General features: G+C 37.5%; 6 protein-coding genes across 15 annotated transcripts; 5 read left to right on the top strand and 1 right to left on the bottom strand.

The window, feature by feature from the left end:
* The first annotated feature begins 1,768 nt into the window (after positions 1-1,768).
* LOC104112636 (phospholipid--sterol O-acyltransferase) lies at positions 1,769-16,159 on the top strand. Of its 6 annotated transcripts, none has more exons than XR_011412460.1 (16): positions 1,772-2,123; positions 4,061-4,196; positions 6,114-6,258; positions 7,068-7,237; positions 7,335-7,411; positions 7,728-7,941; positions 8,019-8,193; positions 9,746-9,845; positions 10,865-10,959; positions 11,498-11,549; positions 12,371-12,442; positions 13,308-13,476; positions 14,635-14,729; positions 14,806-14,890; positions 14,973-15,062; positions 15,762-16,159. XR_011412460.1 is itself a non-coding variant. In XM_009622619.4 (16 exons), exons 1-15 carry the CDS (start codon positions 1,914-1,916, stop codon positions 15,052-15,054), a joined length of 1,887 nt encoding a protein of 628 aa, XP_009620914.1. In that variant the 5' UTR covers positions 1,773-1,913; the 3' UTR covers positions 15,055-15,062; positions 15,762-16,159. The 6 variants fall into 6 exon arrangements, 3 of the variants coding, with proteins under 3 accessions (XP_033516266.1, XP_033516265.1, XP_009620914.1); XR_004511200.2 differs by having other exon boundaries at positions 14,625-14,729; positions 14,811-14,890; XM_009622619.4 differs by having other exon boundaries at positions 1,773-2,123; positions 14,625-14,729.
* Positions 16,160-17,076: 917 nt separating this feature from the next.
* Positions 17,077-21,660, top strand: LOC104112635 (putative F-box/LRR-repeat/kelch-repeat protein At1g11620). Of its 5 annotated transcripts, none has more exons than XM_009622617.4 (3): positions 17,077-17,653; positions 19,625-19,689; positions 20,289-21,660. In XM_009622617.4, the coding sequence occupies exon 3, from the start codon at positions 20,301-20,303 to the stop codon at positions 21,495-21,497; it is 1,197 nt and encodes a 398-aa protein (XP_009620912.1). In that variant the 5' UTR covers positions 17,077-17,653; positions 19,625-19,689; positions 20,289-20,300; the 3' UTR covers positions 21,498-21,660. The 5 variants fall into 5 exon arrangements, with proteins under 5 accessions (XP_009620912.1, XP_009620910.1, XP_009620913.1 ...); XM_009622615.4 differs by having other exon boundaries at positions 20,262-21,660; XM_009622618.4 differs by lacking the exon at positions 19,625-19,689.
* A 331-nt stretch (positions 21,661-21,991) lies between these two features.
* LOC104112634 (rho GDP-dissociation inhibitor 1-like) lies at positions 21,992-25,877 on the bottom strand. Its single transcript, XM_009622612.4, has 5 exons — positions 25,445-25,877; positions 24,540-24,603; positions 24,213-24,434; positions 22,997-23,121; positions 21,992-22,283 (listed from the first exon to the last, which is right to left on the bottom strand). The coding sequence occupies exons 1-5, from the start codon at positions 25,643-25,645 to the stop codon at positions 22,215-22,217; spliced, it is 681 nt and encodes a 226-aa protein (XP_009620907.1). The 5' UTR covers positions 25,646-25,877; the 3' UTR covers positions 21,992-22,214.
* Positions 25,878-28,128: 2,251 nt separating this feature from the next.
* On the top strand, positions 28,129-28,461 carry LOC138908720 (uncharacterized). The gene has a single exon (XM_070199397.1). The coding sequence runs from the start codon at positions 28,129-28,131 to the stop codon at positions 28,459-28,461; it is 333 nt and encodes a 110-aa protein (XP_070055498.1).
* Positions 28,462-31,621: 3,160 nt separating this feature from the next.
* LOC138908718 (uncharacterized mitochondrial protein AtMg00820-like) lies at positions 31,622-32,020 on the top strand. Its single transcript, XM_070199394.1, has one exon. The coding sequence runs from the start codon at positions 31,622-31,624 to the stop codon at positions 32,018-32,020; it is 399 nt and encodes a 132-aa protein (XP_070055495.1).
* A 363-nt stretch (positions 32,021-32,383) lies between these two features.
* Positions 32,384-32,911, top strand: LOC138908712 (secreted RxLR effector protein 161-like). The gene has a single exon (XM_070199392.1). The coding sequence runs from the start codon at positions 32,384-32,386 to the stop codon at positions 32,909-32,911; it is 528 nt and encodes a 175-aa protein (XP_070055493.1).
* Positions 32,912-61,563: the final 28,652 nt, after the last annotated feature.

Genomic DNA, 61,563 nt, shown 5'->3' with positions numbered 1-61,563 from the left:
ACAATTTACTATAACAATAAGAGTACAAAAGAGAGTACAAAATTAGAGTAAATACTCTAATTAATCCCAAATACCCTAAGGGAATAACTTCACAAGATCACTCCAAAGAAAGGGTTTACACAAGTGCTTCCAACACTAACTCTCATACAAAACACTCTTAATAAAGGAAGAAAGTAAGAAAAAAGAAATGAAGACTCAAATCTTGTTGGTGTGTTTTCAAATGAGTAGAGAGTCCTCATTATATAGGAAGAGAAGAAAGAAATGCTTGACCAACAATTGACCACATCCTCTCAAAATACAAGGCCTTAAATAAAAGGCTCCAAATGTGTCAACAAGGCTCACAAATAAAAAGCTTAACAATAAGGCCACCTTTTACAAGAACGATGAAAAAGCTCACTGGCTGCAGAACTGTCACCCCACCCCAACTTTTCCCCAAGTTCTGTTCTAATCAGTGGCGGACTCAAGTGGTGGCTAGCGGGTTCAACTGAACTCGCTTCACAAAAAAAAAATATTGTGTATATGTATAAATTAGGATTAAAGTTGTGTAAATTTTGTATAAATATTTTATTTGAACCCACTTGACAACTACTATTTTACGACTAAATTTATATACTTATAAGATTGAACCTGCTTGCACAAAAATTTGGGTCCGTCACTGATTCTAATAGCTCTAAGTAATGTGGCATCAATGAAAGAGGAAAGAGAGAACATGGGTGTGAAAGAAAATGATAAATAAAGAAAAAGGGATGTAATAGGGGAAAAATGGATTTTTTTTTTATATAAACTCCGGCGCATGCAATGTAATCTGGTTGTCTAGTTTTAGGGCGGTAATAATTTTATTTTGAAATAGTTCAGAAATATAATATGCAAGATTAAATGTGTAGTTGAAAATTAGGTTTAAAACATTTTCGCTTTATAATAAATTATGATATTACTAGAATTGTCAGTAGTCTAAGTTGAGGTATACTATCTTGAAGATATTTTTGAAAAGCAAAAAGACAATCGCGGATCTTAAATTCTTAACCATGTGACCCTGGGTACAAGGTTATGAGGTAGCTTTTGGTATGACACCTTTATGTTTTATCAGAAAAAAAGTTTTCTTTTTGAGATCAGTCTCAAAGAAAACTTGAGCCAAGGTTAAATGTCAAAAGACAACTTGAAAATGAAAGAATAAAAAGTCTAATATGCAATGATTATAGAAGCAGAAAAATAGCTTGAAAAGCGTTATCTAGTCCAAATGGGCGCTTATAATGTTTTGAGGGCATTTAATTTGTTAAAATGTTAAAAAAAAATAAAAATTAAACATCTATAAACTATGTTTGTTAGGTGCATGTTTTGTGTAAATTCAAACATATAGATTATTGTTAAATGTGCTAAAAAACAATCATGTTGGACAAAATATCAAGCTTATGTATTATTTCAAATTTGCAACTTTTGTTGTAAACCCTTATCTAGTCTGTTCAGCATATTATCTTATTATAAATATTCATTTACAACTTACATGATTGTATTTACAAAGATATACACGTGACTGATTGCACTATAATACTTGTAAAATGGTATTTTTCTAACAAATCAACTGTTATCATATAGTACAACTTTGTTAACAAATCATTTAGTATTATACAAGTTAGCAATTTTTCGTGACTATAGCCTTCAGACATTTAAAAAAATAAAACTATAGAATTATACTAATGTATTACACTTCTAATAGTATAATTTTACATATGATTATTTTATTCAGAAAAATCAACTTTTGAATTCATTTTTAGATGCAAAGAAAAAGGCAACATTGAAAAGTTTCTAACTCCCAACGGCAAAAGTCAGTCCTCTGGCCCCAAACTTTCCAATTTTCCAGACACCTGTTGCTGTTGTTCATGTGAAAAAACGGAAAACAAATTCTCTTCTAGCCAATGAGAGGAGGACACGTGTGCATCGTCGTCAGTTTCCTCCTCCTCCTAGCTGCCGTTAGCGGGGAGTTCGCCGGCGATTACTCGAAGCTGTCGGGAATTATCATCCCGGGGTTTGCGTCCACCCAACTAAGAGCATGGTCAATATTGGACTGCCCTTATTCTCCTCTGGATTTCAATCCTCTCGATTTAGTCTGGCTCGACACCACCAAAGTAAGTAATCAAAAGTTCTAGACATTGTGTCGCTTTAATTGGTTGTGTAGAGATAATGATATTGTTCACTATTTATTTGTGCAAGCTTAGTATTTGAGTTTCACTTTGTAATTACTTTATAAGTACTCCGTACGATCGGAAGTTTCATGCATTAAGTAAAAGGATTTAAGTTTTATACTCTGTTAGTGTAAAAAATTTCATATGATCAGTGTGATTTAACCTGTTATAGAAGGTTACTTAATAATTACCATTTGTTTTAGGTTATCATCAATGCTTAGGTAATAACGTTACCTGCAATTACCTTTTCACGTGACCTGATAATTTTTACGCCATAGAACTTAAACTCAATCAAAATATTAAGCAATGCACATTTAGTTAAGAACAGAACACTATAGAAGCAAATAATCCTTAAAGGTAATACCAATCAAATTGGGATTGATATTTAGGGTGTGTTTGGTACGAAGGAAAATGTTTCTTGAAAAAAAGAGCGGGTTTCTTACTTATTTCTGCTTACTTATTTCTGGTGTTTGGTAAAAGCAGAAAATATTGTCCCTAAAGCATATATATACAATCTAGCCAAACATTTTGGGGGTGAGACAATAAGCATGAAATGCTGCTTATGGAACTTATTTTCCTACTCCCATGGAAGTCATTTTCCTGATTTTTAAGGAACTTGTCTTCCTAGAGAAAACGTCTTTCCAAAACATAACAGTTTGATCAACCAAATACGGGAAAATTGGAAAAGATTTTCTACCAATTGGAAAATAGCGAACCTTTTTTTTTTTATATAGTATTTGGAATAAATTTGACATGAATAATATGGAATGTATATAGGGGAATAGTCGACCCCAACTAATTTGCGACGATGTGCAGTTGATTGATTGAGTGGAGGAAAGTTTGATCTTGAACTGTGAGTTTTATCATACACTAATTACCAGCCTTTTCATATTGTAATAGTAAACTAATGATACCAGCTTATGAAGTAGTAATGGGGCAATCGGTATATAAGTGACGAGGACGTGGATGTTGATTCATGTTTCGTTCTGCTTCTTGTTTGAAATCTTTCCCTCGTTCAGATCAACATTCAAGGTGTTCAATTACTTTCGATTTTTCTGGTGCACTACATTGAAAGATATGATCTTGCTTTTGTAATGATTTTGGGGAAATACTCTATGCGGCAAATTACTGATATCTAACCATTCATGAGATGTTGCTTCCACTGCAGTCATACAAAAGTACTATGTGCTGTCAGGATCTTGCTTTTGTGATACAAAAGCACTGATGCTATTAGTTTAACTTTACGTAGAATCACATGAAATTAAGTTGTCTCGAAAGATCTACCATTCCATGCAGACCTAGTGAAAAGTAGGGCACAATGCAAGAAAAAGATCTACGTTGGTTATACCCATTAGTTGGTTGAGTTTAGTAATGTTATATTTACTTTAAGTCTGATGTTGCTTGGAGTCTTTTAGTCTTCTCAGAGATTTATGTGTCAGTAAAAAACATATAGAACTTATAGTGCTAGAGAAGCTTGTTTTCTTTTTGTGAAGATTTTATTGTTGTTGTTATTATTATCATCATTATTATTATTATTATTATTATTATTATTATTATTATTATTATTATTAGTTTTAGTTTTTATTATGGGGGCGGTGTTCAGGCCTGCTTAAACGCAACTTGATTATTCCACCGGGTACGTGCTTCTGTGCTTCTCTCACGAGCACAGGTACCGGTGACTCTGCCTACCAAGGTTTAGGCAGACGAGAAGAAATCACCTTGTGCTTTGCCTTCGCTGGGTTATTATTTTATGTAATATTGGACCAAAATGAGCCTAAATGGAGCAGCATAACAGTAATGATTCAAATAGCTTGATCCCTACTTGCTTTGGCTTGAGACATAGTTGTTGTTTATAAGTTAACAATTTATCTTTCTTACAGCTTCTTTCTGCTGTGAATTGCTGGCTGAAGTGTATGATGTTGGATCCTTACAATCAAACAGATCATCGGGAATGCAAGTCTCGACCTGACAGTGGCCTTTCTGCTATCACAGAGCTTGATCCGGGATACATTACAGGTGATTGATTTGTTCTCCATGCAATTCCTTTGCACTTCTAGTAAAGTGGAATAAGAATTCAAGATGTTAAGCCCCCATTAGCCAGGACATGAAACTGAACTGATTTTCACTGGTAACATCTTAAGTTGCCTGTTTTTAATCCACATGTAGCTAGGTGCACAGCTGGCTGGGCGCTTTGCCTCAGTTAGGCAGCGGTTCATTGTAGTTACTAATTAGCAAGCGCTAAAGCGTGTGATTCAGCAAAAACTTCCCTTTTCAAAAATTTTGAGAACTTAGGTGAGCCGTGGTTCTGTCTCAATAAGAGTGACACTAAACAGTACAATATTTAGCAAAGCAACTTAAGAAAACATAACCCGAGAAATAGTGATAGAAACTATTAGAAATACAGTAGTTAATAGATTTGATTAGGAGCTTAAAAGTTGCATCTTTGTATCTAATGAAACAAATTTATTGGTTCGTGAACATAGACTAACATTCTTTTTTACTTTGCTGATCAAAAAGGAAAAAGATTAGCATTGTTTTTACTTCATTTGTTTTGCTTAATTGCAGTTGTTTCATTTCCTTTATCGATATAATTGCTGTTTTGATTGTAGTTAGTTTTTGCTGTGTTTTATGTGAGTGTGTACATACTTTTTTCTTCATTTGTGCCTTCACTAATGCGCCCTTTAACTGTGCTTTAGCTTAGCATCCAATTAGACCTTGGCATTGCACGTTTTTTGCCTTTGAGAACAGTGGTCTAGATAGGAGTCTGTGTGGTTTGGTTTGAGCCGATTTTTACCTATGAAAAAACCAAACCAACTAGGTCTATTCAGGTTCCGGTTCTTAGTGGTTCTGTGGTTTTTTTTTCTATCCAAAATTTGGCTTTTTTATCAGTAACAAAAATATAATTTTGCCTTTTTATACTCTGCATATTTTGATTGAACATGGTTGTTGCACAAGTGGGACTTAACTGGGATTGTAAAAGAATTAGACCAAAAAAGGGCAAGGCCAAGGCCACAGACCCAAAGGAGGAAACGAAGAAAATCTATTGAAAAATTATATATAATTCTAAATATCTGTGAAACAAATATGCTTATTTTTACAAACTTACAAAGTGATATATACATTGTTGGTTTGGTCCGGTTTAGCTTTTTTTTTTCTTCGTTTAATACTAAATCAAACCCAATATAATCATTCTTTTTCTAAGTGAATACCAAATTTAGAAACAAATCAGTTTATCAACTCAGCTTGAGTCGTTTCTCGGTTTGGTACAACTTAATAAGTTAGAACAGTGTTTTGTCAAGTTTGTAGGCGGAAGATGCTTTTACACACTAATGGAAACTCTTTATGTATTTGTTTTACCTAGCCCTTCACATTATCTGATGGGGTTTTGCCTGCAACAGCCTTTCGTCGAAGCTTTAAAATATGAGTTGTTTTTTTTTAAGTGTCCAGATAAGTTCAGGATTCTTGAAGTTGATCTGGCTTAAATGTTTGTTATGTGCAGTTATGACCACTTTGTTCGCCATAAGAAGATTTGGCTCCTTCTTTGTTCTTATCCTTTTCCTTCTTCTTCTATATTTTCTGAGTTCACATTTTTTAACTTTGTTCTACTTGGTTGAACTAATGAGACACGGAACTGAATGGGCAAAAACTTCTAAAATTATGACTTCAAAACCATTTTCCTTAGTGTGAGACTGATGAACTTCTGCCTGCTGCCCTTTTCTTGGATTGTCAAGACCAATCAGTAGGGATTCTATGGTTATATTATTTTAAAGGACTAGTTAAATATGAATATGAAATTACAAAAAAGGACGATAACAGAGAGTCGTCAGTGAAGGACCAATTGCCATAGATATCTTTGTTACTCTAAGGGCTTTAAGTGATGATTCTGCTTTTTGTTTTGGTTCTCTAATTGATCCAAACCCCATTCCTCTTCAGGTCCTCTGTCATCAGTGTGGAAAGAATGGGTTAAGTGGTGCATTGAATTTGGTATCGAGGCTAATGCAATCATCGCAGTTCCATATGACTGGAGATTGTCTCCATCAAAGCTTGAGGAGCGAGATCTTTACTTTCACAAACTAAAGTTTGTATTTTCATGATACCATTTGTGCCTTGAATTCAGATATATGTGTTTATTATGTCACTAAATGATTCTTTCCTAAGTTCAAATGACAAGTTGATTGGTAGAGAAGTGTAAACCTTTCCAATTCCTTTTTCCCAGTAGAAAGTAGAATTATCCATTTCTTTCATCTATTCTGTTTCAAAATTTGTAGCAGTGAGCAAGATATTTACTTTATACAATGGTTGAAGATCTGGGTTGAACCCAATACAATGCTTTCTTGCTTCCTCTTTGGCCTGGGAAGATTATCCTGTATCAAATATGTAAGAATTTATGACAATGGAAAACTTAGTGACTTTACAGTTTTTCTTTTTGCCTTTTTTTCAAAATGCCCAATCCTCCAATATGTATGAGTGGAGGGTTTGTTTCAGTTTTTTATACTAGAGATCTTTCTTAGGTATCGTTGTGTGAAGTAAAAAGATTTTTTTTGTGCACAAAATGGTGCCGATGTGATTGTTTGCGCAAAATATGAGTTCAAATTTACACTGAGAACTCATCTTTCCCACCAGGCGTGGTGGGATGGTGTGTTCAGGAAATAACTTTGATAATTGCAAATACATTGTGTCATAAGTATCTCTGTTACCTTTTAACAACTTGTTTTTGCATCTCCCACTTCCCCTCCCCCTCCCCATACTTCACATACATCTTTTAAACTTTCTACTTTGCTGATTTTACTGTTCTGTTCTTTTGAGTGTTCGAGCATTTCTTTTCGTAATTGTTCTGGTACATGTCTTTTATATGGTGGGTTTTGATCTCTTTTTTCTTTCTTGCAGGCTAACTTTTGAAACTGCTCTTAAACTTCGTGGTGGGCCTTCAATAGTTTTCGCTCATTCATTAGGTAACAATGTCTTTAGATACTTCTTGGAGTGGTTGAAATTAGAGATTGCTCCGAAAGAGTATATGCGATGGCTAGACGATCACATTCATGCCTATTTTGCTGTTGGTATGCCTTACTAACCTAAATACTATTTGACCTCCAGTCTTATCTCAGAAATTAGGGAAAGCTACTTATCTGGAATTGCTCTTTCTTGTGGTTTCAGGAGCTCCTCTTCTTGGTGCTATTGAGACAGTCAAAGCAACATTATCGGGGGCTACATTTGGTCTTCCTGTTTCTGAGGTTTTATTTTTTTAATCCAACTTAAGTTCTAATGCGGTAGGCTACCTTTATGTATGTTTAGGACCTTTAGGTTGTGCAGTTCAGACATAGAAATTCTAGGTTGCGCAAGGCACGCTCCTTGGATAGCTTTAGAGATTTCTTTTTTATTCATCAAAGAAATGTGAATTTGAGATTTTTTTTGTTCTAAAGTTCTTGTCTTTGTTTCAAATATTAGGAAACTTAATAAAAGGTGTAAATCTGGACATTCTTATGAATTCGTAAAACATTAGATATTATATCTGCATTGATGTGGCATCTGTGTTTTCCAAGTTATCAGGGGACAGCTCGCCTGATGTTCAATACTTTTGGATCTTCTATGTGGATGTTGCCATTTTCAAAATATTGTACAACAGATAATGTGTACCGGAGGCATTTCTCTGGCGGAAACCGGGAAAACCATCACGCCTACCATTGCGATGAGCATGAGCTTCAATCAAACTATTCTGGCTGGCCAACAAACATAATCAATATTGACGTTCCTTCAATTCGAGGTATTACCAAAAGGCCAACGAGCATGTTGTGTCTTTAGCATAACTTGTGCTAATGGGCTTTTAATATGTCTTAGCAGGGGATGAGGCTTATCCATCATTTGTAGAAATTGCCCAAGCTAACTTGTCGGGAATGGAATGTGGATTTCCGACGCAATTGTCCTTTTCTGCTCGTGAAGTCTCTGATGGGACCTTTTTCAAAGCCATAAAGGATTATGATCCTGATAGCGAAAGGCTCTTGCACCTTTTACAAAAGTGAGTATGACAACAAATCTTTTTACGTCCATGCAACATTTTCAGATAATGCAATAAGAAGATAGTGTCCTTGATGTGTTCAATGTAACATATCCAGTAAACTCAAGATATAATTTAGCTTGTTGAAGGAAATGAATTTTCTGTACCTTCCGTGAAAATGTTGAACTTATTTTATTTCCTTTTGTCTTTCCAGAGGTCGGAACATATGAAAAAATATATTTTCTCCCTTGACTTCTCCATGGATCGAGGTGTTGCAACGCTCACAGAAACTAGCATGTTTTGCTTGTGTTACTTTCATTGTCCCAAAAAGAATGATATGATTCTATTAACAAGGCAACTTGGACATTGCCCTCTCAAAGATTGACATGATTCAACTAACAAAGGGAAATCAAGCATATACCTTGGCTGATTTCAGAGATGTAATCTCTATTTTAAAACTAGAGTTATTTTATTTAAAAACTAACTAAATGTAGCAATGTCCACATATCAAATTAAAGCTGTAATAATACTCCCTTCATCTTGTTTTGTTTGACGTACTTCCGACTTACTGTCTTAAAAGGGCTTCATTTTGAGAAGCGGTTAGGTTCAAAACATTGAAGTCAAACTAACCTTTAATAATACTATTTCCAATGTTATACTCTATATTTTAAATTTGATCTCATATGTTTAAAATCTTTTCACATGTGAATATCTTAATACATTGTAATATATGGAAGGTCCCATTACACTGAACTTCCTCTCCTTTTGACACTATTCAGAGCACATCCCCTCTAGCTTGGCAAAATTACACTAGCCTTTCCTGATAGACTTATGAACTAACAATGATAAGTTATAAAAAGGTGGTTCTGTTAGTTTAATTTGTTGCCATTAGAATCCTGTACTTTTAGATAGAGTATGGCAAAAGGGCAGCCGATGCACGAAGCATCCTGCGTTCACGCAAGATATGATAGATCAAATAAAGACACCTAATTTATAATGAATTGCATAACTACAGTTTTAACCTAAACACGCTTGATGGTGATAGAGTATCTACTTTGCCACATTGAATTATTGGAACAATATTAAAATTTAAAGGTTTTTATTTGATGCTTTAATTTATTATTTAGTTGTTACTCCTTAGTCCACAACTGTCATTAATCACTTATGCAGGTTGCTGTGCTTCCAATTCGGCAAGAAATTATATTGAAAAAATTGAAAATAATTCAAGATGCTAGATGAATTAAAATGAGCAAAACTTGATTAACTAAAACTTTTAAATGCAAAATTTGGAGAGCAGTTCAATTTCCAAAAAATAAAAATAAAAAAAATCTTAGAGCTAGCCAGAGTCTTGTGCATATGGACTCAGTAACTACGTAAAATTCGGTGAAAAATTAAGCTGTGTTTATGTAAAAGAATGTTTTATGGTGGAAGTAATTTATGCTAGCTTAATACGTATCTTTTTTTTTTTTTTCCCCTTTCGTTTCTCCATGAGTTATCAGCTATTGGCTTATTTGTTCTTTAGTTCTATGCTAATTAGCTCTAGCTATATTATGTTCTGACATCTAAAATTCAGGTCTTACCATGATGATCCGATTTTAAATCCTCTAACACCTTGGGAAAGACCACCTCTCAAGAACATATTCTGCATTTATGGCATAGATTCGAAGACTGAGGTATTCTTCTCTTCTCAAGGGTCAATTTCTTGCTCTAGCCAGTTTAGAAATTCATTATGATTGTTGTGCATATGTGTTTTAACGTAGATGATTTGGCTGTAGGCACATGCTGTTATTGAACTCAGTATTACTTGTTTTACACTTATTAGTCAGCATACACACTAAGTCAACTTTCTTATGCTCGTTTATCAGCGAGTTCATCATGTTCTTGTATTAATTTCTTAACTTCTTCAAAACCTAAAAGTGAAAACTAGTGCTCTAGGTGACTGTTCATCTGAAGCGGACAGGACAGCTAGAACGCCTCGAATTAGTCTTCAAATGCATATTAAATTACTTGGAGATGGGATGGTACTAACCATTGATGAAACTTAGCGACCAGCATGAAGATTGTAATTTATATCTGCTGTTGATCAACCTAGGCCTGTCTATTATAATTCTTTGTCCGTATTGCTTTCACATGACAGTTTCGTGATGAAAGTATCTGTTCTAATCCCTAGTTCTTTCTAAACATTCAGTTGAAAGTTCCAACTTGAAATTTTTTATGAGGCCTCTTTTGATATGTGGTTTAAGAAATCAGAAACGGAAAGTCTATGTGTTTATTTACAACCATTTCATGTTAGCTATGATTGAGCAACATTTGCTGTAATGCTTGATTTCTTAAAAGTTTTGGTTGTCGTTTTCTTATTCTAAAAGAAAAACTTGTTTACCATATCCATCAGTTGCTTGCGGCAGAAAAGTAAAAAAAAAGCAAGAAAAAGATGATGATTGAAGAAATAGTAAGAAAAGGAAAAAATAAACAAGCTGGTTATAGTGTTCTCCCTAGTTGGCTGTATTTCTCAATGCACCAACCTCTGTCTACCACTAGTACCCCCACCCTGTAAAAATGATTTAATGACATTAGTCTTCTATCCACATTACATTACATGCCTCTATGTGATTGTATTCCCCGCTTCTAGTTATGTTCTTCCTTCAGTATGTGATCCTGAATATTTTTCCGCTTTCTTCATGTTGAATAACAGGTTGGTTACTATTTTGCACCCAGTGGGAAGCCTTATCCTGATAATTGGATTATAACAGATGTGATATATGAAATTGAAGGATCTCTGTATTCACGGTAACTTGTTTTCTGCATCTTGATAGCATATTTTGAAAAGGTCTCTCCGAACAGCACATCTGAACATGTTATTTTTCCCTTATTATTGTTGCTCTTACTTCATCTTCTTTTCCTCATCCATGCCACCCGGGTCCTTCACAGCTTCATTGAGACAGAACGTTGTAAGGGTTGGCAATAAATCGAAATAAGAAGTTATATGATTTGTTTTGTGAAAGTATGTAATTTTGAATCTTTGCATGCAGGACATTATCCTTCTTTTAAAATCCCTAACCTCCAATTTTTAATCCTTAGTATTAATTTGCATAGCAGACAACATGGAGTATAAGACTGACTATGTGCATGATACTAAATCAACCATTCTTCCTATAGAATATGAAATTATTCTCTGCTTATATATATATATATATATCAGAGCATTTTGAGTAAGAGATATGTTAACTTGTCTTCCTCTTCTTATGCTTCTTAAACCTCATTGAAGTTGGATACTGACTTTTGAAAATTTGGATCCTTCTCAGTATCTCAAATTTTCTCCTTTTAGGTCAGGAAATCTGGTTGAAGGAAACCCAGGTGCAACAAGTGGGGATGAGACGGTATGATGAAGGATAAGATCATGCATGTTTAAGTATATAATTTGTTTTTGTGATTTATTGAAATGACCTCCCTTCTGAAATTTAAAATGACATTAGAGAGCTCTCTTTCAAAAAGAATTTTCACATGCTTGACTCATCAAAAAGAATCAAGTCCGCATGTGAGGGGCGTGTTAAAGACATACTTAAGTAAATAAAAGTGTGCTCTCTCAAACAACTTAAGCTTTTTGATGAGTTGGTCAAACAATTCAACAGTGGGCAACAATTATTTTTACAATCGGACATTTATGGCCTACTAACTAATGCTTTTAAATTCTCATCACCTTTAGTACCCAACTTAACTACTTATAAAAAGTACTAATTCATAGGAAATTCAACGGAATTCAAATTTTAGTAATATAACTATATAAGTAATTGTGTGTTGGTGGGAGGTAGCATATGCCAGGCGCGCGAGCTGGTCCAGATACAGCATTGTTGGAAAAAACAAGTAGCTAATATTATTAAAGTCAATGACTGCACGTTGAAATGTTATTTCATTGGTGCTTACCACTACTGAATAAATTTACTTAAAATGTTGGATTGGTCATGAAATAGGATCTTTAAAATGAACTTTAGGTAACTGTAATCTTAAGATATGAAATAAAGTCATATTATGTTTTGAAAAGGAGTAAGGTTTATATTAGAATAAGTTAGCTGCTAAAATCTGACAGTGGAAGTAGTGTTATTTTAAAATTAGATTGGTCCATTTGATTATGATGACTTTCGTATCTATGACTATGTTACAAGAAAGGGATTCTTTTTTATTAAGTGAAGCAGATTCGCAGGTGCCATACCATTCACTCTCCTGGTGCAAGAATTGGCTGGGGCCAAAAGTGAACATAACAAGGACACCACAGGTATTCATAAGCACTGTCATAGATATAGATGTCTAAGGTACCATTGTTCCCCTCAGATAAGTTCTCTTTTATGATTTGAAGGTGTAAATTGATATTCTTTTGAAATTCATAAAGATCATCTGTCCTCCTTTTTGGTATGCGATATTTTGTTTGATCTTATTCTCAGTCAAGTAGGAAAACCACAACCATTATTACCACCTTTACTACTAATTATATTAAGCATATGAAAATAGCTCCAACACAATCTCAACACCCCACACAGACACATTAGAAGAGCTGTCTAAAAGACTATGATAGATCTGATTATTGTTAGTAATTTCTCAGATACTCGAAAGTTTGATCCAACACATTTTAAAGATCCCTACCTTTTCCTACAAATTGATCCCCTAGCTTTTGTCGTGTCAGCATCTGCCCTGTAAGCCCTACCTTTGAGTGCGGTTTGAATTACACCCAATTTTTCTGATTCGGCGGTTTGTCTGCCTCAGGTTGAGTAGTCAGAGAAGGGCAATGCGACAACTATCCTGATTGAATTATTTGGCCCTCGATCCGAATGAATCAACCTTTCCACGGAGGTAAATCTTTGCCTGCTGCTAGGCAAAGATGTATGCCTCTGTGGAAAGGATGATTCATTCGGATCGAAGGTCCACATAACCAAGCTATGCATATTTATTTCAGTAGATCCCTTTCACCTGATTGGCTTCTTCTGGAAAACATAATATATTCATGAAATTGTAGTCATATGACCTCATACTTTTCCAGTTTTCTGCTAAAACTCTAATACTTGCTTGTGAATGATTTTAGCTTTTATATTGGTACTCAGTGGCAACTGCAGCTCTATCTTACTCTCTGTCTTTGACAACATCAGTCAGAGCATGATGGCTCAGATGTACAAGTGCATCGAAATATAGAGCATCAACATGGCGAAGATATCATCCCCAATATGACAAGGTTACCTACGGTGAAGTACATAACCTATTATGAGGATTCTGAAAGTTTTCCAGGAAAGAGAACAGCAGTTTGGGAGCTCGATAAAGGTATCTGAAGTATCTCAATTTCTTGTTTAAAGTTTTATAAAGGAATTTCTTGGTTATTTAAGTAGAATGCTGTGTCTGCCCCCTCTCTCACTTCTTTCTGTTGGCTAGATATATCTTCTTTCCTCCGGTTCACCATCCGCTTTCCTGAGTCTAGCTTTTATAGTTCCACAAATTTGTCCCAAGTCAAATGACAAATACAGCCTTCATTTCTAAGTTTCTGCCCAGTTTTTGCGTCTCTAGCAAGCTCTTACGTTTCTGGCTAGTTTTCTGTCCATTCAGCCACTTTCAAATATGGCTGGAATTGTCTCCTTTTCTTCAAATTGGCTTCTTTTGACTTGTTTTCTCTCCAAAACCCCTTCTCCAATGTATAAACCTGAAATATACAATAAAACCACAATGAATGCACTAATTTTCTCCATTAACAAAATAAAAATTCAAGTAAAAAGCATATATAAGTTGGTAAATACCAACTTATCATTGAACAGACAGGTATTTGAGGGGGATAGAGAACGACCATGTATATATGAGGAGCCTCTTATTCTCCTTTTTGGTGCACCAATGAAATTCCAGTTTGTACAGAAGATTAGATGTCGTTCATAAATAATCATAATACGTTGTAGATTCTTTACTTTTTTGTGTACTTCTTGTATATGGGATATTTTTCCGTTTTTAATATCACAAAAAAAGGGAAAGAAAGAAGAACACACAGGTGTTTGAATATCTTTTCTATGTTCCAATGCATGCCCCAGCGTCATTGTAATAGTTAGGCTTTGCAGAAGATCACCCTAAATTTTCTTCTTGGATAATTATTCATTGGAATTTCCAGCTTACCTTAGTAGCATGTTTTGAGGACTTGTCCAATTCCATAGACTAAAATTACTTTTCTTGGTTCCTTCATCGGTTTACGGCAGTCGTAAGCATTTGACAGGGGACAGATTTAAGACATGGTACATCGTTTTATACCTCAAATCAATCTTGCATATATAATGTTCAGCTTCCATATGATGCAAGATTAAAGATCTTGTCCAACTGCATTGAATAAATTCGGTAATGTTGGATTGTTCTAGATGTAAGATATTGAATCAAAATTAGACATTTTGCACCTCATGCAAATTGTCTATCTGATGAGTGTAAATTTTCTTGGGTAGCAAATCACAGGAACATTGTCAGATCTCCAGTTTTGATGCGGGAGCTGTGGCTTGAGATGTGGCATGATATTCATCCTGATAAAAAGTCTAACTTTGTTACTAAAGGTGGGTCTGTTTCCTCATTAACTTCTACTATGAATGTTGAGTTTTTATTGACATTGTAAAGCATTGCAACAAAAAGCAAAGCGTGGGCCTCTGAGGGATGAGGACTGCTATTGGGATTATGGGAAAGCCCGATGCGCATGGCCTGAACATTGTGAATACAGGTAACAGTGTTTCAATTAAATTTTGCAAAATAATATTCTCCTTCTGTATTTAGGCCACCTTTCTCCGGTTACGATGATGCAGATATTTATTCGGGGATGTTCACCTGGGGCAGAGTTGCAGATTGAAGAATTCTACATATGATCTCCTGTCGCACTATGTATGATTTTTAAGGTATGCTTCGTTCTTTTTTGCTAAAAGGGATAAGGAATATTCAACAGCTACATTATCCTAGGGAAGCCTAAAATGACAACCAAAATATCTGACAATAGGACCGAGACTTGCTAAAATGTACTTTGTGCTTCAAAGCAAGGGATGTTGATTTGTCCCCCATTTACATCGTGACTTAGGAAGTACTTTTACATACCTCACTGCTTGAGGAATAACCAGCTTATTTCTTGAAGGGTGCAGAATAATGATGGTCTTATTATTTTTCTGATGTATGATTTTGTGATGTTCTTGGTGCTTTGAATTCTTTAGTTGTGGGAGGCAAAAGCTGGGCAACTATTAAGTGATAGTTCTGTGCTTTCATTGAGTAATCATATCTGATGGTCCTGACTATCTTTCTGAGAGAAGAAAAAAGTTCGAATTAGCAGCCGTAGAATTGGTTTTTCCTCCAGAATAGGAGCTTCCTAATTTCAAGAACCTAATAACAAGGGGGACTATTAATGATGTTGAGCTGAAACTAGAAGACTCTCCAGAAATAATACCAAGTCTGCAAAAAGGAGTCAAGTATTTTCACTATTGATAAATGAGTTGGAAGACCAACTTCCCTCGTACTATGCTAATTCATCACTTTTCTACAGCACCTGTAACATTCTTTTTGCCAGAAGAATTTTGTTTTTAAGGGATAAGTTTTCATGTGGTTTGCAGAAAGCAGATGTACATTCCACAAATATTAGAAGAACAAGGGCTAATGATTCAGAGAGCAAAGACTGGATGTTCGTCTGGACTGCGTTGCATCCAACTTTGTCTGTGTATCATAAACTAGAGTTTGATCACCTGTACATCCAAATGGAAGAAAATTTGTAGAGTATCAAATGTAGCACCAGAACATGTTCCACATTAGAGTGTAATTACAACGGAGAGTCAAGATAGCTCTATTCATTTTAAGGAAGACTATGATGATCATTTATAGGCATTGGTGTTTTGACGCCAAAGTTGATCACACGTCTGAAAATGTAATCCATATATTGAGATTCCACTGGTTATTTAGTTTTGACTATATTTAGATAATGGAATTACACAATCCAAGACTTTGCATGGATGAATTATTCGTGTTCAAGCACGAGAAGTGAATGTCTTTTTCGCCATTCTTTCCTCTGTAATCTGTCATCAACAACAGAAAATCGGCAAATGCAGAATAAAACCAAGTGCCGCTGCTGGGGCTATAAAGGACAGTTTTGTTGAATACACTAAAGCATTTCTATTCACCTTTTCTGTTTGATATGATAACTTGAAAAGAATCAACTATTTGAATAAAACTATGGTCATGCATGAGAATTTCTGCTTTGCAAAGGTTGCATCTTTGATCTTAGTAATCTGAATTCCAAAAGTAGGTTTTTCTACTCCTTCAAAGTTCATCTTGATGTGATTTGAAGTTCTTACACGATTACTATAGATGTGTTTCAATTTTTCTCTTCTAATTAAGCAGTGAAATATAATATCGTGATGTTCATTTTGAATTTCTTTTTTAGGAAGGTAACACTGCATTAAACATCAGCACAAAGGCTGTGATGGTAGGGTAGCCATATTTACAGATTCCAGAAAAAGCAAAAGTATTTTCTTCCTCATCTTACAAGGATTCTATGATGTCTAGTAAAGAGTCAACATCATCTATATAGTTTTCTTTACACCAAAAATGAAATAACAATGAGCAATTCATCGTCTAGAAACAGAAAAGATTAATCCAAGAAAGCAAGAAGCCAAAAAATCAATTTCATTTAGAGGTAAATCAAACTGGATCCCCATAAAACATCTCAGTTGTTTAGTCTTAAGTCGTAGCGCTATTATCTTCGCGTTTAGTTAAAGTGTTTTCTCTTTGACCAGGACTAAGTGCTCAGTATTTTTGTAAAGATAAAGGGCCATTTGTGTCCATCATTATATAATAATAGGGACAAAAATGTACCTGCCCTATAGTTAAGGGACTACTACTTAGGTTTTTCCCTCCCATTATTCCACATAGGAGTCGCTCTCTCCGTGTCAGACTTCCTCTAAACTTACCCCTTATTGGCTGCATTTAAAAAGTCAATTTCAATGATCGATCAACCATCAATTCTTTTTTTAATGATCGAGAAATTCCTTAGGGGCTAAGTAGCGTGTTATCAACCGGTCAAGTGAACTTAATATTTTCGATATTAAGTTGTAAAAACTCTAATATCAAATCATCAAATTTAAAACTTTAATTCGTATCTAGAGCTAACTTTAAATCCTTAATAATGGGTTCACCCCTCCAACTCTCGCCACTTAAATATAATAGTGCATGGCTCAAGAATTAAGCTATTTTGGATAAAAGTCAATTTGGTGTACAAAATATTTCATATTCACGCAAGGTCCGAAAAAGAAGTGCACCGCCTGCCCGCATCACTTATTAGTCACTTACATATAAGTGACGAGACAACTTTATCGTGACCCAATATATAAATATAATACCTAAGATAATTGTGAGAAAAAGCTATGACCTTGAGTCTACTTTCACATGCTCACTGACCAGAGTTCGCCGATCATCATCGTCAGGAAAGAAAGGTCTCCTATTAACAGCCAAGGTCAGCCATGAACTTTAAAATTAAAAGTAATTTATTTTAATTTTACTTTCTTTTGTGTCTGAGATTGTGATCATCATATCATGCCTTATTTTAATTGCTTTCTTGTGTGATCATTGAACTATATACTGAAGGAACCATGCGCTGTTATTTCCTACTTTGGTCTTTGAATGATCTTACACTTCTGGTGTTTTTTTTTAACTTCCTTGCTAATATTCACTTGAATTGGGTTATCAGAGCTCCTGTTAATTAGCTATTTGTCTAACAGGTCCAACAGATGGATCAACAATATGTGTAAATTTGTGGTAAATTAGAACTAGTATATATACACTTTAGCAGTGGCAGAGCGCAGCGGTGGAGCCACAATTTTCACTAACGGGTATCAAAATATATTAAAAAAAACATGCAAAAAAGTAAAGGGAATTCAACTTTATATAGTATTAATGCATGAAAGAAACTTTTTGTAAGGCTGCGTACTTACTAACCTCCTTAGATCCCACTTGTTGGAAGCCACTGTGTTGTTGTTGCTGTTATTGTATACTAGTGTAATTTTCTGGTGTTGGTTAAAGATGGCTCTGCCACTACACTTTAGGGTGTTACTAATAGTGCATTGACTATAGCATGTTTGATATAAGTGATACTATTGGTTTATTACAAGATTAAGACCAGTGTAAGTTGCTTCTGTTGTAGCTTAACTTGGAGCTAGAATAAATCGGTAAAAGGCGTTCAAAGCGAAAGTCATATATTTGCTTGACAGACTTAAAAGTTTTATACACAGAAAGAGTTTTTTTTTTACAGTATAGGTCTTTTAAAAGTCAACTACGTGTAAATTGTCTATAATAAGCATGATCAGTGGCATGTAAAAGATGGTAACCTGTTTAAACTGGAACAACATTTATAATGTAGAAATTAATTATTGTTGGTATATATAACTTAAATTCTTCTTTGACCGAGCTTTTGAACATTTAATACCATTATATTCACTGTCATTCCCATGTATTTATCCGTGTTTCCATGTTTATGGGCATGATACTAGGCTTATCTCTTCTGTTTACCTTAAGGTGTTTCATCTGAAAGGTGATTAGTAAATTCAAATGACGGGGAAAATTGTAGGTAAACAATTGGACTGGCATGACTGGGAAATGCTTTCTAGAATTTTTACTGTGAGATTGGGGCTTGATACTCTAACAATGATTGATTTTGTTAAAAATGGATTAGAATGTTAACTTTTAGGACTGTCTGCTTCCTAGACAGGGGTTCTAATCCCACTTTAACTTTCCAAATCTGTTTCTTACTTTCAAAACATAAAGAAGAAAAAGAAAAGTTAAATTTTGGACCTGCATTATTAATGTTTGAGATAATTTATAAATTCCTTCTAGCAGAACAAAAGAATGAAATCTCATGCTTCGAAGATTACATTAAACAATGCAGAGATTGTTTATAAGTTAAACATGTACTGATAAATAGTATCCATTTTGTTGGCTTTGGAAGGTAAGAAATGAGTTTACTTTTGCAGGAAGAGTACTTAACTTTTACCACTTAAATTCACTTTATCGTAAATTTTCTTCAATTTCTTTGTCCATTATTTGATATTCATGCTTATAGATATTAGTCTTGGACTACACATACATATTTGTAGTTTTTCTCTATTTGCGCCTTTCTTCATTAAAGCCCACGCTTTATTTACGCTTTGCGCTTAAAGCCCCAACTGACCTTAGAGCTTTTTTGTGCTTTTCGCCTTTGCTAACACTGCTACACTCCTTTAGTACTTTAGAAGGTGACAATTCTTTCTTCTGTTCTTCCTGTCATTTGGTACAGATTTCGGAGAGGATTCATTTAGGGGACTGTTTTTCTTTCTTTTGTTGCTCAATTGTGTCTCATTCAGTTACTTTTGTAATTTTCCATTGAAAGCCTCTGATGTGTTGATTGGTTTTCACTAACTAAATTCAACTGTCTGACTTTGCTCATTTCAAGGTCCGATGTTAAGATACTCACCACAGCATGAGCTGGGGTATCAAGCTATGAACTTATCATCATAGGTAACTAAGTTGAACTTTTTTAGTGCCATGGGTTCTGGTTACATTCGCTTGTCCTATCTGCTCATTTGTGTTTTGTTTGTAAAGTAAGAAGCGAAGAAAAATGAAGGGACAAGTAGAATTCTTTTCACTAAATAGTTGGTATTCCTGACTTATCCTTGCTAATTTATTGAGTAATTTTCACATCTTCTCAGTTAGCAAATGGCTGTGAAGCCATTCTTCCGCGTAAAGACGCTAATGGTCCTTGTAGTTTATTCTTCAACAATTTTCCTTTGCAGTTTTTCCTTGTAAAAACCTCTGTGACAAGGGCATCTTTTTGTCATTGTGGAGACAAAAGCCAAGGTTAGGTAAGGTAGGAATAGACAAGCATTAAGTTCCATATGGAAAGAACAAACAACTGATGGAGTTTTCTATGTAAAACTATGAGTTAAGCAGATTGCTGAAACTTTGTGCTGGAAATTCTTTCTTGTAATTTTCGTAATCCTCTGACCCACCCTCCCAAACATCGAACGAATAACCAAAATACTGGCATGAAGCTGTTTTCCTTTTAAAAATGTTTTGTCATTTGGTTGCAGAATTATTTTAGAGCTTTGTGATTGCAGAGGATTTACGTCATGAGGGACAGGTGGCCAAGAGGTAAAAAGTGGCTTAAATTGTCATCTGTAGAAACAATCGCGCTTGAACAGCTGAGACGAAGCTCAACATCAAGGGAAACAAAACAAGAAATGGAAAATAATTTAGAGACCAAGGGAACTTGGCTTCCTTATGACTTACTTTTTAAGGTTTTTCTTCTACTTCCAGCTGAAACTCTCTGCAGACTGCGTTGCGTATGCAGGACACTTCTCAACATGATCAACAGTCCGGCTTTTGTTGAAGCTCACTTTCGTCAATCTGAGACAGTTCTAATTACTCAAAAGTCCTTTCGTGAGGAAAACATACGGTCACCTTTTCCACTACCTTCAGATAAGCCAAATCAATGTTACTTCCATTTCTGGGACATCCACAGCGGCGAAGGCCACAAAGTTTGTATGCCAAATTTGAGGAACTTAGAGTGCGTTTTGGCTGCCTGCAACGGTTTGGTGCTGGCTAGAATTAAGAAAAACGGAGGTCTAGTAGTTGTAAATCCAAGTACGAGGAACCGCATTAGAATGCCTCTTGGTACAATTGGTTTCGCGCAGGAGTGTTACGGGTTCATGTTCAGCCACTTCACAGGTGCTTATAAAGTAGTACACTTGTTCCGCGACGAACATAGACACATCCGCTGTGAGATCCTGAACCTTACTACAAGATCATGGCATGCAGTGGATGGACCTAATTCAGGAGAATTCGGATCAATCAGTACTACCCGTAGATCTGTTTCAGCAGTTGGTGCTTTGTATTGGCTTCCAAAGAGGGACAGTTGTAACCATGTTGTGTCTTTGGGATTTCATGATGAGAAGTTCCAAACTGTACCTTTACCAATCAACAGCACAAAAAACGATCGGCTTGTTGAGATTGGAGGCAGCCTGAGCTTCATAACTCACGCAACGTTGAATTTGATTCAGGTATGGATCTTGAACAAGGAGGACTTCAGGGAAAATTGGATAAAGAGATATAGCATCAATAGGTTCTATGATATCACAGGATTTGTTCCACTTTGTGCTTGGACGACAGAAATATTTTTCAAGAGAAGAGGAAACCCTTTGTTACATATTTACAATATTGAAGCTGAAGAAATGCAGGAGGTTAATGTTGGAGATGTGCAAATTTACATGCCTCATGTGAAGTCCCTTGTTTCATGGGATAGTCCTCAAGGTCAGTGGGATGTATAACTATTTAACCAGCACACCCTTAGTGCTGCTCCAAAACCTACTGGTTTTTGGTTCCTTAAATCACTTTGTAAATAGTTGGAACACGTTTCTGTGTTTTTCTTTTACCTGTGTGCTATTGAGTTTTATTATGGGACTATAAATCACTTTTAACGTCGTATGTCCACTTCTGTGTTCTTTCTTTTACATCAACCGTCCTCAACAATAATTCTCCATAGCCGGAATTTACAAAGTGCCCTCGGAATCAATCAGAATTCAAATGCGGAAGCCTGAAAACCCACAAGTTGATGTAAAAGACTTCTGCTCCTTTGAAATGCTGATGAGAGAGTTCTCTACGCTCACAATTAGCTATGATCAAATTGTTAGCCACTCACTTATCTGTCTGTTGTACTTGTGATGATGGCCGGTTCCCTGCTCTACTACTGCTTAATTCATTTCTTTTTTCCACCGGTTTTGCGTGAAGGTCGACTAATTCAGTCATCGCTAAAATAGATCAATTTCTAGCATAAAGCATCAAATTTTATTCATTCTTTCTATCATGAGAAAGATCACAACTTGCATTTATCAAATATCAAGAAACAGGTCAGTCCTTTTTTTGGTTTAACAGATTTGCTAAGCTATTGATATTGTAGTAAACAAGGTACATTCCAAATCCAAAGATAAGACTTCAAATAGAATATCCAGATTCCAACAAGGCCAGAAAGAGCTGGGACATCTTGGTTACCTACCCTTGCTTATTTCAAACGAATAGTTGAGCTCCAAATAACATCTTTTGTCATCATCCACAAACTGCACAACAACAAGAATCCACAGAAAAACCAAATTCATCAAATATTTGCCTATGTTGTGGATGAATTCCTGGTACAGGCAATAGCGCAAAAAAGGACGGACACAAAAGCAAAATGTCTCTTTTACCTATGTTGTGCGGACTCTCCAAAATGCCACCACATTCGTGTCTGATAAAAAAGGCACTACTTTTGGAGGATCCGACACGCACCCGTCGACATTTTGGGAAAGTTCGAGTAACATAGTTTTACACTACCGATATATTTTAACTAGTTATAACTCGCTATTTACTTCATTTTTTTGGTAACCAGATTAGGCTTCTTGCAGGCACTTACATGTTGTAGGTCACCTTAATTTGGTAGTGTAAAAACACCATGCACTATCATGACCAACACACGCTCAACAAGAATGTGATGTGAACTCTACTTATTCAATATGTAACTGCAGATGTTTCAACATTTCTAAACACAAGAAAGATATGAATGTCGAGTCTCACATATATCATCTAGCGCCAATCGAAAACAAAGGGAAATTTAAAGGTTAAATCTGTACTATCTTGAGGACACACTAGATCTATATCAGTGGGACGTTAAATGTTAAAACTGTTCTACATTTATTCTTGTGGACAAAATGGACTTATAGCATGCTTCATTTTGACTAAAGAAATGAAAAATACGGACTGATATTGGATACAGTAGGAATATAAATGCTCACACCTTAAGTTTAGCTGTATATGTTCCTCTTGCAAGTGCACCTGATGGAGTGGTCTCCTCTTCTAACATATGTATATAAGGTTCTCGCTGAGGAGCAAAGGTGCCCAGCATTCCCTTACTTTGATCAACTGACATCAAATGAACAAACAATGATATGTAAGGAAAGAAAATAACAGAAATAAGTGAAGAGCAAAAGTAGAGGTAACACTTGTTTAATTTTAATTTAGACTTCCATGCCTAATGTTGGGAAAATAACCTTGAGCCATTGTGCAGCACTTTTAGTGACAAAGTGAATCAAGTTGATACAAATGCATGAAATTGATGAAAACTAAAATCAAAACTAAAGATAATAGAATCAGAAAGGCACAAGAATTGAATGTGTTCAGCAACTATAAGGTCTAAAACCATGGGGAGATGCCGATATGGATTGTTCTTTCACCATGAGAATATTAATAAATTTTACACTTGGATTTATAGTCTCCAATCCAATCGCTATGAGAATAATTAATAAATTTCACACTTGTATTTATAGTCTCTAGCCAACCCAACCGAAGTCCCTTGCACTCTTTCTAACTGATGAAGAACCAGTGACCAAACCTCTTCCTTCCTACTCTCTCTAGTTCTATTCCACAATTGGCACACCTTACTTTATCAAAAAAGAAAAAGAAGGTACACCTTGCCTCAAATTGTCCGCAGTTTTACAGACACAAATGTATCTATACCTCCTCGTAAAGGGAAACCAAGATAAGGAAAAACTACTATGCGAGCCCATTCATACATAAACCAAGGGAATTCCATTATCTTAGAAAACAAATCAGGCAACATTTGTTTAGATTCCAGCCAAGGAATGGTAAGAAAGAGTCTGCAAACTTGGAGACCAAGTCGTTTGGTCTCTACTCTAGGCCAAACTTGGATATCGGGCTTCACGGAACACCTAGCAAAACCATATTCCATTTTAACTGCTTCACGAAAATCACACACAATCTACATGACTAATAATTCTAAAGTAAATGATTCAATTCACACACTATAACATGGTCTTTTCAGTTGATAAATGCACAACTCGAAGAACTCCTCTGCTAAAAAATAAAGGTATCATTTGTCTGAAAACTACAAATGAAAATGCTAGTATTAAATCCCTTCGGTGCTCGACTGTCCAACAATGCATTCATAAACAAGGGAGAGCAAAAGAAATAGGAAATGCGACTATAAATCAAACCTTGAAGACCGGCCTTCCATACTGTATTTGTGTAAGCCAAGCCAGAAACAATATTGTGCAGAACACTAAATGTTAGCTTAAGCCGGTACTCTGAGCCCTCCCTGAGGGTAAAAAGAACAGATTTGCTCTGGCCTTCTTTAACAGGCAATGGAGTATTTATCTCCTCAAAGTCGGAGGAAAGAATTCCAACTGAGTGGAACTTAACTTCAGGTTCCATTTGTCCTAAAAAATTGATCCAAATAGTCATTAAATAAGATTTAAAGGCTAATTTCAGAGTAAATGGTGTGCTATGATTAGGAACACAGCTTGTCAAAAAGACAGACAAACCATTTAAGTCACTTTCCAGGCAACCAAGCAGCTTCTCTTTCCACCTCCTCAAGCTCTCATCCTCCTGCGCAAACAAGAATAACCATATGGAAATTCAAAATAATGAAATATGGAAACAGATTTACTGAATCTTCCAATGCAAAAGACGATTCAAATTAAAATAATGTAAGGCAAAAAAGATCTGACGGAGTGAGCAAGAATCAAGGTAGATTGAGAAGGAATGCCCTATATGGTACAGCATAGAAATTTCCGCAAATGAATTTTCCGATGCAACTAAGAGATATTTTCAATTTCAAGAATGTAAGGAGAGAAAAATCCCACTGGAGTAAGCAAAAATCCAGTCCACTCCAAGCCAAACTTGACACCAAAGCAGAATAAGGAATACTTAGATGTCACAGCATAAAAATTCTCGTCAGTACATGAATCCCAAACGAAAATCACTTACTGTATTCAGGGAAAAGCTCAAATTCAGCCCCAAAAAGCACCAAACAAACCTTTTTTATCCTTCATAATATCAAAATTGGTGGTCCTATTTTGTCTTTTCTTCTTTTCCACATATTTCTTTTAGGGGGTGGGTTGATGCAAATTCAAAATCACTTCCTGACGAAACAACCTACATCACCTAAAGCAATGATCTTTGAAAAAGAAATATGCAAGACAACAACTAAAATAACAAATACATATATAGATGCCAAAACCAGATAAGCGGAACCCTAAAATAATATAAGGAATTGAGACACACATGATACATCAAAAACACATAAAGATAACAAAAACAAGAGAGACCCATCGTCTATTTTCAAGCTGTAAGCCAAATAAAGTTCAAAGCTCTTTGAGTTTCAAGAGAAGCAAACAAATGGGGGTGAGTTAAACAAGAAAACCAGAGGTGAACTGAAAGAGAGAACCTTGTCCTTTTCAATTTGATCTTTGAGAGAAAGGAGAGGACCAGGTACATAACTTGTTGTAATAATATCAGTAGCAGAATCTTGATTATGCTCATCTTCCTCACTATCTCCCTCTTCTAACTCCTCCTTTCTCTTGTCTTCACTAAAGTTAAGGCCACGTGATGGACCTGCTTCCTCTTTGTTGTTGCCACCCTCCATCATTCTTGATTATCTCTCTGTGTGTTGGGGGTATGAGTAGGGAGCAAAGTGTATTCTAGCAACAAAGGATATAGCAGTAGGGACAGTGAAGATTTTGTTTTGACAATTATTGAAGAAGAAAGAAAAAGGGGTGCAGAAGATAAGTCCAAATTTTCAATTCTTGGAGACAAACATAAAACTCTTATCTGTCTGACATTTGTTTTCCTGTCTCTTGTCTTTTCCTTTTCTTTTCGTGGGGGGCGTGCTTTTCTTTTTTCTTCATTTAGTTATAACGTTGCAAGGACTTTCTTTTTCCTTCACATACTTAATAAGGAAAATTTTCTTTACTAATACTTAATAAGGAATCAAAAAAAGAGATCTTTACCCAAATAACCTGTTATTCATCGTTTACTTTTCTAGCCATATACATAATTTATATATTAATTATATATAATTATACAAAAATAATATATAAATTATGTATATATTATACCTTCACCGCTTATTTTTCATTTAAACGATTGGGTGAGCGGCAATTTAGATTAATTGTTCTTGGAAAAAACTTAGAGTGGTGGGTGATAAGTATTTCCCAATTCATATTCATTACTAGTTAGTAAGGAATGATTTATCTCGAAAACAAGTTTTTTGGTATAAATTCGGATTAATCGGGTGAAAAAAAACTTGGGTAGTCATGAATAAAGACCACATAGATCTTTTTTTTTTTTTTTAGATTAAAAGACTAATTTATATATTAGTTAAAGAAGAGTTACAGGGAACTGTTGCCCTAAGGCAGTTACACAAAATGAAGTAACAGTGCTACTGCTGGCACTAGTGTGCCATTCTATTTGACTATGGCTACTATAACTCCGAATGGAAGTACAAAAAGTGGTGTGGTGCGCTACTAGTAGTAGCTTCATTTGATGGTATACAAAAAGAGTGCCTAGTTTCCGACAACGGAGTAATATTACTACTAACATGCCTAAGTCTACGATGCCCCAGCTAGTCTTCATTGACAGTTTCCAAAACAAACGAAGGTGCATGTGCAAAAAAGGTAATATTGCTTCCTATCGGTTCCATCCCAAACTGAGCTAGTTGGTTTGCTACTGTGTTTTTCTCCCTGTAAGTGTGCACTACAGGTGAATCACTCAGTTGGCAGATCAGGAATCTGCTATCATTTAGCAATGTGAGTATATAGTAGACTGACTTTGAAGCATGGTGATTACCTCTTTTGCGTCAAGGTGGATTTCCAGTGGGGTGAGGTTGTGAATGACTGCTATTTGTAGCCTCTTAGTAGCGTCATTATTTCTATATTAATAACATTGGTTGCTTCATGCTTTCCTGCGTAACCCATTACCCAATTCCCAGAAGCATCTCGAAAGACACCACCAAGCCCAGCAAATTTATCCGATCTTCTCATTGCTCCGTCATTGTTTAACTTGAAGTAATCCTGTGGTGGAGGTTCCCATTTTACATACATAGGAATCGTGGCGTGTTTGTGATTAAAGCTGCGTGTTAGGTAGAAATATTCGGAGGCTAGATGGTAAATATTATTAGGTTGAGGCATGAGCCTTAAATTTTCAAAATAGTTTTGATAAGTTATGCCTTTTGTTTTGATAATTTAACAAATTTCATATGAGAATCAGATAGGGAACGTGATACAACTAGCTACTCCGCGTTCAGAACAACAAGTCAAATGTCTGGCACACGTTTTAACGAAATCAGTTAAGAGAATTGCAGAGGGAACAAGTAGATATCAGTTCCTCCGGTCACTGTACAAGTCAATTCTTACAGTTATTTTAGCTGCTGCACTGCACACGCAACAGTACATCAGCATCGTTGAAGCATACTGTATACCAGACACTCCCTTGCATCATCTTTGATGACCTCACTTATATATTACCAACATGAGGCAAGGAATTACACACACTTGCAAACCTTAAGACATTATTTACTCTCAAGTGTGCAACCGCCTTCACTCTCTCAAAGGCATTGAACAACAAAACAACAACATAACGAAGGACTAGATCCCAACATTGATTACATCGTGCGTCCTTAGTATTGTTGTGTCTTTGTTTATGTTATTCACTTGTAACTCTTACTCATCTTATTTAAAAGTATCTCGTAGGACACTTTGTAAATCATACACCTTATGGTTGTATTGACTAGAGTTAGACAAGTGGTTTGCTTTGTAATAGAGTTATTACAAAGAGGCTTGCAATATAGTTATTGTAAGTATGTGAAGGATTAAGAGTTTAATTCCTAGGTTACAATAGGTTGTAATCTAAAGTTGCTTAATTAGTGAAGTTGAAATCGAGTAGGTCGTGGTTTTTAATCTTGTGAGCTGGGAGTTTTCCACGTAAATATCGTTGTGTTATTTACTTACTGCTGTGTTCTGTAGGAACTGATAGAGAACCAGATTCTCTATACAATTTGGTGGACTCTTAGTTTACAATAATTGGTATCAAAGCGGGTTCTTTCTATAAGGCTAACACCTAGAAAGGATCTACATGGCTGCTCCACCAAATTTTGAAGAAGGTCAATCAACCTACAGACCACCAAGATTCAATGGACAATACTATGGCTGGTTGAAGACAAGAATGCATGATTTTATCATGGCAGAAGATTCAGAGCTTTGGGATGTTATCTTTGATGGACCCTTTGTCCCTATGAAGACCATTGGCGAGACAACAGTCACATTTCCAAACACAAGGAAGGAATATAATGATGCTGATCATAAAGCCATCGAGAAAAACTTCCGAGCAAAGAAGATCCTCGTCTGTAGCATTAGACCATACGAGTACAACCGCATCTCAGCCTATCAATCTGCTAAGGAGATCTAGGAGGCTCTCCAAACTGTAGACGAAGGAACCACTCAAGTCACGCAGTGAAAAATCGACATGCCCACTACTGAGTATGAACTCTTCAAGATGAAGGAGGATGAGTCCATTCAGGACATGCATACTCACTTTACTTCTACTATCAATGAGCTTCACTCTTTTGGAGAGATTATCCAAAGGAACAAACTGGTCAGAAAAATACTCAGTGTGTTACTTGTTTCATGGGAGAGAAAAGTTAATGTTATCACGGAAGCAAAAGATCTGCAGAAGCTAACGATTGACGAGCTCATTAGATATATGAAAACCTACAAAATGAAGAAGAAAAAGGATCATGAAAGAAGAGAACCCCAAAAGGAGAAGAACCTGGTTCTCAAGGTAGGCAATAGTGACTCAAGTGCTGATGATGCTAACATGGTCTATCTTACACGGGAGATTTCAGAAAATGGTTCATAGAAATGGAGGTATTCCTAAGAAATGTAGCTCTAGCAGAAACACAAAAGGCTATGATTGCTGTTACAAATGCGGGAAGGCAGGACATTTCATCAAAGATTGCCCTTTCCTCCATATTCGCCCTGATGGTAAAATCTGATGAAGATGGTGATAGCGATGAGGTAAACTTTCTAGATGTTCAAAGAAATTTGAAGTCTTATTCTAAAAAGAAGTTAGTATCTTTAGCTAATGTCTTAATTGATGCTTACCACAATCTCATTAGTGATAAAAATATTTTAACTGAAGAAATATGAGAGATAGAACATGGGAGAGATGATTTACTGGTCGTAATTATTGACTTGAAGGAAACAATAGAGGAGTTAAAGAAAGATAAAGATACTTTAACTGAGAAAATCAGAGAGATAGAACATGAGAGAGATGATTTTCTTGTAGTAATTGTGGATCTGAAGGAAATAGTAGAGGAGTTAAAGAAAGATAATATTTCTTTAAAAACCTGAATGGAAAATTGCACGAACTCCTCAAAAGGAAAGGAAGTGGCTAGTTAGGCACACCTTAAGCTTGAAAATGAACTCAAAAAGGTAAAATTGAGTCTTTGTGTTGAACTTGAAAGAAATAGACAACTTCAGGAAGATTTAAGAAGAGTTAAAAATGATCTAGATAAATCTCTAGAGTGGACCTGGTCCTCTGACACAATCACTTCCATGTATAAAAGTAATGGGGGGAACATGCAAGGAATCAGGTTCCAAAAAGAAAAGGCTCCCTACAACCCACATAGCAAGTATATTATTGTACCTGATAATTGGCTTTGCACTCACTGTGGTTATACTGGCATTACAAAGATTCTTGTAAAGCAAGGTTTCAGTACCAATAGAAAAACAAAGTTTTTGTTGAAAAAGTATCTACTGCTAAGGAACATGTTTCTCTTAAAAAGAAATGTGTGATGCCTGCTTGGACAAAAAGAAGTCTAATTTGGGTTCCTAAGTCTAATCTCTGATTTCCTCATGCAAGTAGTAGTGAAAAGAAGCAACCAAAAATGGTGCATGGATAGTGGCTGCTCCAAACACATGACTGGAAGTACAGATGGTTTCTTTTCACTCAAATCCTTGCAAGGTGGGAGTGTGTCCTTTGGAAATGACAAAAAAATATACATTCTGGGAGTTGTAAAATTTAGGAAAACACTCACTCACTCAATTGAAAATGTGTATTATGTGAATGGCTTGAAATACAACATGCTGAGTGTCTCTCAAATCTGCGACAAAGGAAAAAAAGTGAAGTTCTTGTCAAAGTATTGTACTGTCACCAATCTTATAACTGGTAAAATGGTTCTGGTTGCAAAAAGATTTAAAAACATCTATGTTGCAGACTTTGAGTCTCTAAATAGTGGTGATCTAATATGTTTGAGTGTTGTTGATGATGATGCTGAACTATGGCACAGAAGATTGGGACATGCAAGCTTTACTTTGTTGAACAAGCTGATCAATAAGGACCTCGTTTGTAGGCTGCCAAAGTCAAAGTTCAAAGATCACAAGGTGTGTGATGCATGTGTAAAAGGGAGGAAGGTGAGGTTCTCATTCAAGCCGAAGAAGGAAGTGAGCACCTCAAGGCCACTAGATCTTCTTCATATGGATCTGTGTGGACCTGTGAGGATGCCCAGCAAAGGAGGAAATAAATGCATCTTCGTTATTGTTGATGACTATTCTAGATTCACATAGACCTTATTTCTTAGAACCAAGGATGAAACCTTTCTAGTCTTTGCTACTTTTGTAAAGCTGATTCAAGTGAAGATGAGTCATAATGTTGTGAGCATTAGATCTGATAATGGCACCTAGTTTGACAATGCAAAATTTTATGAATTCTGTGTTGAAAATGGTATAAGTCATAATTTTTCTTCTCCCAGAACACCCCAACAAAATGGTGTTGTGGAGAGGAAAAATAGGACTCTTGAAGATATGGCAAGGACAATGCTAATTGACAGTGGCGTACCAAAAAGTTTTTGGGCTAAAGTAGTGAACACTGCATGTTATCTGATTAACAAGTGCATGATTAGGCCCTTTCTAAACAAGACCCCGTATGTATTACTCAATGGGAGAAAACCAAAGTTGACTTACTTGAGAGCATTTGGATGCAAATATTTTTTTCTCAATAATGGTAAGGAAGCGTTAGGAATATTTGACTCTAAAAGTGATGAAGGAATCTTTCTTGGCTATTCTTCACAAAGTAAAGCATACAAGGTCTTCAACAAAAGGACTCAATATGTAGAGGAAAATGTATATGTAATCTTTGATGAATCACACCACTCAAGTGGGAAACATTCACATAATAAGAATGATAAAGATGGAGATTATTCAAAGGTCCATGGAGAGGTTATTAATATGGAAAACGGGAAGGTATATCTAATGAGTCGAGTCAAAGAGTCCAGTGAAGAAGATGAAGCAGAACTTCTAGTTGATTCAGGAGAACCTGGTCCATCCATCACAACAATTGAAGCTGAAAATAAGGTTGCTAATGTTGTACTAGGCACTCCCGATGTAGAGCAAAGAAGTGGTACTCACACCTCCATCGATGCCAATGATGAGCCTCACATGGCGGAACCTGGTCCCTCACATCCTGAGACTCAGGTGTCTAATTGGAAGCACAAACGCTCACATCATCTCTCCAAAACGTAATCACTCATTTGGATTCAAGGATTCAGACTAGATCCAAGACAAGAAACATGTTTGCTTTCTCAGCTTTTCTGTCTCAAATTGAGCCAAAACATATCAAGGAAGCATTAAAAGATGCTGATTGGATTGCTGCTATGCAAGAGGAGCTCTATCAATTTGAAAGGAATAACGTGTGGAACCTAGTTCATCGACCTTCAGATAGAACATTTATCGGAACTAAGCGGGTGTTCAGAAACAAGCTTGATGAGTTTGGCAATACCACAAGAAATAAAGCCAGACTGGTGGTCCAAGGCTATAATCAAGAAGAAGGAATTGATTATGATAAAACTTTTGCTCCAGTTGCAAGAATAGAAGCCATCAGAATTCTCATTGCTTTTGCATCACATATGAAATTCAAATTTTTCCAAATGAATGTTAAGAGTGCATTTCTGAATAGATATTTGAAGTAAGAGGTTTTTGTCAAACAACCACCTGGTTTTGAATTCCATGAACATCCTAAACATATCTTCAAGCTTGACAAAGCCTTATATGGATTAAAACAGGCCTCTCGTGCATGGTATGAAAGGTTGTCCAGGTTCCTTCTAGAGAATGACTTCACTAGGGGAAAAATTGACAACACTCTTTTTCTAGAGAAAAGAGGGAGGAACCTGCTAATTGTGTAGGTCTATGTTGATGACGTCATTTTTTGTGCAACGAATGATTCTCTGTGTGAGGAGTTTGCAAAGCTTATGGGAAACGAGTTTGAGATGACTATGATGAGGGGACTTAACTTCTTCTTAGGACTACAAGTTAAGTAAACCTCTAAGGGAACGATGATAAGTCAGCAGAAATACATTAAAGAGCTTCTGAAGAGGTTTGAGATAGAAAGCTCAAAAACAATTGATACTTCCATTGCTACTGCCACTCGTCTAGACATGGACGAACCTGGTTCCCCGGTAAATGAAACCATGTATCGGGGTATTGTTGTATATCTCTTGTACCTAATAGCCAGTAGACCTGACATTATGTTTAGTGTTAGGTTGTGTGCTAGATTCCAATCAAGTCCTAAAGAATCTCACTTGAAAGATGCTAAAAGAATTCTAAGGTATATCAAAGGAACTCATGACCTGGTCCTATATTATCCCTCAGGAAACAATTTTGAATTAATTGGGTATGATGATGTTGATTATACTGGCTATCTGGTGGATAGAAAGTGCACATCTGGCATGGCCCATTTTATGGGATCATGCTTGATTTCATGGGGTACGAAGATACAAAATTTTGTGGCTCTCTCTACTGCAGAAGCTGAATTTATAGCAGCTGCCTCATGTTGTGCCCAACTACTGTGGACCAAGCAATAATTAGAAGATTTTGGTATATTTTTTGATTGTGTGCCACTGCTGTGTGACAACACAAGTGCCCTCAATATGGGAAAGAACTCGATTCAACATAAGAGGACTAAGCACATTGATGTGCGACATTATTTCTTGAGCGACAATATTGAAAAATGACTTATCTGTATGAAGTTCTGCAAGACAGAGGACCAGGTAGCCGATATTTTTACCAAAGCACTGAGTAGAGAGCACTTCGAAAAGAATCGACTGGAATTAGGTTTGATCAAGTTGAACTAAGAGCCTGGTCCCTTGATGACTAGCTAGGAAAGGATGGTAAGGTGAACTGCTAAAAAGTGTTTTCTGGCAACTTCTAACTCAACTCTATACCATTATAGGTAAACAAACATGGCAACTACAGGACAAACAAGCAACTAATGACATTGCAATTTTTAGAAGGATGATGCTCATATTTTCAAAATTAGCTAGGGAACCTGGTTCCCACGACTCAGGTTAGTAGTTCCTCGTACACTCATATGCATGTTTGAACTGCTTGTATGCCACGTCATTAAGTGTTTTTGCCTTTTCCCATACCTCTTAAACCCAAACGACACACCCGTTACAAACCGACACGTCTACCCATTTTTTTAAATCACGTCCATTTGTAATCGGTCCCTTTTCCCCCTCTAAATACCCCCAAAGAGGCCTGTCTCTCTCATAAATGTTTACATCAAACACACTTTCTCTCTGAAAACCCTCTTCTTGTGTATTCACTCTCCAAATATTGACCATGTCTTCACCACAATTTGAGTATCCAAAAGCCACCACTGAAATCCCTAATGTGTCTTCATCTCATGAAGCATATCCATTAGGATCGAAGCCCCAACCTTCACCCTCAGAAACCCCAATTTCCAACCAACCACCACCTCCAGTTTCCTCCCCCACTCCATCCAGTTCTGGTTCCTATCACAACCGAAAAAATCAAACTCCTAAAAAGTTTGTTGCTTCTCCCTCACCTTCTGCTACCACAAAAATAATGGAAGTAGAGGAACCTTCATCCACCTCCTGTTTTCTCCAAATCACAGAAGAACTAGTGGAAGAAGATAAAGGTGCAGAGGTCTCTAGTTAACGTGTTGAGGAAGAAGTTGTGGACAAAGTGGTTGTCACTGGTCCGGGTGGTGATGTGTCAATATCTAGTGTATTTGAAACCCCAACCATTCAGGGGTTTAATCTGAATGTTCTATCGTCATCAGGTAATGCTCCACTCGCTCTTACTGATACTACATTGTTGGATAATGAGGGTGAGAAAGATGAAAATGTTTTGACTGTTGTTGCTGAGGGAAGTCCAGTTGGGGATTTTGTGTCTGGTTGTGTGAATATTGGGGTTTAGGGGGGAGAATGAGGGAATGGGGACCAGATGCCTCAAAGTGACAAGGCACCAGACACTACTACAGGGGAGCTTACAGAGGGACCTGGTCCCTCTGCCCAAGAGGAGTTCTCTACTCCTACTTGGGATGAAACTTCATGCTCTACTAAAAAGCCCTTGGACAGTACTGATCCTACCTCTTCCCCTCACCTTGATGCAACCTTCCTTTAGAGATTATGTACCCTGCCATGAAGTCAGTATAAGGGGGGGAGGAGATGAAAATAAGGAGGACTATGACAATTTATCTGTAGCCCAGTTTATCGCTGCTAGGAGTGATGGAACTGTTACACAAGGGTCTGTTTCTAAATGACCCACCACTAGGCAACAGAAAAAGGTTGCTCTTGACAATGCTCTAAAGGAGAATAAGGAGAAAAAGAAAAGAAGAAGACTTGTGAAAATTAGACTAGTTGAACTTCTATAGGATGTGCCTCCGGCAACTATTGTGGAAGTTGAGGATGGGGAGTTGCATGAGGAACCTGCTCCTCTTTTCCGGAAAACGTCTAAGAAGGTTGTCTGTGAAACAGAAGAAGGTATTATCTGCAAAGGTTGCTGAAACTGGTGGCCAAGAAAGTGTTGAGAAAGAGAAGTCTGGTGAGAAGGAGAAGTGTGTTAAGAAAGAGAAAAGTGTTGGGAAAAATAAGTCTCTCAAAAGGAAGCGGCAGTGAGGAACTTGGTTCCTCAAAGAAGGCCAGAGTTGATGTGTCTGAGCTTGAAAGGAAAGCAAAACTAAAAAAGCACTAGTTATGTGAGGTAGAGTTTTTGACACTGATATTCTTGACAAGTCTGTAATGAGGCAGTTGTTTGAAATCTGCGACTTCCAAAAGTGGACTCATCTCTTTACTGTTTAGAGTCCAAAGGTTTATGAGGAGGAAGTTCGCAATTTCTATGCCGATCTGTTCACAGTGAAAGGTGACACCATATGTTTGAAGGTCAATGGGGTAGACTTTGTGATTGATGAGGCTGTGCTCCGGGATATTCTTGAGGTTCCTGCTGAAGGGCTCTCAACTATGGAGGGAACCTGTTCCCCAGGTTTTAGGAAGCTTATTCTCAAGCCTCAAGTTGTTCAACAAGGGGAACGAGTGCAAAAGAAGGCACTGCTTCCAGAATACCAACTCGTGTTCGAGTTGGTGAATAAGGTCTTGCTACCAAGAGCTGAGAGGTGATCGATTGCCTCTATAGCGGACCTGGTTCTTTTGGAGGCATTGGACGGTTACACTCCTATCAATATGCATGTGATTTTGATTGAACACATGAATAAGGTGGCAGACTTCAAGGATGGAAATCATGGGTTGACATATAGGTTCCTGATCACAAAAGTCTTTGAAAGTTTTGAGGTTACCTTGGGGAGAGTAGCTATAGGAACTCGCAAATAAATATTCTCAATAAACACCTTGGAGGAGTGCGAGTGTATTGACAAAAAAAGGGGGATAGGCAGCAGTTCTACAATCTCTCAACTTATCGATGCTCAGAGTACTGCTAATGAGGAAATTGGGAGGTTGAAGGACCAGAATGCCATTCTTGAGGGTAAACTCAATCAAGATAGCACGTAACATAGTTCTAGCAGTGTTCAGGGTGCAGAAGTTGCCCGCTTGACGGCTGAAAATACAAAGTTGAGAAACAAGTTGAGAACCTGAAAGAGCAGTTGATCAATGAGCAGAGAGCTGCTAATGCTCGATAGGATGGTCTCCTCAAGGATCTTACTCCCCCGTCCTTCCCCTCCTCCTCCAGTGCCCCATAATTTGTCACTTTGTTAGTGTCCCTTTTGTCAGTCCCTACCAAATTCTACAATGTCATTTTTTTTATATGTTCCATATGGTTGTGGTACTCTAATAATATTTAATATGTGTATGTTTTGTAAATGATGGTACTGCTACAATTTTTTTTTTCTTAAGTTAATGAGCATCTTAGTCTTTTTTAAATGAATGTTATACTCTTGTGTTATGTTTTTACCTATGTTGTATGCACACAAGTAGAATGAGATAACTTTGCTGGACTTTTTTTTGTGTTTACTTGTATAATTCTTTTTATGATCCCAAAAGCGGGAAGAAAATTGAAGGGGAGAAACAGGTTCTCAGGGACAATATGGCTATTATGCAGGGGGAACAATGTGGAGATCTGGTTCTCAGGGAGAATATCAATTCTAAGTTTTTCATTATCAAAAAAGGCAAAAATTGATAAGTTATGTGTCTTTTGTTTTGATGATTTAACAAACTTCATATGAGAACCAGATAGGATACCTGATATAACTAGCTCCTTCGCGTTCAAAACAACAAGTCAAATTCCTGGCATAAGTTTCAATGAGATCTATTAAGGGTACAACATAGGGAACAAATAGATATCAGTTCCTATGGTCAAAGTACAAGTCAACTCTTACGGCTATTAAAGCTAATGCACTGCACAAGCAACAATACAATAACACTGTTGAAGCATGTTGTGTAATAGATACTCCCTTGCATCATCTTTGATGACTTTACTTATATATTACTAATATGAGGCAAGAGATTACACACACTTGCAAACCCTAAAATATTATTTACTCTCAAGTGTGCTACCGCCTTTACTCTCTCAAAGGCATTGAAGAACAAAACAATAACATAACGAAGGAACAAATTCCAGCATTGATTACATCGTGTGTATTTAGTATTATTGTGTCTTTGTTTATATTATTCACTTGAAACTCATATTCGGCTTACTTACAAGCATCTCGTAGAATACTTTGTAAACCATAAACATTGTGGTTGTGTTGACTAGAGTTAGTCAAGTAGTTAGCTTTGTAATGGAGTTATTACAAAGCGGCTTGCAATATTATTATTGTAAGTAGGTGAGGGATTAAGAGTTTAATTCACAGGTTATAATAGGTTGTAATCTAAAGTTGCTCAGTTAGTGAAGTTAAAATCCTACGAGGGTAGTGTTTGACCCAAAAGTGTAACTTTCGGCTAAACTATTAAATATAAGTAATAATTGGTTAAATCTAGTTAAAGATAATAACTCTAAATTCAAATATGGAAAACGTGTGGGAGATGGGTGCATATCCCGTAAAAGGATGAGGACAATAAGCACAAAATATTCTTAAAATATGAGTAATAATGGAGATATAACTAGAAATAAATAATAGTAAATGACATTTAAGTAAATAGGAGGAATGATTCACCCAATAATGGATAGATTGAACGAATATTTCTCCTGACAATGATGAATGACAAATTGATCCGAGATTTGCTTTGATAAATCCTCGGATCTAGTAGAACGGTGTGGAATAATATGAGCAAGAATCTTGATAAAAAGTTGATCTTTGTATTTTTACAAGAGAGAGAGAATCTTCCTTTGAAAAGTGTCCTTATCAAATGAATATTACATGCCTTTATTCTCTTTTCTTTTTCCATTATATATTTAACACATATCCCTAGCAAACCTTAGTAGTACAAGTGCAGAGAATATTCACTAATATCCTATTTTAAAAACTAGTTGTTGTTGTTCTTTACACGATGCTCGACCTCGGTCATGGTTGACATCTCGTCCACGAATCTTGTTTCTCCCTGGTCGAGCTCGACCAACTCTTTTATTAATGTTGTATTATGCTAAATATCCTTAGGACAGATTTTGGCATATACAGTTAGTCCCTCCGCTTGCTAAGGCCGACCAAAGACGGCCTTGATGAGCGAACTTTATTTATCGTGGTTGGAAAAATTGGTCGAGCAAGTCGAGAAGTGGCGTTTTAGATGAGGTGACAATATGACCTTTCGTGAACCGCAACCTTTGGGGTCGCATTGTTTCAGAATGACGTCATGACATAATGCGTCATTATGGCGCATTTTCCCAATACTTTGTGTCATTTTCCGTACTTCTGTCATTTCGATACCTGCGCTGGGTAATGATGACCTGATATTTTGTCCCTGACGCTTGAACTCTTATAGATAAAGACATGCGACCATTCATTTGTGTTTTGTATACTCTTAATATCGAATCTCTGTGTCTTCTTCTCTATTCTTCATATTGAATCCTTGTATTCTTTTTACTTCGTTATCGCGTATCCACTCTCTTGATTCTGGTGATTCAAGTTTCTTCCAACACTCCTGTACTTAAAACATCTTCTCTCAAAAATATGGTTAACGTACCCTCTGGTTCCGGCATGGCAACTGACCATATCCCTTTGGCGGTGCGTATGCCTTCTCATGGTGATAGTGTTTTTGTTGCTATTGAAGACGAGAATTTTCCTACGGTGGAGGAAATAATCCCTCGTAGTGAAAAAGTTAGGTCCGACTTTTCGAAGATGCTTGAGGACGACCCTGAGGTCTCAGAATTGGCGATGGAAGAGGTCGATCTCGCTGAGCTTAGGGCAAAGTTCAAAATTTCTGTCCATATTGATCTGATCACAACGGGGCGCGATGTGGTACAAATACACCGCCCCAGGTATTGCGCTTTTTATGTGTATCCTTTCTATGTTGGCTATTCCTTTCCTATTCTTCCATTGGCGGAGTAATTTTGCTGCTATTACGGTGCTTTCCCGGCCCAACTCTTTCCATACATCTACAAGCGTATCCGCATGTTAACGAAATATGCGGAGTTGGCCGGGGTCGGGGTCACACTCCGCCACCTGATGCATCTCTTTGCCCCGAGTTTCTATAGGGGACGATGTTGCACCTTCGCTACCAAGGAAGTAAATGTCTGGTGGTAATGATGGACGACAAGGCAAATCGCCAGTTCTGTCTCAACTACTTTTTCGTCAAGACCGAGGACGTGGTGGCCAACTCTCTCGGATTCCCTAAGACTTGGAATTTTGCCCGTAAGTATCCTTTTTTGATTTTGTTACTTGGTTGCCCTAGTTATAATAACTTTGTTCAAGTAGGTTGAACGAGGTTAAAACAAATTCTTACGTTTGATTATGGCTGAGGTCTAGCAGGTGTTTATTCGAACAAGGTCGAACACATCGCATGTTTATTTATGGCCGAGGGCCGATTAGGTGTCGATTCGAACGAGGTCGAATATAACTTATATTTTAGTTATGGTCGAGGGCCGATTAGGTGTTGATTCGAACAAGGTCAAATATAACCTATATTTAGTTATGACCAAGGGTCGACTAGGTGTTGATTCGAACGAGGTCGAATATAACCTATATTTAGTTATGGCCGAGGGACGACTAGGTGTTGATTCGAGTTATGGTCGAGGGCCGATTAGGTGTTGATTCGAACGAGGTCAAATATAACGTATATTTGGGGAGAACATAAATAAACTTCATGTACTTGTGCTTTGTTCATATACTTGGAGAGATTTACATATTTTGGTCAAATATAGTGTATTTGTGCTTTGTTCAATTGGGACAAACTCGAGTAAGGGAAAAAGAGTGCGACTTTGGGGACATCGTCTTTTAAAAGTTGAAGTACTTGAGGTGTGCAATATTCTAGTTGCTTAGTAGTCACTTTCCTTCCATTGTTTCTAGTGTGAATGACCCTTTATTTGTTGTTGCCGTGATTTTGTAGGGGCCATCCCAGTTTGTTCCTAGTTTGCCTTCCCGCGGGTCTTTGCTTGCTTGTGTTTTGGCTTTAAGTACGTAGTACCCGACTTTGAGTGGCATTATCTTTGCCTTTTGTTATAATAGTGTTCTGTTTATTGCTTTTGGGCGACCATTCTCACGTAGGTCATATCTCTTTGTTCCTCAATTTTGTCGAGTTCCTGCATTCTACTGTCATCGTTATGGGGTACACTTTCACGGGAGGATCTTAGGCTGGGCTCCCCGACCTCGACCGGTATTACTGCATCAGTCCCATTGACTAACGAGTATGGCATTTCTCCTGTGCACGTCTTTAGAATTGTTCGGTAGGCCCAGAGTACTTCTGGCAATATTTCCGGACACAGTCCCTTGGCGTCTTTGAGTTTCTTCTTCATGATGTTCAGTATTGACTTGTTGGAGGATTTAGCTTGCTTGTTGCCCATTGCCTGCAGGGTGGTAAGGCGTTGAGAGTATTCTTTTGATGTGCCATTTTTCAAAAAATTCAGCGTTCTTCTTTCTTGTAAATTGGGGTCCGTTGTCGCAAATGATTTCTTTGGGGAGACCAAACCGGCATATGATGTTTTTCCACATGAAGGTGATCACTTCATGTTCACGTATTTGGGCAAATTCTCTTGCTTCCACCCATTTAGAGAAATAGTCAGTTAACCAAGAGAAATTGTACGTTACCTCGTCCTGCCGGGAGAGGCCCCACGATGTTCATTCTCCATTTGATGAATGACCAAAGGGAAGTTACTAAGTATAGGTGTTCGGCTGCTTGGTGGATCATTATGGCATACTTCTGGCATTGCTCGCATTTTTTCACGAAATCCGCGGCCTCCTTTTTCATGGTGGGCAAGTAATACTCAGCCTGTTTGAGGCATCTGACTAAAGCTCGATTGCCGTAGTGAGCTCCATAGCGGAGGCCTTCATGTACTTCTTCAAGGATGCTCCACGTCTGATTTGGGCCTCAACATTTCGCCAGAGGGCCGCCATATTTTCTTTTGTACAGGTCGTTGTGAATGACGTTGTATCTGGCTGCTTGAATTCGTAACTTCTTGCCCTTTTTTTATCATTGGGGAGTACGCCCTACTGCAAATATGTAATAATATGGTTGTGAAAATCCCAAGTCAGGTTTATGGTTCTAACCTCGATTTGATTTATCGACGAGTTGAGGAGGTGGACCACATTTCTTTCTCCTATTGTAATGTTTTTGGTGGCTGCGGAAAATTTAGCGAGGTTGTCCACCTCTGTGTTCTGTGCTCGGGGGATCTGGTCGAGTTGACATTAATTGAACTTGGGTAGTAGTTTGTAGATTTTGGTTTGGTACTTTTGTAACCTTTGCTCCTTGATTTGGAAAGTCTTTGTGACTTGGTTGACCACGAGTTGAGAATCGCAATGCAATCTGAGCCGCTTCGCCCCGTATTTGAGTGCTAGTTTCAGTCCTGCAATTACGGCCTCATACTCGGACTCGTTGTTAGTCATGTCCGGGCATCTTCTGGACTGGCGAATCACTTCGCCTATGGGGACTTCGAGTACGAGTCCTATCCCAGATCCTGACATGTTAGACGCACCATTGGTGTACAGGACCCAGAGGTCTTGTGTTTGGGGATAAGCGTGGACGACTTCTTTTTCGACTTCGAGAATTTATTTTTGCACTCAAGTTGACGACGAAGTCTGCAAGGACCTATGACTTTATCGCCGTTCACGGTCGATATGTAATATCGTGCTTGCTTAGTTCGATGGCTCATTTGGCCAATCTGCCCGATAGCTCGGGTTTATGTAAAATGCTTCTTACGGGGGAAAGTCGTGACGACCGAGACAGGGTGGCATTGGAAATACGGTCTAAGCTTTCATGAAGCTACGACTAAGGCCAGAGCTAGTTTTTCAAAATAGGGGTATCTTATCTCAGTATCGACTAGTGTTTTGCTAATGTAGTAGATGGGAGATTGCATACCATTATTTTCTTGGACCAGGACTGCGCTCACTGCTACTTTGGACACGGCGAGATAGATAAGGAGAGGTTGTCCCGGTTTTGGATTTGAAAGCAACAGTGGCGAGGACAAGTACACCTTTAACTCCTTCAGGGCTTGGACGCACTTAGAGGTCCATTGGAGGTCGTTCTACTTTTTGAGTACGCCGAAGAACTTATGGAACCTATCGGAGGGTCGTGAAATGAACCTCGAAAGGGCAACGATACGACTAGTCAACCTCTAGACCTAATTTTTGGTGGTCAAGTGCTCTGGTATCCCTACGATGGCCTTGATTTGGTTGGGATTGACCTCGATACCTCGCTGCGACACTAGGAATTCCAAAAACTTTCCTGAGGCCACGTCGAATGCACATTTTTCGGGGTTCAGTTTCATGCCATACTGGCTGAGTATGTCGAAGGCTTATCTAAAGTGGTCGAGGTGATCTTCTTTCCTTTTGGATTTGACCAGCATGTTGTCGATGTAGACTTCCATCGTTTTGCCGAGTTGGTCTTTAAACATCTTCGTCACCAACCTTTGGTAAGTTGCCCCCGCATTTTTCAATACGAAGGGCATGACCTTGTAGTAGTACATCCCCTAGTGGGTGATGAAGGTGGTCTTTTCCTAGTCCTCTTCCTCTATGAGGATCTGATTATAGCCCGAGTAGGCACCCAAGAAACTTAGTAGCTTGTGCCCGGTCATTGCGTAGATGAGTTGGTCGATATGAGGTAATGGAAATGAATCCTTGGGGCAAGCTTTGTTCAGCTTAGTGAAATCTACGCACATACGCCACTTGCTGTACATCCTTTTTACCATGACTATGTTGGCGACCCATTGGGGGTACTTCGTGTCATGACCCAAACCGCAGGGCTGCAACGGGCACCCGGTGCCTTACACAACCGAGTACCAATATAACATATCTTTCTTATCATACCGTCATGGGTTAGTGGGCCAGAAGGGTCGTCATGAGGTAATTGGAATAAAACATAAGGGAATACTAGACATAGGACGACCCAACATGATATAGAAACTTATACATATGACATACATGCCTATAAGGCCGACTTGATCATTTGTATACTCAAAACATAGGCCGATAACACCAAACATAGGCCGTCACTTTGGGACTCACAGGGTGTAACAATCTCCCCCCTTAGAAACATTCATCCTTGAATGTTTAATTCCCAGAGATCTATAGAAATTTTGGCAAAGTCTCCTCTATAACAGTACTACTACCGACCGGTCAGATAGAAAACCCAACAACACAAAGCCACACGGGGTCACAATCATCAATAACACCAATGACCTCACACGACCAATGATAATAACTAACATAAGAATCAAGTACCATATACGTACCTAAAGGTTGTGATGTCTCAGTCCGATCCTTCTCCAGAAGCGGGAAAAAGTGAGGATACCTAGACTCCATGTCTTCTTCAGCTTCCCAAGTCATCTCCTCCACATTCTTGTTCCTCCAAAGTACTTTAACTGAAGATACATCCTTAGTTCTCAATCTCCTAACCTGTCTATCTAGTATAGCAATGGGAGCTTCCTCATATGATAGGTGCTCTGTGACCTGAACATCGTCAACTGGAATGACTCTAGAAGGATCTACAATACACTTGCGGAGTATAGACACGTGAAAAACTAGATGTATTGACTCAAAGTTGGAAGGAAAATCTAACTCATATGCTACGTGGCCTACTCTGCGTATAATATTATAAGGTCCAATGTGCCGAGGGCTAAGATTTCCTTTCTTACCGAATCTCATAATGCCTTTCATCAGTTATACCTTTAGGAATACCCAGTCATCTACCTAAAACTCCAAGTCTCGTCATTGATTATCTGCATAGGACTTCTGATGACTCTGAGCTGCTAATAGCCTTTCCCGTATAAGCTTAATCTTCTCAACTGCCTATTGTACCAACTCTGGTCCTGCTAACTTAGTTTACCCAACTCTGGATGCTTGAATGATAGCTATTATTACATGCGAACTCAATAAGTGGAAGATGATCATCCCAGCTACCCCAAAAGTCTATCACACAAGCCTGTAGCATATCCTCCAGTGTCTGAATAGTACGCTCCGCCTGACCATCTATCTGGGGATGAAATGTTGTACTAAGACTTACTTGAGTCCCCAATCCTCTTTGGAAGGACCTCCAGAAATTAGCTGTAAACTGAGCACCTCTATATGAGATAATAGATATAGGGACACCATGAAGTCGTATTATCTCCTTAATGTAAAGCCTTGCATAATCCTCTGCTGAATACGTACTCTTGACATGTAGAAAATGGGCTAATTTTGTAAGTCTTTCAACAATAACCCATATAGAATCGAACTTACGTTGGGTATGAGGTAAGCCTATGATGAAATTCATATTAATCACTTCCTATTTCCAAGTCGAAATCTTTATAGCCTACAATAATCCACCGGGTTTCTGATGCTCAATCTTAACCTGCTGGCAATTAGGGAACTGAGCAACAAACTCTGCTATATCTTTCTTCATTCCGTCCCACCAGTATATTTCCCCGATATCATGATACATCTTTGTTGCTCCTGGATGAATAGAATAACGAGAATAGTGAGCTTCTCCCATAACATGTTGGCGCAACCCTCCCACATTAGGAATATATAATAGACCTCGATATCTAAGGACTCCATCTCCTGTAATCTCAAATGGTGTATTATCCTTTTAAGGGGATGTATCTCTGTAATGAGCTAGCACAGGATCCTCATACTGGCGTTCCTTTACTTTAGTTACTAAAGAGGATGTTGTCGTGTCCTGAATAGTAACTCCGGTATCACTTGAGTCCAGTAATCGAACTCCAAGACTAGCTAGCTGATGAATCTCATTATAACTCTTCTTTGGCTGTAAATATGACAGGCTACCCATAGATCTACGGCTGAGGGCGTAGGCTACTAGCCTTCCCCGGATGGTATAAAATATCATTATCATAGTCTTTCAGTAGCTTCAACCATCTCCTTTGGCGTAAATTCAATTCCTTTTTGCTTGAAGATATATTGAAGGCTCTTATGATCCGCATAGATATCAACATGAATGCCATACAAATAGTGCCTCCATATCTTTAGTGCATAAATCATCGCGGCTAACTCTAAATCGTGGGTCAGGTAATTCTTCTCGTGCTTTCTTAGTTGTCTTTAAACATAAGCAATTAATTTTCATGGTCGTTCTGCCACTTGTTGCATGGATACATAGCTTATCTCATTGCCTACATTTCCTGTAACTCATATGATCTCAAATATCATCTTTTGATTTTTTTTTTCCGTTCATTAGCCACGATAGGTGCCACTTTCTTATGGAGTGCATACAATATTTTTGTGAGATTGTTGTTACAAGACCATTTATTCTTTATGTCACTATTCTTAAGTTGAAGCCTTCTTCCTTATTCCCTCAGCTAGTATTTCTTTGTAGTGCTTAAGAGAGACCCTTTGACTCCTGTAAAGCTGCGAGCTTATTACATCGCATACCTCAAAGAATTTTTGATGTTCTTACTCGCCTATAATTATCCTTAATTACTTATATCCGCGCCCTTGTGCTCGTAAGGTTGATTCTGAACTGAAAATTTTCACTGTCTTCTCAGCGGCACCATTTGTTTTTCATAACACTTATACGGTTCCTTTAACAAACCCAACTCCTATATGAATATTTCTCAAGGATTACAATGTCATCATATTTGCGAGACTAAATTCCCTATGTTAAGGTTTCACTATGTTTATCTTTCACAACCTGCTGATTTGTCTGTATCCTCTTATTTAGCCATGACTAGGCTCTTCCTGAATCAACTGCTAACTACTCGTTAGTCCATTCTCATATCTATATTCTGCGTAATTTCTCTTGGGTTATATCCTGTGTCTTAACTTACCCCGTACACTGGCTCCTTATGTATCAAGTGTTCATTTACACTTATTTATCAATAACATCTAGTGATGGAACCTTTACTGCCTTTCCTCGTTGTCATGCTTGCATAATGTTCTGGAGTTGTATCATATCTGTAGGATCTGAATAAATGCAATCTCATTTCTTTCGCCTTTCTACCACATTCTTCCTTTACTATTCCATAGTTACCTGAACCACATAACTTCGACTGAATACCATATCACACCATCTTCCACCTTTAGGGTAGTACTAACATTTAATGCTATGAAGATTTACCTATTAATGTTTTACCTCTTCATCTTTGGAGTTTTTTCATATTTCCATGGATTTTTACTTGACTTGCGGTAACCTTTCTGTACCATGGATAACTGAATTTCTTACGTACGAAGGTGACGCCTAGTGTAACTGGAACACTTAGTCCCCTAAGCTTAACTCTGCTCATAGCACATGTTTTAGGGAAGCGTCTTCCTGAATGACCTTTAAAGGTTATTCTTCTGTTCTCGATTCTATTATTATTGGAATACGATCTTTAAAACTGTCACGATGCCAACTATTATCAAATCTTCCGATCCCTAATTCATGTTTTGTTCACTAGCCCATACTGATTTCTATTTCTCTGGGGGTCTAACCTTTCCTTCTGGTAATCACGTACGAGTCACCAACTCATTTCTCAAAATGGGGACATGAATTTATGGCTTATACTCTTTTATTGACTCAAGGCATGTCTCCTCTTGTTTTTTCCTTCACTTGATTATAGACTCTATCATTATATCATATTTTGATTTACCGTTATCACCCATTTATCATATCTTACTCATAATACTTCATTTACTCTCTTGTTATTCTCCAGATAATATTTTTGTCTATCACTTTATTCTGAAAATTTCAACAAAATATTCTTTCACTTTTAGCTCCCCTTGCTTCATCTCACTGGCTCTTTGGGACGCCTAACATTCTCTCTACCTTTTTATCTAGGGACGGGAGTCATACTAAGGTAAATATTTATCTCTTTTAGGATTCCACTGCTTATCTTCTGAAATTTCTGAACATTCTAGTATTCAAATCTGACTGTACTATTTTAGAGTGCACTATCTGGGTCTCACAAGGAGAACTATTACCACGTTTGCGATATCCTTTGAATATGTGAGCTAATGATAACAATCCATCCATAATTTTGGGTTAATCTAACCTTAGTTGGATCCTAATATACCATCTTTCTCTTAAACTATATCTGTTAGCTCCCATAGGGCATAACTGAGACGGGTGTTGTCAAGTGTATATATCTTTGTTACTATTAAAAGTAACTCAAAATGCTTATATTTCTCTACCTGAATTGTAAATACAGGTAATCTTCACTAACTGGGTACCTCGTATCCTTCTTCACCTTGCTCATTTTACTTGTTGAAACTTGTATCTACCTTCTAATTCTCTCGTTGCTTTTTTACCATAGGGGTGGATAGACAGTCATGCCTTAGGGCTCCTTATCAAGAAGCCTACACGTCGTAGTACACACATAATCTACTGAAGACCTTCCACTTACTCATCATACACATGATGCAAAATCGAGTTCCTCTGACTCAACTCTTCCACAACCACATTCAATCTCTTACCAACTGTTTTTCTGGATGTAGATGTTATTGTATAACAAATAAGTGTGGTGCACATCACACCTATAAACAAGACTCTACTAGACACGGCTTGTAGACTCCCTAGGACAGAACTTCTCTAATACCACTTTTGTCACGACCCAAACTACAGGGCCGCGACGGGCACCCGGTGCCTTACACAACCGAGTACCAATATAACATATATTTCTTATCATAATGTCATGGGTAAGTGGGACAGAAGGGCCGTCATGAGGTATAGGGAATAAAACATAAGGGAATACTAGACATAGGATGACCCAACATGATATAAAAACTTATACATGTGACATATGGGCCTATAAGGCCGACATAATCATTTGTATACTCAAAACATAGGCCGATAAGACCATACAAGTATCCATATACATGACATTTGTCTACAAGCTTCTAAGAGTACATAAATGTCATAAAGGTCGGGACAGGGCCCCGCCATACCAATCAATACATATTCAAATCATACAAACTAAATAGGAAACTCCGGAGCAAGTGAAGTGCACAAACACCTTCCACTGAGCTGATATCCCACTAGGAGAACTCTCAACCTGTCTATCGGGACCTGCGGGCATGAAACCCAGCATCCCCGTGCAAAAGGGACGTCAGTACAAATAAAGGCATGAAAGTAGTATATAAAAGACATAAAAGAAACATGGAGTAAAGAACTCAACTTGTAATTCTGAATAGCTCTATGAATCATGAAAACTTTATAATGTCATGCATGTGCGTATAAATATCATACTATGCATAGGTATATCATCAAGCCTCTGAGGGTATCCCATCATATCATCTCAGCCATTGTGGGTGAAATCATCAACGTATACCAGCTGATCATGTGGTGGTGCGTATATAACACCATAACCTTTCCCCGTATCACATATACATATAATATATGCGTATATAATGTCATCTGGTCATGGGTCAATGTATATGTATAAATGAATGCAATGCATAATGAAGTAAGTGAGTAAGATTTCTCGGAATGTCATAAGATCAACATGCCTTCGGATAAATTTTAGCAACTTACGTATTTTTCTGATACCCATGAATAGAAGATATAATAATAGGACACATGGGGAATCAATAACATAGTCACCCCTAGTACTTCTATGAATATAGTCATTTATGAAAGTTTCACGTTTGCACATTCATTTGTATCATATGGATCATGCCAAAAGGAAAGAATGGATAGCCTTAACATACCTCAAGTCGTCAATAAAACTCAACAACAAGCTTATGACAACTAGCGCGCCAACCCTATAATAAATAAATACGTGTACAACTTAGATGGCGGTGGTATATCACGTATCTCAAATGATAACTCGACTATAAAATAAAACGGGCATCATTTCCCCTGATTTTACTGCTCCCTCAAGACTATTATAGGCAATATACAAACATAATACAATCATCAAATAAAAAAAAATCCAACTCCAATTTAGGACCTTCAATACAACAAAACCTCCAAATATACCATAACACACCCAATCAATAAGTTATCAATTAGCTTGAAATTGCAACGACGCATGACCAGTCTAATACCCTACCACATGTGGCATTTCTCCATGCCCTTCATCCTTCCAAACTTCATAAATAATCAGTACAATAGGCCAACACGAGTGGACTACAAAACAGTCCACTAAAAGTGAAATAAATCAAACTCACGGTTTTTGATCACCGTCCCGTGAGTTCTAAATATTAGGAAGTAAATTTATAAACCTTATTTGAGATTTAAAAGCACAAATACAAAAATTAGGCATTTTATTAACCATGAAGTACCTTCCAAAACTCAAACTACAAAGAAAAAGAGAGGCGATATAGCGATACTTACGTAGTAGGGATCGTTCTAATGTTATTGCTTCTTGATTTCGTATCCGGGATGTTAATCTTCTTTGAAGACTAGAAAAGAGATTAAGGATATGTTTATGGGTGTTCTCTGGTCGTGTGCTATGGAAAAATAAAGATAAATACGACCTAAGACCTTAAATATATCAAGTTTGGAAAAGTCAAAGAGGTGCTAGCTTGGCACCCTCTCATTGGCCCATCTTCCGACGCTTATATCTTTTTATTCGGATGTTGTATGAATGAATAGTTAAGAGTGTTGTAAACTACATTCCAAGATATTCAATGTGGTATATAATATGTCCCATAAGATACCCCATATATCACACGAAATCTATTGCTCAAAAAGCTCCGTTACAAGGCAAATCCTTAGTCGGTTTTTTCACAACTTAAATCCGACTTTTCCCAAACTTTATATTTTCTATCCCAACATCATATATAATCATATTATGACTTTAAACCAATTTAAATCATAATTAAAAAATCTCATATTCATTATACATCACCTTGAGAAGCACAAGGTGTAACACTTCGATTCCCCGACGAAGCCATTATCCAACAATTTTTCCACTTCTTCGCGTACTGCATCATTAATTGTGGAATTGAACTTACGCCTAACCTACCTCACTAGGGGGTTGAGTGGATCGACGTTTAGTTTGTGTGTGGCGATTTCCTTTGGGATACATGTCATATCTGCATGCTAAAAGCAACCAAGTCTGCGTTAGCAGTTAAAAATTCATAAAACTCCGATGTAAGCTTTCTTGCTGGGGTCTTTTTCATCTAATTGAATGGGCTTGAGGTCCTCTATGGTCGATCCTGCAGCCTCAACCATGTCGGGGTCTCTGATGACGTCCTCATTGTCATCGCATACCGATCTTGACCTTGTTGATTGCTATGCCTCTTTTTCTTTATCCTTTGTTTGTTGAGTGGTCGTATAGTCTAGGGCGATGCGGTAAAATTCCTAGTATGTGCGTTGTTCCCCTCGTATACTGAATATTCTCCATGGAGTTGGGAATTTGATGACTTGGTACAAGCTGGAGGGGATGTCTCTCACGATGTGTATCTATGGTCGCCCTATTATAGTGTTGTATGTCGTGTCCTGGTCCATGATGTGGAATGTGGTTTCCAGAGTGACACCACCCACTAAGACGGGGAGCGTGATCTTGTCAGATGTTCGCTCAACTGCATTGTTAAAACCTGTTAGTGTGATGCAACACAGCACTATCTTGTCCTCGAGTTTTATTTGTGCGAGTACTCGGGGATGGATAATACACACGCCGATCCCATCGTCTACCATAATCCATCTAACGTAAGTATCTAAAATTAGTAAAGTGATAATGATAGCATCATAGTGAGGGAAAGCCAAACCGTTAGTATCTGACTTATCGAATATGATACTTTCTTCGAGTTCATCATACTGTTTGTGGGTGATCGACTGTTTGAGCTTGTGGGTTGTGGTGAACTTCACACTGTTGATGGAAGCGTCATCCCCGCCACTGATGATCATATGGATAGTGCGGGCTGGCGAGGACAGTTTTGGCGGCCCTTGATGTTATTTGCGTCCCCTAGCAAAGTTGGTCCTTCCCCGATCGCTCAGCGATTCTTTGAGGTGTCCCTGTTGCGGCATATTTACGACTTCCTGTCTTAGGGCGATGCAATCTTCAATTTTGTATCATCGCTCTTGATGGAACTCGCATAGGGCATCTGATTTTCTGGTATTCGGGTCTGACCTCATCTTTTGTGGCCACTTCACCTTTTGTCTGAGCTTCTCCAAGGCGTAGACTATCTCTGTAGGTTACAAAAAAAATTGTGATAGAATAATAAAGGGGCATACCTCTCTCATTCCGGTGAGTCCCTATCCTTGATTGGGGTGGGCCTTCTTCATGGCAGGATGAGTACGTAGCGGTGGCTCTGACATATGGGAGATGTCATTCCCGATTTGGTCGTGAGGCCATGGGGTCTCTTCTGATATCATTTTTTTGATCTTTTCAGGATTCTGCTTGCACCGAGGTGAGTCGATGGGTTGGCCCATTAAGGTCATTTTCGTCTGCTCGAACTTCGGCACAATATGCATTATGTATTTTGTCCCATGTCATTGGGGGATATTTCATAAGCCGACTTAATAATTTTCTTGTCGCCCTCGAACCTTTTCTGCTCAGCCCGTTTTGAAAAGCCGCTACCGCCATTCATTCCGATACGTTGGGCAAGGTTATTCTTACTCGGTTGAAACGGGCAAGAAAGTCCCTCAGCCCTCTCCCGGAGACTGTTTTATAGCAAAGATGTCATTTACTCTTGCCTCGGCCTTCTTGGCCCCGGCATGGGCCGTTATGAACTTATCAGCCATTTCCTCAAAGGTTTTTATAGAATGTGCATGCAATTGAGAATACCAGGTTAATGCGCCTCCCATGAGGGTTTCGCCAAATTTCTTTAGCAGAATAGAGGATACTTGTTCCTTGCGAGGTCATTGCCTTTCACGACAGTGATGTAGTGGGTCACATGATCCTCGGGGTCGGTTGTGCCATCGTATATTTTCAGATAGGGTGGCATTTTAAAGGTCTTTGGTATGGCATGTGGGGCAGCACTATCACTGTATGGCTGCTCGACGAACCGACCGACATCTCTATTCGGTAATAGATTAGGAGCACCCGGTATTTTATCGACCCTTTCTTGGTGTTCTCTCATTTGGTTCCATAGTGCATTGTTCTCGTTTTTCATTTCCTTCATCCTTTTCAGAATGGTCGTGAGAGTGTCGTCACATGCATTGTCAATAACATTGTGAGTAATACTTGTCGTCGTGGGAGGAGGAGGAGGTTGATCATGTTACTCGTCCACTGGTGGCGTAACATAGGTTCTCGAATTTTCTACGGACGCATCCCGAGTGGGCTTATGGAGGACGCTGGTCAGTGTATCAGTTAGCTAGGCCTCAAGGAGATTCTTTATCATTGGTGGTGCCTCCCCTCCCACGGATGTGGAGGCTGTCTTACCAAGAGATTTTGTGATGTTGCAGTGGGAAGGGGGTGATCCACCTCGCCTAGGAGAGGCACTAGGCATCGTGTCCTCGTCCAGTACTTCAAAGCTTTCATAGATGATGTTCATGAGGTTGGTTGGGAGGTCACTCATTATTCTCATTCTTTTTCTCTATTACCTGCCATATTAGATCTATGCATGCAGAGAAAAACAGGTTCTTGTTTTTGTTTTTTACATTAGTGACTAGTGTCGATTGTAGATCTAAAAGAAACTAAAAGACTTAACTAGAAAATCCCTACAGACGGCGCCAAACTGTTTGACCAAAAAGTATAACTTTCGGCTAAACTATTAAATTTAAGTAATAATGGGTTAAATCTAGTTAAAGATAATAACTCTATATTCAAATCTGGAAAATGTGTGGGGGATGGGGACAGATTCCGTAAATGATTGATGAAAATAAGTACAAAATATTCTTAAAGTGTGAGTAATAATGGAGATATAACTAGCAATAAATAACAGTAAATGACATTTAAGTAAATATGAGGAATGATTCACCCAATAAAGGATGGATTGGACGAATGTTTCTCCTGACAATGATGAATGACAGATAGATCCGAGATTTGCTTTGATCAATCCTCGGATCTAGTGGAACGGTGTGGAATAATATGAGCAAGAATCTTGATAAAAATGTGATTTTTGTATTTTTACGAGAGAGAGAATCTTGCTTTGAAAAGTGTCCTTATCAAATGAATATTACATGCCTTTATTCTCTCTCTTTTTCCCCTTATATATTTGACACATATCTCTAGCAAACCTTAGTAGTACAAGTGCAGAGAATATTCTCTCTAATATCCTATTTTGAAAACTAGTCGTTGTTGTTCTTTACACGATGCTCGACCTCGGTCATGGTTGACATCTCGGCCACGAATCTTGCTTCTCCCTGGTCGAGCTCGACCGACTCTTTTCTTAATACCGTATTACGCTAAATATCCTTAGGGCAGATTTTGGCCTATACAGGTAGGTCGTGATTTTTAATCTCGTGAGTTGGGAGTTTTTCACGTAAATATCGTTGTGTTATTTACTTATTGCTATGTTCTGTGGGAACTGATAGAGAATCAAGTTCTCTATGAAATTTGGTGGACTCTTTGTTTACAACAAGTTTTTACTGTGAGTGTTCAATAGATGCCATAATATGAAAGGAATGAGTTGCGGCATGTGGGTAAGGAATTAAAGAAAATTTTGGACAGCCATTTACGTGAATGAGTTGCTTAAGCCAAACATAAGTAGGGACTACTTTTGGATGAAGGTTGTTAATAATAGTCCATAATTTCATAAAATTCCAGCAGTGTCGTGCATTGTTACATTTGAAAACAATATGAGTAATTATTTCAAAATCATGTCGGCTAGGGGTGTACATGGATCGAGTTGGTTTGGATTTTATCAATGCCAAACCAAACCAATTATCTCGTTTTGGATTGTTTCGATTTTGTCGGATTTTTCGGGGTTTTCGAATTTTTTTGTTACATGAATATTATGTCAATCTTGCATTATTAAAGTTATAGATAAAATTTTGATAAGTGAATATATGTTTACTAAAAAGTAAAAAAAAAATAACAAACATATGATCTATTAAAGTGGTCTTATGGGAGAATTATTTTTAGTAACACATAATAGTTTATTTTCTTAATCGTCTACCAATAATTTTTTGTTGATGTACGCTTTCATGGTTAACCAAATTTAATAATTAAACATAAAAATAATATGATACCAAATAATGATATGTTCTATGTAATTTTAGATTATCAAAATACCACTTCAAATTCAAAAAATATATAATAAATCTTGACGTATGAATATGAAAGAACAAAGAGATGATTGACCATTTCAATAACACATAATAAGAAAGTGATACAATTTGTTATTTAAAGTAAATAAAAATAAATGCACTTTATAGTTCTATTAAATATTATATCCTATGAGAGGATCTCAAATATTTCTAGATAATTTTAAATAAAATTTTATATAAAATCTTAAAATTATATATAAAAAGTTATATATTTATATGTCGGTTTAGTTCGAATTTTTTTACTCAATACCAAACCAAATAAAATAAAATTTAGTCGAATTTTTTAATCGATTTAATTTGACTTTTCGATTTGATGCGATTTTCCAATTTAGTTTTTGCACCCCTAGTGTTGGCAAAATGGTACAGACATTTGAAGTAGTAACTCCTATCCTATTTAAGTATGTGTGGGGAGATGGTTGTGATTGATCAACCATAGGAAAGTTTTAACTTTTGGCGGGATGTGTAGACGCCAAATCCAACCATGGATGTTATCTAGCTATGAGGATTGAGTGATTGCTTTGTAGCAAGAATTAATAAACTGACCCGTCGGTGTAAGTCCCAAGATGATTCTATCCGGGTGTATTCAGTATATTGGCATATAATAATTGCAAAGACGATCTATGAATTTTTTGGGTTAACTCAAAAGATACTGGATAATTGTGACTTATGTATTTGTTGAACATGTTGACTTCCTTTAATTGGTCTTCCTGATATTGAAATGGTCCTTTAATAAGGCTACGAATACTAAGGTTTGAAGCTAGCCAATTGTCAGTCCAAAATTTGACATGAGTTCCTTGTGTCACGTGTCATACCAGATCTTTTTGACACACTGCCCATCCTAATGAAATGTAGAGGTTCGTTTAAGAGGGTAATGATTCAATGGGGAATATAAATGGAGGCCCATGTGGCATATGGGTTGTGGAATAATCTCTAAGAAGTACTAGCCAGTAATGCTTGATATTTTTCCTTTAGCTTTTGAATGCCTAGACCGCATTCCTCTTTAGGAGTAGTTATTGTATCCTATTTAATAATATGTAATCGTTTTTCTGTACTGTAGTACCCCATAGAAAATTCTTTTGATAGAGTTCTAGTTTTGTGATAATATGTGATAGTAATGAGATAAATTACATTATGTGATTTGGCATTGAGTTTAAAGTGGCCTTTATAAGGGTAGTACGACCTGCCATTGTGAAGTGCTTTGTTTTTCATCTCACCGGTCTGCTTTTAAAGTTGTCAATAACAAATTGGAAATCTTTCTTTGTGGGTTTTGAGTTAAAGATTGAGAATCCAGATATTTCCTAAAAGATGTTACCTCTACCATATTAAAAGATGTAAGTATAAAAGTTTTGTCAGCATGTGTACAGTATTTTAAAAAGAAAACTTTTGATTTTTCAAAATTGATCTTTTGGCTTCAGAGCTTTGTGAAATTAAATGGTCAAGGTGATCTATAATGGCATGACAACTATTGGTATTAATTTTAGAAGCTAAAATAATGTCATATGCGAATAATAAGTATGATATGGGTGGGGCTTTCCTATTCAATGATATAGGATGCCATTGATTGTAATCTACGGTAATATTTATGCTTCATGCAAATATTTTCATACAAAGAATGAATAGGTACGGAGAAATAGGGTCTCCTTGCCTAATACCTCTTATTGGTGAACCATTAAATAAAATTGAGATTGTTGGTGTAGATACACATGACATAATGAGTGTTACATCCCGCATTTTCAGACGATAAAGTTTCATCGTAATTTAATCAACGCAAGTTCGGGAATGAAATTATTTCGTAATTATAAGCATTATGTTATTTTAAACAAGTGATGAGTAAATTGGTGAAGGTGAGAAGGCAAGCAAATCGAAGGAAATGAATTTCGTCGAAGTTTGGCATTTTGATATAAAATATGGCTCGAGTTAAAATACCCGGTATTTATAGACTAGTACCATACAAGGTACCATATGGCCATGATAGTAAGGTGTATAAGGTATGTTAAAAGTGAGTAGTATTTTAAGTAATTTGAAATAATTATTAATTATGTGGGTAATTAGTTATTTATTGGTTAATTGGGGAATTAACTAGTTAATTAATAATTAGTGAATAATTAATTAGAGATATGGGATAAGGCCTAACAAGCCCAAAATGTGGCAGCCTATAACGACCCGGACGGTCGTTTTGAGAATTTAAGTCCCGTCCGGTAGCATAAGGCCCTGAGCAACTTCATATTATGTGTATTGACTTGCGTGCGTGGTTGAATTCGGTTACCGGATGTTTCAGAGTGATTTGGGACACTTAGTCCCTAAAATGGAAGCTTAAGTTTTAGGATTTTGACCATAGTCGAAACTATGTGAAGACGACTCCGGAATGGAGATTTGTCGGTTCCATTAGCTCCGATGGATGATTTTGGACTTAGGGAGCGTGTCCGGACTGTAAATCCGAGGTCTGTAGCTGATTTAGGCTTCAAATGGCGAAAGTTAAATTTTTGAAAATTTGGACCGGAAGTGAACTTTTTGATATCGGGGTCAGAATGCGATTCTGAGAGTTGGAACAACTCCATTATGTTATTTGGGACTTGCCTGCAAAATTTGACGTCATTCCTGGTTGATTTGATAGGTTTCGACACGGGTTTTAGAAGTTGAAAGATTTGAAAATTTGTAAGTTCGATTCATGGTGCGATTCATAGTTTCAATGTTGTTTGATGTGATTTGAGACCTCGAGCGGGTCCGTGTTAGGGTATAGAACCTTGTTGGCATGTTTGGATAGGGTCCTGAAGGCTCCGGGTGTTTTTCGGACGAGGTGCACATGATTTCCATGGTTTTGGAGAGGTTTGATTCTAGTGTAATCGCACTTGCAGACCTTGGATGCATGTGCGATGGTCGCAGGTGCGGAGATGGAGGCGTGGGTGCGAGAAGAGCTGGACTTGGCAGTCTCCGCAGGTGCGGAGAATTTGTGCGCATCAACGGACTCGCACGTGCGGAGATGGAAGCGCAGATGCGAGAATTGAGAATTGGCCTTGGGTCGCAGGTGTGAGGAAGTTCGGCATCTGCGATGCCAACGGATGTGCAAAAAGATTGCAGGTGCAGAGACTGTGGGAGTTAGTGACTTCTGCAGGTGCGACTTGTTAAACCGCAGGTACGGTAGGCGCAAGTACGAGAAATGGTCGCAGGTGCGAGGATCGGTGGGCAGAAAGGGGTTGGAATCGAGGGTTAGTTCATTTTCACTCTATTTTTTATTTTTAGCTCGGGAGAAGTCAATTCTTTGAGGGACTTTTAGAGGAATCTTGTGGATAACAATTTCTTACTCGAATTTGATTTTATTGCATTAATCTATAGCTGTTTCTCCATTTAATTTCGGATTTTGGGGGTTGAAATTGGGAAAATTTGGAAGAACTTCTTCGATAAAGATTTTGAGTTTTTGAAGGGAGATTTCTGCGCGGATTTGAGTAATTCTTATATGGTTGGACTTATGAGTGAATGGGTGTTCGTATTTTGTGATTTTTATCCTATTCCGAGATATGGGCCTGGGTCGACTTTTTAGGGTGAATTTCGGATTTTTTATTAAAATATTGATTTCATTGAGTATATGTGTCTATTATTGTTGTATTCATGTTATGCATTTGTGTTTGGCTAGATTTGGGCCATTCAGAGCCGGATATTCGTGGAAAAGGCATTATGACCGATTGTTTGTGCTTGATTCGAGGTAAGTATCTTACCTAACCTTGTGTGGGGGACTTCCCCTTAGGATTTGAGTCTTCTATGTTGATTGTAATCCGTGTACACAAGGTGGCGAGTGCGTGCATGGACTTATTTGTGGTAAGTTGGCCTTTTAGGGTTCTTAGGTCCTTGTATTCATTGAATATGCAGTTGTTCTTGTTATGATTATATATCTTAATTACTATATTCACATCTACCTGCTTAATTAGAATCAATTGCTTCATGATCCACTATTATTGTTACTTGATTCTTATGTGTCTTAATTGAAATTGTTATCTCTTTTATTTGGCATTATTTGATTCGTGTTAGCTTCCCTGTTGTTGAAGTGTATATTGTGGGATCGTTACTACACATTAGTTTTCTCTTTGTTGAGCTGTTCTTTTTACGCCTAACATTCTTTACTGTGGTTATTCCTTGTGAATTGGTTCTACCGTTTCTTTGTGAATTTAAGTTCTTGATTTGATTTACTTATCGTACTTTGTATTATTGTCATTGTTGTTATTTTACTTGTTGTGGTGATGCACGAGGTTTGTACCGTGCGATTGTTATTATTGTGAAGCACGAGGTTTCTATCGTGCGGTTGTTATTATGGAGTTGCTCGAGGTTTCTGCCGTGCTATTGTTACCATTGATATTTGCATATGCGGCGTGACAAGGCGGGATATGTATATATATATATATATATATATGGGTTGCGCATGTGGCGAGACAAGGTGGAAACATTATTATGCACGTGTGGCGAGACAAGGCGGGCATTTATGTTACTATTGCACACATGGCGAGACAAGGTGGGATGTGTCAGGGATTGTATTGTGATAATTTGTGGCCTGGGGGCATTCTTATTGTTGATATTTGTGAAGTGGTATACATCTTGTGTGAGCTTTATCTTGTGAAAGTTGTGAGAAAATATTCTGCGTGTTGTCCGTTCTTTTTCCTTATGTTTATTTGCTGATATGGACTATGGTAGGACACTTGCACAAACATACACGTAGTTAAGCACTCTTATCAGATAAGAGGTGCTCTTGATATTGTTGTGAGCATCTAATTTTTTACCGTGTTTGAATATTTCCCGCTCCCGTCTTTTTGCGCGTGTCCCCACCATACCAGTCCCCCATGTCTTGTCCCCCAATTATTTTTTGTCCCCCATGTCTTGTCCCCCCATTAATTTTTGTCCCCCACGCCTAAACCCCCCTCCCCCCATTGTTTTTGTCCCCCATGTCTTGTCCCCCCATTAATTTTTGTCCCCCACGCCTAAAACCACCTCCCCCATTGTTTTTGTCCCCCTATTGTTTTTGTCCCCCATACTTTGTCCTCCCTACCATACCTTGTCCCTCACGCCTAACCCCCCCCCCCATATGCCTAAAATCAGCCAAACAACCCTTAAAAAGACCAGATTTCAGTCCGAAAATAAGGGAAAAAATAGCCGAAAATCACTCCAAAAACACCTGAAAAATAGCCCTTTTCCAGAAAAAATTCTCTGCAAAAATAGCCAAAACGCTGTTAAAAACAGCCAAAAAAAAATTGAAAACTCTCCATAAACCAGCCCTTAAACCATCTCAAAAACAGCTGCAAAAAGTCCGAAAATAGCCTAAAATCACTCCAAAAATACCTGAAAAATAGCCCTTTTCCAGCAAAAATTCGCTGCAAAAAAAGGTGACGAAAATCAGCAATAAAAAGCCATTTTTCCAGCCAAAAAATCCAGCACCAAACCACCCCGAAACAGCCACTATTCCTATGTCAAAACAGAGGCTACCGGCGAGTTCGGGCTCCTTGTTTGAAGTCGCTGTTCGAGTCACTTGAGGTTCGAAAGCTCCAGTCCGAGGTTTTGTTGCTGTCCGTTTTCTCCGGGCGAGTTTGACAATCGGAGTCCCACTTTGCTGTATACATTTGGAGTTTTATATCAATACACATATTTGAAAAGCTTCACATAAGGTCTCCTTCCCCCTTTAATTAATTCTTTCATTTTTGCTTTTGTTGGTTTAAGTAAAAGTTCTGTCACTTAATTGATATCTTGTATTAGCATGCCTTTGTTTGTCGTCTTAATTCACTAATTCATATTCTAGATATTTGCTTCATTATTTGTAGTTTATGTCCATGTCACTTGCATTTGCAGTATTTCTATTTTGAGCGTGTGTCATGGAGTTAAATATTATTTTATCATTAGTTTATTTTGTAAAAGCTTGGAGAAGAAAGCTGTAAGAAATCTCACTAAGTCAAATGGGTCAATATGACTTGCTACGTGTGGTTTTGGGCCTAACTTTGTCAAGGCTGATAAATGGGTTGTACGTATTTGAGAAGAATTCATGTGATATCTTTACGTTGTAATTTCTTGCTAATTTTCATATGGTGTTGAAATGTAATTATGACTTTTCTCGGCCATCGTCTTTGTTTAGAGGATTAGTTGACATTTTAGCTTCTTTGGTTTGATTATTGGGTATTTAATGTTAGAATATTGATAATTTAATATGTGGCATTCACATCTCATAACTTAGTAGTAATGAACCGTGTTAATAATTTTAGTAATTAATTTTATCCTTTTTCCACCATTTTACTTTCATATATCATGGCCTTCACAACAATCTTAAATTAGCTTTAGGAAAATAACTTATAAACATCTGTAGCGTGATTTAGGCGTGATTAATAAATCATTGTGACTATGAGTACGATTCTCGTGGTATAGTCATGATACATAAATCCCAATTCAAGTGCGTGTTTCACACGACTTGACCACAACTTGAAATAATTAAAATAAACACGTTGTGAATCGCAGGTGCGTTTCACATGGCGCGGATTGCAATGTGTACAAAAACGACAAGTGTATGACATCGTAGCTTGTTCAAAAATAACTCCATAAATACTAAAAATAAAAGCGATTGAGTTAAATTATTAAAAGCGGCTTTAAAAGGTAAAAATGCACAATAGGTCTCAAATATGTATTAAATCAGATAATTAAGCCAAGTTGTAGTCAATGAAGCGACCGTGCTAAAACCACGGGACTCGGGGAATGCCTTACACCTTCTCCCCGATCAACGGAATTCCTTACCCGGACTTTGTTTTGCAGACCAATAATAAAAGAGTCAAATCTTCCTTTGACTAGGGATTCAAACAAAAGGTGACTTGGAACACCCAAAAAATCAATTTCAAGTGGCGACTCTGTAAATAAAATAATCCCTATTCAAGTTTGTCACTTTAATTGGAAAAACTCTTTAACCCACCATCCACAATCAATAATACTCATTTTATCATTTTGGGGGTAAAAAGGAGGTGTGACAGCTCTGGCGACTCTGCTGGGGAACTTCAAGAATTCGAGCTTGTACATTGACTTTATTTGGCTTTATTAATTTTTGTATATATTGTGATTTATTTGAGTCTAATGTGTTACTTGTCGAGTTTTTACCGTTTTGATATTGCTGAACTGTACATATAAATTGTATCTTCTCTCGCATCCCTCTGAGTCTTCTGATAATTAGTTATGTTGTGTTTGCCTACCAGCATCACAAATTTTCTGTCTTGAGATAAAGCCAGTTAGCCTACCAGCTTCTGGTGAAGGATTTAGTCACACATGTTTAGGCGGGAGAGCCGTTAGCTAGCCAGTGCTGTTCTACTACTGGTAATGCTTGACGCTCCTCGGCTCGGGTTGTCCGCCTGAGTAAGCCAGGTCTAGATACCATCTCCTTTAGGATTTACAAATTTAGAAGAACAAGCCACAAGCAATGAATACCCCTAGTAGGTTGCGCTTTATTTGCATCATGTGCATTTGACTTAACAGTGGTCGACTCATGGGCCGAGTTTTGTTTTAGGACAGGTACCTAGTTGAGACCATTATGTCATGTTATGTGCTACTTGTTGCATTATTTGGGAGGCTTGCATGTCGACCGACTTTTAGCATAAGAC

The sequence above is a fragment of the Nicotiana tomentosiformis genome, chromosome 1, assembly GCF_000390325.3.
Source record: "Nicotiana tomentosiformis chromosome 1, ASM39032v3, whole genome shotgun sequence".
NCBI classification, from domain to species: Eukaryota; Viridiplantae; Streptophyta; class Magnoliopsida; order Solanales; family Solanaceae; genus Nicotiana; species Nicotiana tomentosiformis.
The sequence above is the reverse complement of the archived record's forward strand: the minus strand, read 5'-3'. Positions and strand labels throughout refer to the sequence as shown.

Excerpts from the sequence above, each read along its gene's own strand:
- LOC104112636 (XM_009622619.4), top strand. The coding sequence starts at position 1,914 with ATGAGAGGAGGACACGTGTGCATCGTCGTCAGTTTCCTCCTCCTCCTA. Across the intron at positions 2,124-4,060 it reads TCTGGCTCGACACCACCAAA|CTTCTTTCTGCTGTGAATTG; the intron begins GTAAGTAATCAA and ends TCTTTCTTACAG. Across the intron at positions 7,238-7,334 it reads TCATGCCTATTTTGCTGTTG|GAGCTCCTCTTCTTGGTGCT; the intron begins GTATGCCTTACT and ends TTGTGGTTTCAG.
- LOC104112635 (XM_009622618.4), top strand. The coding sequence starts at position 20,301 with ATGAGGGACAGGTGGCCAAGAGGTAAAAAGTGGCTTAAATTGTCATCT.
- LOC104112634 (XM_009622612.4), bottom strand. The coding sequence starts at position 25,645 with ATGATGGAGGGTGGCAACAACAAAGAGGAAGCAGGTCCATCACGTGGC. Across the intron at positions 24,604-25,444 it reads ATCAAATTGAAAAGGACAAG|GAGGATGAGAGCTTGAGGAG; the intron begins GTTCTCTCTTTC and ends TTGTTTGCGCAG. Across the intron at positions 23,122-24,212 it reads ATGGAAGGCCGGTCTTCAAG|TTGATCAAAGTAAGGGAATG; the intron begins GTTTGATTTATA and ends ATTTGATGTCAG.
- LOC138908720 (XM_070199397.1), top strand. The coding sequence starts at position 28,129 with ATGGCTGCTCCACCAAATTTTGAAGAAGGTCAATCAACCTACAGACCA.
- LOC138908718 (XM_070199394.1), top strand. The coding sequence starts at position 31,622 with ATGTTTGCTTTCTCAGCTTTTCTGTCTCAAATTGAGCCAAAACATATC.
- LOC138908712 (XM_070199392.1), top strand. The coding sequence starts at position 32,384 with ATGATAAGTCAGCAGAAATACATTAAAGAGCTTCTGAAGAGGTTTGAG.